This window comes from Antennarius striatus, chromosome 6, assembly GCF_040054535.1.
Source record: "Antennarius striatus isolate MH-2024 chromosome 6, ASM4005453v1, whole genome shotgun sequence".
In the NCBI taxonomy this organism is placed as follows: Eukaryota; Metazoa; Chordata; class Actinopteri; order Lophiiformes; family Antennariidae; genus Antennarius; species Antennarius striatus.
The window spans coordinates 19,235,133-19,307,221 of record NC_090781.1 but is presented as its reverse complement, the minus strand read 5'-3'; the positions used below and the strand labels follow the sequence as shown (position 1 = coordinate 19,307,221).

General features: G+C 39.8%; 1 protein-coding gene across 1 annotated transcript; it reads right to left on the bottom strand.

Annotated features, from left to right (window-relative positions):
- Positions 1 to 18,337: 18,337 nt before the first annotated feature.
- si (sucrase-isomaltase) lies at positions 18,338 to 71,148 on the bottom strand. The gene is made up of 47 exons (XM_068317201.1): positions 71,034 to 71,148; positions 70,252 to 70,325; positions 70,014 to 70,134; positions 68,813 to 68,922; positions 68,389 to 68,540; positions 66,672 to 66,843; positions 66,199 to 66,298; positions 65,797 to 65,909; positions 65,557 to 65,682; positions 63,647 to 63,778; positions 63,427 to 63,546; positions 60,433 to 60,546; positions 60,132 to 60,216; positions 59,529 to 59,646; positions 56,885 to 57,056; positions 55,686 to 55,802; positions 53,496 to 53,650; positions 51,961 to 52,045; positions 49,181 to 49,237; positions 46,874 to 46,998; positions 46,562 to 46,650; positions 46,011 to 46,060; positions 45,574 to 45,762; positions 43,294 to 43,443; positions 42,978 to 43,184; positions 42,649 to 42,803; positions 41,789 to 41,957; positions 39,700 to 39,796; positions 38,945 to 39,057; positions 38,435 to 38,560; positions 36,947 to 37,075; positions 36,659 to 36,775; positions 36,499 to 36,561; positions 36,225 to 36,341; positions 36,053 to 36,143; positions 35,791 to 35,929; positions 35,198 to 35,331; positions 34,970 to 35,004; positions 34,221 to 34,337; positions 28,722 to 28,870; positions 27,974 to 28,058; positions 27,829 to 27,885; positions 26,960 to 27,084; positions 26,527 to 26,615; positions 24,714 to 24,763; positions 22,560 to 22,727; positions 18,338 to 18,504 (listed from the first exon to the last, which is right to left on the bottom strand). The coding sequence occupies exons 1-47, from the start codon at positions 71,146 to 71,148 to the stop codon at positions 18,427 to 18,429; spliced, it is 5,451 nt and encodes a 1,816-aa protein (XP_068173302.1). The 3' UTR covers positions 18,338 to 18,426.
- Between the last annotated feature and the right edge of the window lie 941 nt (positions 71,149 to 72,089).

The following is a 72,089-nucleotide window of genomic DNA, read 5'->3' as shown; positions in this document are numbered from 1 at the left end:
CAAAACCTCTAACATGTGCTGTCCCTCTGATGTACTCATTCCTGATCCTATCCTTCCTGGTCACTCCCAGAGAGAACCTCAGCATCTTCATCTCTGCTACCTCCAGCTCTGTCTCCTGTCTTTTCCTCAGTGACACTGTCTCTAGACCAAACAACATCGCTGGTCTCACCACAGTTTTGTACACCTTTCCTTTCATTTTAGCTGAAACTCTTCTATCACACATCACACCTGACACTTTCCAAACCTGCCCATCACCTCCTCATCACCTCTGTTTCCTGCACCAACATGTCCATTGAAGTCTGCTCCAATGACAACTCTCTCACTTCTAGGCATGCTCTGCATCACTTCATAAAAGTCCGACCAGAATTTCTCCTTCTCCTCCAGCTCACATCCTACCTGTGGAGCATACCCGCTAACAACATTGAACATCACACCTTCTATTTCTAGCTTAAGACTCATCACTCTGTCCAACACTCTTTTTACCTTCAGGACATTCTTAACAAACTCCTCCTTCAAGATAACTCCTACTCCATTTCTCTTCCCATCTACACCATGATAGAACAACTTGAACCCTGCTCCTAAACTTCTAGCCTTGCTACCTTTCCACCTGGTCTCCTGGACACACAGTATGTCTACCTTCCTCCTCTGCATCATGTCAACCAACTCTCTACCTTTTCCTGTCATAGTTCTTCTGGATTAGTTCATAAACTCAAATTTATTTAAAAAAAAAAAAATTATGTCAGGTCACACATCTGTATTTTTTTTTAATTGGTCACCATGAATTCAGCGTAATGGTCCACAGCAGCAAGTGACCAAATTCCTTAAACACACACATGAGCACACATGTACAGTGAACCCCACTGACCACAACAGGATTGACAATACACGCAAAGTCCATTTTTTAACAAGCTACACACCAGTAGTTTTGTTCTGAGCCAGTGCTTTCATGTTTAATGTATTTTGGATGCTGTTGGGTTCCCATTTTTGGTTCTCAAATTGCCTCAGACCCTACAGTTGCCACACTGCAGAGGTCAGTCCAATAACTTACCTCCCCTGGGCTGAAACGCACAGCCCACATCAGGCCAATACCACACACTAACACCCGGTAACACATAGGCAAGTCACACACTCACACACACACACACACACACACACACACACACACACACACACACACACACACACACACACACACACACACACACACACACACACACACACACACACACACACACACACACACACATGCATGGACACAGAAAGAGTAGCACACCTGTTCACTCATCCAGAAATAACACACACACACACACAAACAAACACATATAGCTTCGTGTCTCGTGCATGCATTTCTCAGTTCACAGTTCACATCAATTAGTGATGCTTTGTAAGTGCCGGCTCTGACCTTTTATAGTGAAATTGAACTTTTAAGAATAAAAGTCATGTGATCTTTCTAAGCGGAACATAATTTGTAAATGTTAAGCTGTGCATCTCAGCTCCAACAAAACCAACAGGTTTCCGTGCCCTTCCCAAAAAATCTAATTAAATACATCTAAATAAATCACTCCATCAGACTGTTGTGTCGTCACGGTGTCACCATGTTCATGCATACATAACAAGTTCTTATACATTTGTTATACATGGGAAAAAAGGTAGATTTCAGTCGCAGACGGATACACACACACAGGTTAAACGACTGTCTTCCAGTTGATTGACTCTTATACTGAAACACAAGAGTCCAACAACTGAAAGACAGAACAAGATGATTAAAAATGTAAAACACAGTGTCTTGATAATTATGGTAAACATTAAAACTTTATTATATGGTGTTGGTTGTTTGGTATTGAAGGATTTTAATAGACTCACCTAGAGTTAAGAACACCATGACAACATGGTTGTCATTTTCATCACATGTCTAGTCTAGTCCGGTGGATATCTATGCAAATGTTTGACAGCTTTAACATTAGCATCTGGTATCAATACTGGAGCATAATAATGACGTAATGTCAGACAGCGGCTAATGCTAATCATTAACTTTATCACTCAGTTGCTCCACATGTGTTAAAAGTGAAAAGCTCTTTCTTCCAGAACTTACGTTATTTTCCATATGAATAAACCCCAAACAAAGAATTTTCATCTGTTTGATGTGAGAGCGTCTACCGTCTCCCTCACACTCCTTGCATTTCCTTTCCATATTAACAGATTCTCTTTTTCAGCCTACCAATCTGTGGAATGAGCGATTCCCAAGGGAATGCACAGCGCTCCGACACCTTGTGCTTTCCGAGTTAAAAACAGTGTTCTTCACCAAACAAAAAGGTTATCCAATTAAAAGTAATTGCCTGAGAAGAGGAATTGTGGCACTATTCTTCCACTGTGATATATAAATAAATAATGACAACAAGTAGCCCGTGGCATTTGTTATTGCATTGTTCAACGTAATGTCCCCTCAATCTACCACCCCCCAACCCACCATGGTCCTTCTGTTCAAAAATGGTGTAATAAAATGAAACAGTATGGGGGGAAGAGGATGGAGACCTAGAACGTGGAAAATTCTGAATGTAGAGCAAAAAAAAAAAAGTAAGAAAGACAGAAAGAAGGTAGTAGCTGAAGGTAGTATCAAAATTAAACACCTAGTCCAGATTTGTGCAACAATTCAATTACAAGAGTCACTTGTACACTATATGTTTATGTCAGTAGTCAGCATCATTGCTCAAGTCATCATTTGGTGTTCTGTCAGCATGGTTTTGTTTTTTTCTTCTGCCACACCGGGCTGCAAGTGTCCCACAGTCCAGCTCTAATCTGTTTATAATCCTTCAGTGAGTAAGCATATTATTAGAAGACAATGTTCTCTGAAATGTGCATTCATTCAACTTCATTTAGTGTTCAATTTACCTCCCTTTTTCTGCTGTCTGGACAAGAAATCTAGCTTTCCAGTCCAACTATCTAATTATCAGGCTGACTTTATTTTTCTCTTCCTTTTTTTCCCCAGAAATATTCTTTAACTTAACACTCTATTAAATAACCTCAGGGTCATTTGAGGTAGATCCTCACCTGAACTGCAAAAATTAATAAAGAAAAAAACACCACAATTGTGATGTGTACAAGCATCATCTTGATATCTGTAGATTGATAAGACTGGTAAACTGTTTTAATCCACATGCCAGCATCATTGTACCTGTTACTATGTATTTGATTTTTTTATCTTAAAAAACTAATCATTTGTACAAATCTTTATACTTTTATTATCCCACAGTACTCTAACTCTTCAGCTCATGCTTGTTTGCCAGCACTGCCAGTAGACTGGAATTCACTGAGTTGGTTGAAATCCAAACACATGTTTATAGGGTTTAAAAAAAACCAATGTTCCCCCATCTTGCCAGTACAAAACATATCAAAGACAATATTTTGCACCATTATCTCTTCTTTCATTTAGCATGAACGAGCTCTGCCATCTCAAAGTCTGTGAAAATGAATCACAAACACTATTTGCTATTTTGACCTCTACCCAATGTTGTTTGCTTTGTTTTATTGCTATGACATCTGAGCAATGATAAAATGCACACAGAAGTAAAGAAGCTTTTTTTTTTTATTTTCTGCCACACAGAGTTAATCAAAACAGCACTTAACCAGTCTGTAGAGCTACTTAAAAGAGGGCCATCATTTCTGCTGCCAAACAAAAACAGTGCAGCGGAGGAAATTGGAATGCAGTACAGCTGGATGAAGACGAAGAAGAGGACACGGAGGAGAGTGAGTCAGCGAGCGCCAACGACACCTCGCTAGATGAGGGATGCAAAAAGAGGGTATAGTGTACTGAAATAGGTGTGATTGAAAAGCCACAACCAATTGAGGAACCACAAATAGCAGAAAGCATCAAGAATGACAACAATGCTATGACTAAAGAAGAACAGAACATGGCAGGGAAACAGAAAAGGAATGTCAATGTTGTCCTCTGTTTGTTCTCTGCACTGCAGTCTTGTAGCCATAAGTGGAATGGAGTCCTCCACATCTTTGTTCCCTTTTACCACTTCCACTTTTAGTTTTGCTTTCTCCCTCCTGCCCTATTCCCTTTATTTATCTGCCTCCTTTACACACCATTTTCCACTGTGTGATCCAGCCTTTCCTCTGTCTGCCATGTACCCCCCCACTTTCCCTCTTATCTCTATTTTCATCCTCCTTTATTTCCCTGCCTCTCTGTTCTTTCTTGTCTCTCCCACTCTAACCCTGTTTTCAATCACTTGGCTTCCACCCCCCCCCCCTGTCACACACATACACACACACTGTCAATCATCTATCTCTATATGTCTCCGTATTTTCTCAGTTCCTACTCGCTGGATGTGTTGCTTGGAGTTTCCTTTTCCTTCTTCTCACTTCCTCAGCTTGGGATTTCTATAAAGGGAAACATAGGGAAGTGAACGGATATTCTGCTATTTATTCTGATGTCTTGTCAAAAATCTGACTGACGACTATTCGGAATGATGGAGCGAGGGTGATGGGATTAGGAAGGAAAGATGAATGCAAAGAGACAAGGCGGGTCAGTGGGTTGGATGCTCGCCTTGATGAGATGCCCATCTTAAAGCTTGCATGTCTTTTGAGCGGGCAGATTGCTCTGCCATCAAGGCTTTGGAAAAAAGAAAGTCTGCATAAGTTATGTATAGGGCATATGTTATTATTTTGTGCCATCATCAAGCGGTTTTGAGAAAAGGTTGGAAAAGTTTTGTCTTAGAGAGATGTTTCTGTTTCTAGTGTCAGTCTCCTGGGAGTGTTTGGAATCGTAAATGTTGAAAAGGGACAGTTCTGACCTGAAACCACTGCCCAACTGCTATGGCACATACCTTTTACTAAAGCTGCAAGTACACACACACACACACACACACACACACACACACACACACACACACACACACACACACACACACACACACACACACACACACACACACACACACACACACACACACACACACACACATACACACACAAAGACACACACCTTGCTACTTCAGCACCAGGGCCAGTAGCAGCCCTAGTGATACATCCAATGCCAAAACAGGAGCTTAACTCTCAGCACCTTGGACGACACCCACTCCAAAGCTTATATGGTGTGTGTGTGTGTGTGTGTGTGTGTGTGTGTGTGTGTGTGTGTGTGCGTGCGTGCGTGTGTGTGTGTGTGAGTGTGTGTGTGAGTGTGTGTGTGGGTGATACAGAGAGAGAGAGAAATCAATTTTTTTTGCATTGCTGTTGGTGACAGGCGTGCATGAGGCTGCTGCCTGCTGTGAGGTTACATAAGATCTGTCCCCATACCAGACTGCAGCATTCACGTTCTACTTATTAATCTGAGATAAATGCAGTACCGCTGGAATACGAGGCCTTCATTGCATATACTGTATGTTACAGTAAAAAAGCTCTCCTGTGAAACATGAAATCAGATCATGCTGGGATTACTATTTACTGAATTCTTTATAACGATGCTAGTTGTTAATGCCTGTTGTTTTGTCTTTCTGTTGTGTTTGCCTTGGCTTTAGACCGCACTAACTGTTCAGGTAAGGGAATCACCTCTTCCTCCTCCTGTTGGAACATGAAAGGTCTTGCACAATGTCTTTTCTTCATGAGGAGCAAGTATTTAAAATTGCTGTATAAAGTACGAGACCATGCATTCACCACAAACATGCATATGCAAACACTAATCCATTTACACACAAACAGATCATTTGCATATGTTATTTCTGTGTAATGCAGACTGGAATTTCCCTTTCCGTAGCTTCACTCCCACGTAATTGCGATCATGTATCGGCTTTTCTCATAACAGTTAAGCGCATAGCAAAATTTTCAAATATGTCTTGCATAAATTTGCTATACTTAATGCACATGATCAATTTTCCCACCGTTGCCAATGAGTGTTCCCCATAATATGCCATTTAGTTCAGTTCAATTAGGCTAGTAAACACATCCACACACACAAACACAAGCCTGGTTGTCTCAGTTTGATTCTCATATGTTACTGTACAGTATTGAGTCAATACTGTACAATAACACATGTTCATACTTCTTGTCACATCAGCCATTATGTACAACCTCCCGCCATTGATCTTTCGCCCTGCAGCTAATTAACACACCATATAGCAGCAACACAACATCCAATCTGTCTAAAACATATGTAGTGAGTTTACCAGACTCCTACACTCGTTTTGCACCAACAAACATCAAGGATTCTGGACAGATGGTGAAAACACCATGAGTAATATTAACACCAGACTTGTCAACAAAGTGAAATAAGTTTAGATGTTGACAATGTCAGATTTATTAAGTGGTGCATTAAAAACACACAAAATCTTGATTGTTTTCCATTTTGTCACCATGTCGTGCTGTTTCACAAAGATAAAGGAATGTGAAACAAGAAAGGTTTCTCCTTGCCTATATCTTTAACCCATCTATTTCATGTAAACTAATAGCTTGTGAATGGGAAGACATTATGCTGACATCAGCGTCTTCTTTTTTCTCTGGAATCAGTGTTGACCAGCCAATCACTGAGTGGCAGAAAGTACAAAAATTGTACTGAAAAACACTTTGTCATTTGAGTACATCTTGTTTAGAACAGATTATCACAGGCACCCTTGAAAAACAAAGTCTATTAATTAGTCCATAAAATACATGAGGAGGATCTCAATGAGAGCAAGTAAAAACCTACCATGTCATTTTCTTCTTAAGGTAATTGAGAGAGAATTATAGGCTGAAGCTTTATTGTTTGGACAAGTACTCTGAAGGAGGCTCATACCATTATCACCCAATTTGCTTTGCTTTATTTCTACAATAGAGTGTATAATCGTGTACCCATATGGATAAGATTATCTCAGTACATCTTGTGGAATTTTAAATCAAAGTCTTTATTTCCCTCATTTTATTGTTCTTTTTTCTTTCTTTTCTCAATCTCTGTCTCTCGCTCTAATTTTATGCCTCTGATTCTCTTGTCTTCTTTTGAATCTTTCCTCGATCCCTGGCCGTCTCCAACATTATGCTAAAGCATTTAAAAAGCAAGCTCCTGCTGTGCTGGGTAATCCTTTGATAAAGCTATATACTATTAATGCATCTGTAGGGTCTGAGATTGACCTCAAAATGATCTGTCTCTGGGATGACACCCCCATCCCAAGGTTAAACCAAGGTCAAAATAAATGACATAGAGTTTAATTGTGAACTCAGTGACTCAGCTATGACACACACATATATGCCACCACATTTATAGAAACATTGCCATGTGCAACTTGCATTACAAACCATGCATGAAATCACATTAATGCCCAACCATAAACATATAGGGATGTCCTTTATTATAAAGTCAAAGCCACATTAAAGAATAAACCCCGAGCAACATGGCATCGACATTAACTAGCATCATGCTGTAGGTAATTACATTTTTTAATTCCACATTTTAAATAGAATTCAAATGCATAATTTCCATTCCATGTATAGTCGAGGATACCAACTGCATAACCTCATGCCCACCTCACTTACTACAGGTACTAGCGTCACCAGGACCTTAGATGGACGGTTGTTCCATGATGAGGATGTTGGAGGGAGTGAGGTTGAGGGTCAGCAGATCGAGGAAGCCTGCAAATCTAATAATAGCCCAGAAAGCAGAGTTCTGGTAAGCAACGTATGTGAACAGGTCATTAAGAGCAAAAGCTGAAATGCCACAAGTAGCTAGCTAGCATTGATGATTGCTCAGATGTGAAGCATCTATTGTTGACATTCTGCTGTTGGCAAGGGCAGCAGAGATACATGCTTCCTCCGTGATTCATGCTCCATCCTCATCCACTAGGGAATCAATGAGCTTCGGAGGGACAGTGTGATGCAGAAGGTTCTCCTTTTATCTTTTCCCCCATGTAGCTCTGAGTAGGTTCCAACTGACTACCGTAATGACAAGGATGACAACACTTGATGGCTTCCAATTTGTGAGCATGGCCAATTGCAATCCTGTGTTTTTGCATTGGTGAATGCAAATGTATTATGCACACTTTTCCTTGATATATTTTCATGCAATGGATTAATAAACTGCAGTTGCTAGCAACATGACTGTTGGTCAGATTTTAATATCTATGTGAGATATATATTAATATATATTATATTAATATTTATGTGAGACTTGTTTCCGAACCTACTGTAGATGAAAAGTGGTGCCAATCATTCAATTCACATTGAATAAATCTTTCAAATTTAAACTGTCGTTAAGGATTTCTTTCTTGAAAAGATAATATGTAAAATTACTAAGTGTTCTTTGATGACACAAAAGAGCTTACTCAAAGCTGGAGTGTTGTGTCCCTGGTTTCTCTAGAACAGGACGTCCTCGCTCTCACCGGCTGAATCATATCTGAATGAATGCAAACACGGTCCTTTTGTCGCACGCAATCTTGTGCATGATTGTGTTTGGAATAGTTTCTGTCGTCTTTCATGTTTGCATGCGTGTGATGGATATGTGTGCGTGTGTGTAACATGTCAGCACTCTTTTTTACTGTTTGTGCATGTCTTTTGTTAAATCTCTGTGTGCCATAAAGAATCAATACTAAATGGATCTACAACCTCATGCTGACACCTGATTCTGTCTTCTAATCTGTTTCCCTTTTGTCTCTGTACTTGCTGGCTTTTAATGATGATTTCATATGAATGCAATAATATGAAAAGGATGATGTGTGTTTGTTTTTTAATTAACAGATACTGTAAGCTGTAACAAGCAAAGATGGATGACTTAATATCTCATGGCTGTAATTTTGAGTTTAAAATTGCCTTTTGTTGTCACCCTGTTTTCCTTGAATCACACGTAACTTTGAACAACTGCAACACTTTGATGAGCAACTCCTTTTTCTTGCAAATTCCAAATCAAAACAATAAGGCACAAATCAGCTTAGTGAGTGGGTGAATGCTGCACTTGTAAAATCAATATTTTTTCATTTTGCCTTCGTCGATTCTCCGTGTGAGGCTATAATGTCATTTTGTCGTGTCATCAGCTGAAAGAAAATGATATATTTTTGTCATTATCTGACTGGTAATTATTGCTGGTGTTTACCAAATAGCTACAATACCTTAGCAACATTTCTACTGCAGATGTCATAAAGGGGGATGACCCAAAGAAGATGTAAAAAGTAGGATTTTATATGATTTACATGTACTGTATATTAAGTCACTACATGGCGTGAGAACTAAAAATTAGCCCCACTGAACTCCAAGTCATGAAGGGGTTTTTTGCACATTACAGACAGAAATATGAATTTTCCACCAACTTCCTGTGCTGTCCTTACCTGCAACATGCTCCACTTTATGCATCAGCCACACAATGAGAGTATGTGTCTGTTGTGTGATGCTGGGCTGGTATTGTGGGGCTCAATGGGCTGGAAACAAGGTTGATGTGAGTGATGAAAGTGAGCCAAACCATCACAGTTGTGGCAGTAAAAAACCAAACAATGAGCTGAAAGATAACAGCTCATAAACTCTATCTGCATTTGACTCTGTAGATTTCATAGAGTGCAACATTTATTTCATCCAAAGTTTTCTTATTTTAGGAGAGTATGCTTTACTATAGTAATAGAATATAGTGGAACCTACATTTTGATTCATTTTCTGGCACATGCAGGTTATCATTAATCAGAATAACAGTGTAGATAAAATCAGCACAGAAAAGGAAGTAGGAGACAGTAAGTTATCATGTTTCTCTCTGAATTCCTCTTTATTGTGTCCCTTTTTTCATTTCTTTTCATTCTCTTAATCTTCCTCCTTTTGTGTATACAAGCTATAAATCTTTCTCTTCTCCGATTTATTTATTGCTGACTTTCTATATGTTGTTTTCATTCAGCCGTCATTTATAAAGTTAAGCCTGCAGTCAGCTGTTTAAAAAAAACAACAACAAAACTTCATATCTCCTCTAGTTCTTCATCAAGGGCACACCGTTGCCCTCCATGCGTTGGTCGATCACTCTAATGCAGAATATTTCATCCAGCTTCCAGATTTTTTGGACAGCAGCTCTCCCCTTCCCTGTTCACTTATTCAACACATTCTGTTGACATTTTTTCATGTATCTCTCTCTTTGTAAATTTTCTTTCTTTTTTTTTCAATCTCCCTCTCTCTTTCTCGCTCTCTGGCTCTCTCCGTGCGCTTTCTCTCCTTTCTCCCTGATGAGGCCAGCCCTTCATGGTGATGAGGCTGACAGAGGGTGATTAAAGTGGAGTCTCATCTGGTGGGAAAACTGACCTCAATCAGAACTATTCTACCAAGAGTATGTTCCCCTCATCTCTGTCCCTCTCCATCCATCCCTCTCTCCATCAGTATATTTCAGACTCTCTTGCTCCATCCTTTATTTGACCTGACCTACTCCCTCATCACGTCAATGCTCTTCATCTCTCATCCACCATCTCCTGCTCTGTACTCTCATTTGTCATCTTCTCCCATTCACTCTCAGTTTGTCATCATGGGTCTTATTGTTCTGTGATGCTAATCCGTCCTTCTGTAGAACCCTCTAGAAACGTTCTATTTATAATTCAAAAGTTTAATGTTTATAGATAACTAAATTAAGTTTGAATAATATAAATAGTGCTGCTTATGTAATAAAATTTATAATTCTGTTAAATGTGATATTTAACTGTCTTCTTCCTCTAGATTATTCTTTGCTCAGTATTTTCTTTTTTGCTGCAACCTACCTTGAACTGACGTGTGATTAAGTACCATGATGCTTTGCTAGTTGGCTCATTGACTCAAAATGCCTCCAATTTAAACTTCGACTTTCAAAAGAATTATGAAAAATATAAATCCAAGTCTGTTTTTTTTTTAATTTACACCAAAAAAAAAAAAAAGATTGTTTCCCTTCAGGTCATTCTTTGCTGCAGGACAGTCACGTTCCTCCCAGGAAGACAGGCGATGATACCAGAGATCCCTGGACAATGCATCTCATCAGGCCTAGTTAAAAATGTTTTATGAATATCCGTCTCTCGACAAGTGTTTTGGGCTGGCAGAGAAGCAGTTCTTGATTTTGAACGGTGAACTTGAAGTGCACAGCCTAGCTAAATTGCTAGTAGAACCAGCAAGGCAGTCTGTGCAGAAAATTAGAGAGTGGAAACTGCAGGGCATGCCACAAGGCAAAAAGGCCATGTATGGAGTTTCACATACATCCCCATGTCTAATTTTGGGCCTCCGGAGTTGTGGAGAGTGGCACAAAGGCACCCTGTTGGTGAATGTTGGCTCCCTTTGGACAAATGTGATGCAGCATTATTCCTGAAACCCAGTACTAAAGCAGGGCATCAGATCTGCTTCCTTTGGGTGTCAGAATGGTTTCCAAGAGGAGGGTAACTTGTCTGAAATGTGACAGGTCTGGTGTGCATGTGGTGACACTGTCGTACGGTGTGGTTGTGTGTGAGGTGAGACACAGAGGTGAGTGTGTCACACATGCACTTGACAGTCCTTTTTTTTTTATATCTGGCCCCAAAGAATAAAAATAAAATTCTGTAACTTAAATACATTTTTGGGCGGCACGGTGGCGCAGTGGGTAGCGCTGTCGCCGCACAACAAGGCGGGTCGAGGCCCGCTCTGTGCTGAGTTTTCATGTTCCCCCTGTGTCTGCGTGGGTTCTATCCGGGTTCTCCAGCTTCCTCCCACATCCAAAAACATGTGCACTAGATGAATTGGTCGTTCCAAATTGACCATAGGAATGAGTGTGTGTGTGTGTGTGTGCGTGTTTGTGTGTCTGTGTGTAGCTCTGCGGCGCACTAGCGTCACGCCTGGAGTTTCCCTGCCTTACACCCTAAGTGAAACTGGGATAGGTTCCAGCTCCCCATCACCTGCGCAAGCGGATGAAACGGGTGGAGAAAATGAAATTTTTTTTTTTTTTAACGTCTGCGTGAGTCTATGATTGTGACTTCCTTTTTTTTCTATTTCTTTTCTCCTGCCTTTCTAAACAATAATGACTCGGCCCAGCGGAGTAACACGTTCGCAAAATACTGATCAATGTTGGCACTTTCATGCTTAGCCTGTAATTGCACAATAAATGCATAATTGGTATTTATCAGCATATGCACGTGTATATTGTGGGCGATGTGGCAATGAGGCAAACAATCCCAGTCCCTTTTAAATGTCAGTCAGGTGCGACGTGCACTGCAACTGTATATACCCAAACTAAATACATCAGTTTTCTCTTTCAGCTTTTCAATTACGACCATGCATCACACCTGTCAGTCTGTGCTACATCCTCTTTCTCTCTCCTACAACATGTGTTCCCCCAAATGCAGTGATTAGAACTCCCACCGAAGCGTGTGAATGAATCACATGTGTCATTTTCACGAGGTGATTGTGATGTGCAGTAAAAGAAAAAAAAGAGAAAAAACTAGAGGTGGGTGTTTTAGTCTGCCTGTGTCTATTCTGATGCTGTGGCTATGAAAGACAAAAATAAGAGAGGGAGATGAAGAAGGGATGCGAGCCTGAAATAAACAGAGATTTCACCACCCTCTTTTGTGTACATAATGAGGAGGGATTATTCATTCATTTATTGCTCTTCTTTCTTCTTGTCCCCATTTTATCAGCTGACAGCTACAGGGAGCAGCTGTCACATGTTCTCTCATATTCAGATAAGGGAAGCTCGCTTGGAAAATAGTAATGCATGAGTCAAGGGCAGTGAATTAGACCCTTTTTATATTAAAATGTAATTACAGTGATGATTTGGTTCTGACTATATGCTCAAGGGCATATATGCATCTAATATTACTGCATAACCGCTTATAGGTGACACCACTGGGCCAATCTTGTATCTTGAATTTGCTGTTGATCTCACGTGCTGCGTGGGTTGTTGGTTTGTTTGTTTTTTTACATTAGGCATACTATCTGGAGTGTTGAATAATTCGGCCACCAGAGGCGTTTGACTTGCTCTGCTCAGCCGGAAGTGATGCAATCACACCGGCCCCATTTCCAGTGATATTTAAATCCTTTTCTGCGTGGATGGCCTGGCCAACTGGTAAAGCGCTTTCCCATCATGCATGCCCCGTTTTTGATTTGATTTGAAAGGAATGTTTGCGCGTATGTGTAAGTGTGTGGGTGTGCCGTTGTGCCATTTGATGTGATTTGTGAAGATGTGTGTGTGTATGTGTCTGTGGCCATCCTTCAGTACTTAATCCACAATCTGCCATCTGCCAGGGAAGAAATGTGTTTTTCCCACACTCAGCATTCTGAGTGGGGACCAGAAAAAAATGTTTTTTAGTTTGCGTCTACTCCTAATAGAGTTTTATTTTTGCTAATCTTTGGAAGAAAATCCTTTTCCTCATCCATCGTTTTGTCCGTATGACAAGCTTCTCATCAGTTGCTATGTAACTTTAAATCAAACAGGTGGTTCCCTCAGCAGTCATGGCTACAAGCGCATCAGCATTCCAGTGAATCAGTATGTAAAAAAACCCCACCTTTTCATTAGGTAGTTACATAACGTGGTCAAGAAAAATGATGTGAGATTAATTAAATCCACCCATTGTAAGATTAAAGTGTTGATTTCAGGCTGAATACAAATGATCTGGTTTTTTTCCTTTGATTCTGTTTCGGGACATTATGTTTCCAATCTCATGTGAAGTATTTCAAGAGTAATGACAGTTCTCCGGCTTCCTCCCACCTCCAAAAATATGCAGTTCAGGTGAACTGATCATTCCAAATTGTCCGTAGGTATGGGTGTGTGCATTTCTCTTTGTCTTTCCTGTGGCTCTGTCGTTGAGTGTCCCCCGCCTCTTACCCATAATTCTATTGGTATAGGCTCCAGCAACCCTTTTGACCCATAAAAGTGGAAAAAGTGGATAAGACAATGAATGATTTCATCAAAAATAAACTGAAGGCTAAATATTTTTTTTCTTCTTTTGATTCTGTTTAGGGACATTATGTTTCCAATCTCATGTGAAGTATTTCAAGAGTAATGACAGTGATGATCGCTATGATGATGATTGTCTCAGTTATTACCAAGCCACCTGAGGTGTTTATAATGATATTTATTAATTACAGTCATTGACTTTAATATGAAATAGCAGTCTAGTGAGTCTAAGTAGATTTTATCTTCTGAGTCTTGCCTCTTTTGTTGCTGATAAGAAAATACAGAATGTTTTTTTTTTTTTTTTTTACCTTAGTATCCATCTTTGGTTTCAAATATCCCCTCAGATCAATCACTGTCCTGGTTTTTTAATGAGCTATGCCTGATGCCTGAATTTCTTTGCTTAATTCTACCTTTTTTAAAAAAAATTCTTTGTTGCAGTCAGTCATGTTGCAGGATTTGCAGGCAGTAATTCTACATGTTTGAGGGATTTTAGTGCAGCACTGGAGGTGAGTAAAAGATATTAAATTGATAAATGGTTCACAGGAAAGAAGCCAATGCAAAAAATAAAAAAAAGGTGTTCTAGTTTTATGAAGCAAAAAGAGGAAAAAAACATCCATTCGAGGAAGACTAGCACAGAGCAAGTAAGCTTAAAAATATTTGCAATCAGATTTACATGGGCAACACTTGCTGGCCTCACCTTGACTGGACTAAATCACAGCATGGGGAGGTTATGTCTAAAACCTTTAGATACCTTCACATATTTGGACTAAACAGGAAAGCAGAGAATGTAAAGAATATTCCTACAAAACCTTATATACCTCAACTTTGGCTCTGTCATTGAGCGTCCCCCGCCTCTTGCCCACAAGTCCAGCAACCCAAGAAGTCTAAATAAACCTCCTGACAGAAAAGTCTATTTTAATTCATTTATTTTTCTATTGTGCAAACTTTTTGAGAATACAGTACTTTTTAAAAATAATTTTTCATGTGTGCAACAAGAGACATTTCTTCAGCGCCGTGCAGAAAGTCTAACAAGCATAGTGGGTTCTCAGCAGGCAAATATTTATGATTCACTGCTGAGAATGAACGAGAGACGATCAGTGAAAGTGAAGGCATCGCATGGCTGACGTGTAAAACATGTGAAATGGCTCATGACAAACAGGGAGGATTTTTATACCTTGTGACCGAGATATTCTCTTAATGAGAGTGGGTGTGTGTCAAATGCTGAAACCTGGCTGGGAAGATCTGGTCAGGTGGGGTGTCACTGTACTGTCAGAACCGTGTGTGTGTGTGTGTGTGTGTAACATGAGTTACTTCTTACTTGTCCGAAAGTTAAACAGGTTTTAGATTTCATCATAACTCACATCACCCCCCCCCCCCAAAAAAAAAAGATAAAAATGTTCATATCCATTCACGTTTGCCTTGTATGTGACATAAATCACCACACACCCCCTATGAAACAGTAATTAGAAATTACAATAATTTTCATCACTTCTGTATTGAGACAGTTTTTATTCCATGAGTTTTTATTATTAGTCACATTTCTATTTATAATGATTTTATTTTTATTGTGCATTTCAACCCATCCAGAAGAGGCAGATAGCCACCCACATGGAACCCATTTAAAGTCTGTCTGCACCGCTGTCACCAAATGCTTGCTGGGAGAATTCTGGATAGCTGTTAATGAAAGAGTCTAGTTTGGGTCTAGAACTAAACCTTGTGCTAAGGTTTAACACCCCCAGGATGGTTTGGCATCTTCTGACATCACATAATTTTAACAAAGTGTTGCTGAAACAAGTAATAAGATTTAATTGTTGTAATTGCTGCTTATTCAGGATTACATGTGGCCCTTCCATCAAACTCATGTGCCTGTTGATCGATTCTTATGGTGCAGATTTGGATGGATGGATGGATGGATGGATGGATGGATGGATGGATGGATGGATGGACGGATGGATTTACTTGACATGCAAAACATACTAAAAAGCACAAGCTTGCAAAGGTACTTCATATAATAGTATGTTAAACAGCACACACACACACACACACACACACACACACACACACACACACACACACACACACACACACACACATACACACACACACACACACACACACACACACACACACACACACACACACACACACGTCTGACTGTCTTTGAAGTTGTGTTTTCCTTCTCTGTATAGTGGTGTTTTATCTTTCTGCTTCCAGATTCATCTGCAGTATACTTCTGTCAGTCACTCCGGTAACAAAGACTCATTGTTACTGCAGCTCATTTAAAAGCATGTTGTCTAGCAAGACAGACTCTCTTTTATAATATCAGAAAAAGAAAAAAACAACAACATTGATCTATGGCTAATGAGATATCAATGAAATGCTCTGTGAAAAGTTCTGGACCACATTATTCTGCCTGTGGGAAAAGCGTAATGTTTTTCTTTATATGCTGGGGGATGGGGGCTTAGTGTCAGCTACACCTTGACCTTCGCTGAAGATACCAATATTTAGTTTAAAAATATCTGATTATTAGATGTTAGCCAATAGTATGTTTATACATGTATCTACATCTACATGTATCTACAGTATCTATTTTCCGTCCATGTGAGTCTGTTCTGTACATCCCATATACAGTTGTGTCCTCCAAGGCAGATGATATTTCACACTTGCTTACAGGAGCCTTAAATTTTAATATCTCATATTTGGTTTCTTTTAAATATGTATTTATCTATTTATTTTACAATTGTGACCTCATTAGAACTTCTCACCGCTCACATTCAAATGGTATGGTCCAAATATTTTCAAAAACCAGAAGGCCAGAATCCAATGATGCTTTATGTCCTACAGTTGTGCGTCTTATAATTGGGCCATTCAATCTGCTTATGTTTTACACTTTTATCCATATTTGTCAATGTCCATCTTCCCACATGTACCTATGGAAGGGCTTAATGTTTTCATTTCCAATTTTCTACTTTTTAATAAACTGCAATAATGCACTTATATACCCTTGCAGGGATCAATTAAGTATACTTCTTATTATTATTATTCTGGACAATAAACATAGCAATTAATGACTGAACCTAAAGATTCATCCATTGATCAAGAACCTTTTTTTTTTTAAGCGTGAGCCAAACACAAAGCATAAAAATAAGTGGAATCCTCTTGATATGTTAGGTAAAAGCCGAATCCGGCCTCTGGTGTTTGTCTGTCAAGGTGGTTCATAGGGGAAATAAAATATTACATTAACAAAAATTACGATCAAATCAAAGGAACCGTACAATCAAATTATTTTTTTTAACAGCTAAAGTAACTGATAAAAGCCAAGCCACTAAAATACTGATGTGAGGGCACAGTCTCTGCTTCTTTCCTTCTTTTTTATACATTGGGATTTCAGGATGAATTGGGGAATGAATCCAAATCAAGGTTGTCTGGTTCTGTTGGTACTTGTGAGTGGAGGGCTCGTTTGAACAACTTTTCCTTTTGAAAATTGTGTTCTACCTAATAACAGGGTCTGGAACAAATTGCTTCAAATTTTAACTTTTTGGAATCACTGAAACACAAAGAAACAAACCTGCGCCTGCCATTTAACAGCAACCTCATATGTAACGCAATTACTGTGAAAATTAATTATAGTGAGGCTTAATTGTTACCGTCACATTTTACTTTAGGTTGCATAATAGATGCCTGTGCCTTTATGGAAAAGTAATGGGATAAGACAAAGTACAGGTAGGCAGGCAGGTGAGAGGTACAATTAAAGTCTGACCCCCACCCCTCAAATCTGCTCACACGTTTCATGCATATGGGAAATGTGGGATCACAAAGGTCACCTATTCATTGAGTTTATGTGTGTTTCCAAGACGCACCAACCATTGAATCAAAGCATGTCTGGTTCTGAAATGTTTCATGTGTTTCCTCTATTAGTCATCACACAGACACACACACATGCGCACGCACGCGCACGCACACGCACGCACACACACACACACACACACACACACACACACACACACACACACACGCACACCACACTCTGGAACAGATGTTAGCTTGTCATTGATGCACACATGCCAGGTAGCAGAGATAAAAGATATAGATTCATAAGTCAGAAAGAAGGGAAACGTGACAGTAACATTGCAAAAAAGATTAAAAGAGAAGGATGAAAAGAAAGGGATTAAAGCATGAAATACAAAACAAATGAAAGCATGGACACAAAAAGAATAGAGGAGGACAAGTTAAAAAAATTAAAAAACAGGAAATAACCCAGGATGGAGTTCTGTCTAGACACTTTCATCTGTTATTACTTTTAAATGTTTTCCTGTGACTGCAGTGTCGGATCACATTAGTTGATACAACTAGACACTCGACAGTTGCGCGAGGTTGCGAAATGTATTAATTATTATTGTGGTTGTCACATTCATTTCAATTCATTGTGTTGAATAGTGCAGAAAAACAAAAACTCGGTTTCAATGAGCTTGTGATGTGAAACAAATAGAGAGCATTTAGAAACTCAAAAAGTGTGAGAGTCATCTAAATAGTTTAATGTTCAAAATGATTTACAGGATAATTTAATGGCATTGTACCAACATGGGATCAAATATTATCATTTATCAGTAGTAGTGTGTTCAGGCTCCGGTCCTCCACATAATCTCGAAACGGTCATCCACAAAAACAGACGCTGGTGTGGCATCTATGATCAGCTCCTGAAGACACAAGAAGAATGCTTTTTAGTGTGAAATACTAATACTGCTGGAATAATAATAATCTATATTTCCTCTGGGATTATTAAAGTATCCATCTATCTATTTCGCTTGTCCCTCCATTAGTTAGTTAGTGGGCATGCATGTTACAGGCTGTCGATCAAAGCACAGGGAGAGTAAAATATGAGGGTAGATCAAAACACAAGGAAAGTAAACAGTAGGGTTAACTGTATATACATATATAGAATAAATTCAATATGGTAGGAAACTGTACGTGCCACTGTTGCAGGCACACAGAGATGGCGGCTGTTGCGTGTTCCCACCCTTCTCCTTCAACTGAAGGGACAAGATTAATACAGCACTACGAAGGCCAACACTGACAGGTGTCAGACGACATAAGGATAATTGATCCACAATCGATAGGAAAGAGCCTTTCAAAAGAGTAACAGAGTAAATCAACCTGTTTGGTGCACAAAGTTCTACGTCTACGAAATGCCAACAGATACTTATGAACATAGGTCTTTACGTAGAATTGGGGATTCCATATCAAATGAGAAGATACCGGCAGTCTGGCTTGGATCTACCCATGTATTTTACATGGGTCCGGCAAGTTATTAATATATTTTTATGTTTGTCCTGTCACACCTGTGCCTGATCTGATTTTATACTACTGTATTGTAAAGTCAATGCATATGTAATGTATGAACAATAGAAAGAGCATCCCTGCTGAAGGTATCTCTGTACAGTCTACATCTCAGGGCGTCTCAGCTGTGGTGGACCCCTGCCTCTATGGATCTGGTCCTCAGGGGGTCTCTTCCTGATGGATCATTGTTCTGACACGCAGTATTTCACACATTTCAGTCTTGTCTCAACATCAACAGCATCCATCCCCTCATGAGGCCAGCTTGCGTCTCAGATGTCTAACATCTCAGTGGACGGTTTGAAAACTACATCTGCTGCTGCCTCTCAGCAGCTGCTGTCTCACCTGCACAGGTTTAAAGGTCTGTGGCTGTGGCTGGCCTCTTTGCCTCCTCATCAAAACAATTGCACTTCCATCACATTCTATCTGTAACACCTCCTTCAAGTTGTTTTTTTTTTAAACTTTCTTTTCTTCAGAAAACATGGGGAATATAAGAAAATGTGACAAACATCCCCTTCCACTGTCTTCTGTGCTTTGCTTCTTTTTTTAAAGGAATACAATCCCTTTTCATTCATGCCACGTGAACGACATGGAGGTCCGCAAACATTGAGGAAGCCTTGGATAATTCATGTGATGTGATATTCCATGTGACTCTATAAAGAGGCCTGTATAGATTCAGAGTAGAAACGTATAAGTACATTCCCTCCACACTGTATTTAAATGAAGTAGCAGCTGCTTAGCAATTCCTTGTTACTTTATCAAATAAAATCGATGGATGGATCGTTTCGTACTGAACATCTACTTATTAGCATGTGCCTCAGTTCTCTCTCCTTCGTTCTTCGTTCCCTCCACCTCTCATACTTGCAAATTTATGTCTTTCGCCTCCGCATCTGTTTTTTGTCTCTCTAACACTGTCCGTCCTTACCTTTCCTCTAAACAATCTTTCTGATAATTCATTATTCTCCACGCATCCTTGCATCCACAGCACACACACACACACACACACACAAACACACACACACAAACACACACACACACACACACACATCGAAAACCCCTCCATCACTGACTGTCTCCATCTGTAATTCTTGCTGTTTTTTCTTGCTTCACTCTGTCCGTTGTCTTCTAGAGCAGTAAATCAAAAGATTTCGAGGCTTTTTTTCACTGACTGTTATTTATGGAGCTGTTGTAGCGATCATTTTCATTTCTCCTGATAAGTGTGCTGAGTACACAACCTCGACAAGAATATTTTATCACAAGCTAAATGAGTAGAAGGGAATGACACATCCTATCTGTTTAAACTTGGCCTCTCCTTTCCTGTTTCACTCTTTTAGGAGGTAAAACTTCACCCAGCCTCGACCTCGGAAATGTTCATCTTTCATTATAAGATAACGCTGATCTCTATCATCTTACTTCTATGATCTACCAGAGCTTTGTCTTGCCTCCAGTTTGTCCTTGTGTGACCTGAGCTAGTCTTTTTCCAGTTTTTGCCACCCATATTCTGGCTTTGCGGTTTCTCCTTAAAGTTTACAAAACCCTAAAAGCCCTGTATAAAAAAAGCAAATATTTTAAGCCAAAAATTACAGTTGATCTTGACCTTTTACGGAAGACAATCAGACTATGAGACTCCCACGTCCCCTGAAGAAAATTTCTACGTCTAAAACAAAAAAATCTATCATTTTATTTAAGCTCAATTTGAGAATCTAGTGTGTTTTCTGTCATTTATGGTCATGATAGTTTCTCTTCTCTCTCCCTTTCTATAAAGTTCAACTCAACATGCAGACGAGTAAAGAAAAGAAAGATAAAGTGAAGACATTGCAATGAACAGTTAGCTGACATGCTAACAGCCTCTTTTCACTCGCAGTTTCATTCGGATAGAGAGACGATGTGGTTGAGCAATCTTCCATAAACCAAGATGGCTCAAGAGTACAGGCGACTGCACAAAATTGAAGTCCTTGGACAAATGAATCATCGTGTAACAAATACGTAACTGCACCTTGTTTCTCCATTACAGTCCTTTCTGTTCATCCATCACGGTAGATGATGGAGGGAGAGAGAGAGAAAGACAGAGAAAGAGAGGGAGAACAGACGTTTTATATGAGCAGCTTTAAAATTGCTGCCCTGAGTCAAGTCGTTGGATCTGCGCTTGCAACAAAACAAAAGTGTCAGAAGAAAATGCAGACTTGATTACAGCTATTAGTTGACAAAGTGTGGATCAGCAGGGGTTGGGTTGAGAACCTGTGTTGTTGTTTTTTCTCTGTCTCTTTTTTGTTGTTTTTTGCAGGGACAGTTTTTTGACTGGCAGGAAAAAGCTCGGTCAACTTGAAAGGTGGGGTGGGTTTATGAAATTTGTGCATGCAGTGATGAAAGATGCTCACTGAGCTATGATATGAATGTGCACAGTGAACTATTAAATGCAATGACACTGATGGTATGCATGTTAGACAGCGATTAATATGTTTCTTCTGAGGTTATTAGAGCATGAATGGGTTGCATTGGTTTTTTTTGTTTTTTGAGATGCAGCAGAATTTGTATGCTGATACTCATCGCTGTCACTGCACCATTACCGTCAAAGTTCCCCAAAGCATCTGGCAGATGCCAGATTGGCGTTTATGTTAAAAACATCCAGAATGTTGATTTGAAGAAAATTCCTCCCATAGAAATTACATTTTTAGCATTCTTAAAAGGATCTTGGATGTTTTGTTCTGTATACTACACCACATATGAGTAAAATGAGCAGACAGTGCCATGCATCGTGTCCCTGGTGCACAACAGTTCTACGTCGGACCTGCAGTCTCCAATTCAGACAGCAAGGGTGTCTTCCATAAAATAATTAAAGAATCTGTCAAGTGTCGCCTGGAGCTACGTGAGAGGAGTCGTCACAGGAAAAGCCAGGTGTATATGCTCATCTGTATTATTAGCGTAACCTCCAAACCTATATCATAGACATGTTGTTTTTAAATTTGAGAAATGATGTGCATTCTAGATATTTTTAGTAAATTCCATTCTGCCAAGATGGAAATTTTATCTGAATTACAGCAAATTTTTCTTGAACCAGTTCATCACAATGCCTAGCCTCTTCTAACAGGAGGAGTCACCGAAACAGAAAGCTAACAGATACGTATGTGTTTGACGAGCTGAAGATGAGCTGGAACAATCGAGCTAGAGATAAATGGGAAAGGAGTAGGTGGAGATAGAGGGGGAGACCACGTACAATGGGCTACACTCATGAACAACAAGGCTGTAAATTTACATTCAAACTACTGTTAAAAATGCAGTATTCCCACAAACTGGTACTTCAATATTTTTTTGTGCATAGGGTTAAGCATTTTTGTTACAGCAATAACACATAATTACATCATCAATTATGTCATGACTAAATTTATTCTAATAAAAAATATCCCCGAACCCTTCTGACCTGAGTGTCAAGGTTGTGCTCCGAGGTGAGGGGACGCGACGTATCTGCATGTGTTAAGATCACCTCTGTGATCTTAACACTACCTACTCCCCAAATCTTCACCACGCCCATAATCAATCGATCAGCAGGGGCCAGGCCTTTGTGGAGGACCTGGTTGGACAATGTGTTCTGGAGGTGAAAGCATTGGAATAAAAGTGATTAAGAAGGTCAAATACATGAAAAACAAAAATATTACACTTTATTCATATGAAACTTCATCTAGGGGAAGCTGAACGTGAGTATTTTTTTTTCTGCTTACATTCATTTAAGACACTGAAAAACTTCAACACTTTACTTTTATCAATCTTCGACAGTTTGTCCCAATATGTCTCATTCTGTAGGAACAAGACTCAAGCAGGGCTGCAGACACACACACACACACACACACAGACACACACACACACACACACACACACACACACACACACACACACACACACACACACACACACACACACACACACACACACACACACACACACACACACACACACACACACACACACACACACACACACTTTCAGATATCCATCCAAAATGGCATACAATCTGCTAATCTGCCAGGCAGCACTGGCCTCATTGCCCAACTTATCCTCATCTTCTCACATCTGCCTGTAACCCCCCCCTACACACACACACACACACACACACACACACACACAGTTTCTCTCCCTTTGGCTGTCAGACAGTCTGCCTGTTTTATCTCTGTGTGAAATTGCTTTGGAATGAGTCTGATGGTAGGCAGAGGACAGCCACAGATGTTTGGCCATGGTTGTAGTATGTGGGTATGTTTGTATTGTAGATGCATGTATATATGTGTGTGTTTGTTTGTGTACTTATGATTAAATGTGTGTTCATTAATATGTGTCTATGTGTGACTGTGTGCCTCTGCTTGGCTGCGAGCAAATACTGTTGGGTTAGTCCCATTAGTCCCAGTGATTAGGGAGTATATCTCCTGTTGACTCAAACTGTGATCAAGCCCTGGCCTGGTTAACACTCGCCTCTCACTGAATTTTGCCTTAAGACTTAAGCCCATGCAACACAAACAACACTTAATGCATTATGTTTTTGGGTTTTTTTGGACATGCACTGTCAGCAGAGGTGCAAACTCAATCTTTCTTTTTAGCTAGTCATCTGATAATGTCATGTCTCTGCAAAAAAGTTAAAGTAACAATAATATATAGTTTCATTCTCCCTGTGGGAATATTTATTTCTGGGCTGAGCCCATCCCTAAGGAGCAGTGGGCAAAGATGAGCCTCAGGATATACAGTACATGCATGCAGATCGCAGGGGACCTGAGTATTCCAAATGTGTATAAATGTATAAACTTGCCTTTATACTTGTTTGTTTGTTTGTGTGTGTGTGTGTGTGTGTGTGTGTGTGTGTGTGTGTGTGTGTGTGTGTGTGTGTGTGTGTGTGTGTGTGTGTGTGTGTGTGTGTGTGTGTGTGTGTGTGTGTGTGTGTGTGTGTGTGTGTGTGTGTGTAGAGATCTGATCATAAATATGAGTGGAAATTTGTGCAAAATTTAAACAACAGAGATACACAGTGATGTACATAAACACAAACCACAGCTGCTCCACTCATGATGTCATTTTGGTGCCGTGAAAATAATGTGCACAACAAAAACCTCACAACTGATGAAAACGACATTGTGACTTCATTAAGGCTGTCGGCTTGGCGGAGGCACTCAGCTCTTAATGTTTTAGAGAACAAAAATCCACAAATGGACTCTATCTTTCCATCCAAAGTGACTATCTGGTTAAAATTGTTTGAATAATGGAAATGTTGCATTGACACGCGTAGGAAAGCTAAACTGTATATCAAAGTCAATGAGGAAAACAGGCCAATGAAAATGCTGTATAAAATCAAAAAATGTGTTTTTAAAGTGTGGAATTATCACAGCCCAAAGGGGTGAAAAGCTACATTCACAAAAGTGAGAACAAATTCTGTGTTGAAGGTTTGCAGTGTCTAAACTGTCATTTGTCTGCTATTCCAGCGTCCCATTGAATGTCATCCTATAGTTTATTCAACAGTTGCACGGCATCAAGAGCAACACAAATAAAAAAGAACGACAGATGAGTCATGGACAGGACCGTCATCGATCCTTGAACTCACCTTAGCAGCTGAAAAGCTGGTCAGTAGATATTTTTTGTTACCAACTGTGTCTGAAGAGAAAAAAATAACACGCAGAGTTAGAAAAAGGGACAAGAAAATGATTGTTACCACCTGAATAAATGACAAATGAATGAGAGCTGAATGAATAAATGAATATTGAGTTATTCAGAATTATAGTATTTCACAATTTATTTGACTGACTGGATAGACAAACAGCTGAAGAGTCAGATCAGACTAAAGGGGAATTAAATAATAACTAGGTGCCTAAGTGGAAAAAAAAAAAGATTATAATAGTGACTGGATGAAATGTTTTTAGCAATAAATAACTATAAAGAGGTACTAATAGTCTGTAAAACTAGTAAAAGTAAGCCAAGAGTACTGTAAAAATATAATATTCTACCATAGTCAGAAAATTTATGAGAAACATTAAAGGGAAAAATGAAAACAAATGGCTAATGTGTGTTTTTTATCTTTATGTTATTAATATTGGACTGGATATGAAATCCAGATCGTACTATTATGACTGTGAAAGGTGGAGTTCATGTTATTTATTTATTTATTTATTTATTTATTTAGACAATGCCACCTCAAATTCAAACTGCAAATTTCTTGAATAAACAAAAGTTAAAGGACATATAATTTTTTACTCCATTTGTAATAGTAAAATCAAATATTCTTGCATCAAAAATGGCATAAATTGTTGAAAATCAACAGCCCATTAATGTGCCAGCTAGTCTACTCATCACTTCAGTTACTCTTCTTTCGTATTTATGTTTGGAGCACAACAAACGAAACCCAACCCAACACTGATCCCACAATTCATTTGACAATCTATTCAGTATTGGGAATATCACCTTTTATTATTGATTGCCGAAATGAGCTCATCCCAGAACCAAACCGGTTAAATGAATGCAGGAATAACTGAGGAGTGACTAAAGTGCAGATGAGTTCCTCTGACTGACAGCAGGGTAAACAGCGAAGCCTCTGAAGCGAAACAAGCAGAAGTCAAGAAAAGCAGATAAAAGAGGAGGAGGGAAGCCATAGTTAGACGAACAGCAAGCAAAAAAGACGTAGAGAGGCTACACTGCATACAGACTGGAAGACGCAAAAGAGAGAAGCGAGCGAGGAGATAAAAGACGAGTGATGGAGAGCATATCTCCAGGCAGCGACACGGGGAATTACTGTAATAGTTTCTGTCACTCCCCTTCTCTGTCATTCCTCGTTCTCTCTCTATCTCCCCATTCTCTTCTTTGTCCTAACACAAACATGCCTTTCACAGAGGAGTGCATCTTCTCAAGGAAACGCTTCAGAGACCAGATTCTGTGTGCGTGTGTGTGTGTGTATCTGTGTAACTACATCTGCTTTCTCATACAACGCAAGAATTTCAGGTGACTGAGGCGACGGCGCCCACACGCATCGTCATTCCTGATTTATAAAACTGATCCTGTAGAAGTAAAATGATGCTGGATGTTATTTGAACAGTTGTGTTGACATTTTTATCTGGAAATGACAAAAATTTTGAAAAACCCCAACATGAAGTTAAGTCCTTATTGGCACAACTATTTGGTAAACGGGTTCTGTGTTACTTGGAAGTAATTTTCTTAATGAGAATAAAAAGGAGTGTGTGATGGGCCTGTGTGTGTCCCAGGATTAGAAAGTATGCTAGAGTTTGCTAATTAGCATAAACCCAAATCACAGACTGGATAGTTAAGAACTTTTATTTGTGATCCGATTATGAACCCTGAACAAAAAAAACATACAAATATTTTGTTATGTGTGTGTGTGTGTGTGTACGAGATACCCTTTTGCTCACCTATTCCTTCTCCGTCATCCCAGAAGAGTGATCCTTGAGCGTCGCCGCGGTCGCTCAAGGCAACAGTCAGTCCTAAAGGATTCCTCCGACTGAAACAAAAGAGATGGAAATAGCATATTGCTAAAGGACAACATCTATTTATACCTGCTGCCGATGACTAAAACATTAACATTCCTGCTCCAGGCGTCTACCTGATCTCCCTGCTGCTGCAGGTCTTAACCACCCTCCACCTGTCTCTCACTCTCAAAGCTTCTCTTTCTTGAACACCAGTCGACCAACAAACACTTCCAGTCATACTTGACACATTCTTGAAAATACACACTGATCAAACTCCTACAGCAAACTCTTTATTTGCACAGGCATTACAAAAAATTCACGCTCTTCACAGCGATATTTCAGTGCGTGATATCAGCTGTAATGTGCATGCGTTTACCTGTAATCTGTGTTGTTCTCTGGGTTCTGCCATGGAATGATAGAACCCCCTCTGATGTGAAGATTAATATGGTTCAAAGGTGTGGGCATGTTGAGGAATTCACCCCGCACTCCAATGTCTTTAGCCTGACGGCAATAGCAAGGATTAAATATTAAATCACTAGAAATACTGCAGGCGGTTCAACTTGACAAAATATGGCAGGTACTCCTATTTATTTTATTCAGTAATTTGAGGGAAATTGACGTCTATGTACCACAAAGCATGCAGGGAAATGTATAACCCAATTCATTCTTTGCAAACTGTTTTTTTATATTCCACCCCCCCCCTATCTCTGACAGCTTGTCCACATCTGTTTGACCGGTTTAAAGGGGGTAACCGCCAATGTACGGCACTCCCCAATTTATGTTGTAGTTTCTCGTGTTTCCTTTGGCTTTATAATGCTGGCAAACAGATGGGAAGTCCCATGGATAGAAAGAGTGATCTGAGGTTTGTTTTGTCATCAAGGAACCTTCTGCTGTTGTTGAGCGGCGACTCCTTCATGGTGTTGTTAAAAGTGTCTTAATATCTTGTTGTCATGTCTTGTTTTTGTCCTGGTGGTTTGTTTTATTTATTATAGTTATAGATTATAGATTTTACTTTTGTAAAAATAATTCATGTCCCAAAAGCTGTGCTGTATGTTTTCAACATATTACAATGAAAAAAAGATTGTAAGAATATTGTCAAATGACTATAAATTAGACAAATACTAATTAGACAATTGTTTATAGCTGCTTCTCATATAATAGATGAAATTATTTTTATATGTGAAGTATTTTAATTGGTGGTATTTTCATGAGAATAAATGTAATTGTGTTGGTATATGGACTCACCGTGTGGAAGTCATACCAACGTTCATTAGGAACGTAGCCGACCACATGCCTGGCTCCCTGTCAATTACAACGTCATTACATCACAAGAAATGCAGAAACACAAGAAGAAGACATCTATTCTGTGTGTGTGTGTGTGTGTGTGTACCTCGTCGAGGGCGGGGGTGATAAGCAATGCAGGTCCCCAGAGGAACTGCTTGTAGATGTCCCATGTAGTGGCATCATTCACAAACCTGCAACGACACAGACTCCGTCACGGCCGACTAGAAAACATGTTACCGAGGCTTTTTTCTGTGTTTGCAGCCCACACTGCTATCCAACCAGTCATTCAGAATTCAATGGCTCGTAGAGACAAGCAGAATAACCCTGCCAGACTCACCCTTCCAGTTCCTTAAATACCATCTGTGACTTTAGAGGAGTCTCTTAAATTAATGAAATTAGTCTATTTTTTTTTTTCATACAGTTCTGCACATCCCCATCTGCAAGCTGCCAAGTACAGCCTCAGACATGTACAGTTGGTTTCGAAACCGTCTCACTGGAATTAACAGTAAGTTCCTCTTTCAAAGGTTTCTTTATGGCAGTTGGAAGGGGCTAATTTCTCTTACCTTGTCGAAAAATTCAAATATGCAGCAACTAATGAGGGAGGCATTGGTGGTAAAAGTTTGACAACAAGTTGAACGTTAAAAGTCTGGCAGTAAAAATCTGTTGGTTGAAAGTTTTTTTTTTCTTCCAGCAGTCGTCACATGTGACTTCATATCAATGAGGAAAATCAGATTATCTAGACAGAAAATCAGGAGACGGGATCCATCGTGGTATCGTGTAAAGGGTTAGGTTTGGGGACATTACAGGTGATAATTGAACCACGGCGTTTGTGCTTGTGTGATTTTGGTGCTTACTCGTGCAAGAGTGGTCTAACTACTGTGCTTCCTTTGGTGTGAGCTTCAAACATCAGTGTATAAAGGTATGGCAGGAGGGTGTAACGGACGTTCAGGACGTCCCGGGATGCCTCAGCAAAGGTAGAATTCCAGGCAACAGGATCTTGCCTCTGTTGGGAGAAATTTAAAAGCAGCATTAAGAGAAGTTCCAATTAGATCCAATTACTGCAACAGGGCACACAACTTCACTCCAATCATCATCCGCTTACTGACGGACAAATGACATCTCGTTCACGACATCTCATCCATCCCTGTTTAATCGAGACATGACAACAAACCAATGACTTTTGTTGATTTAGACTACTTTGGTTGACTTTTCAAGTAAACTTTCACATAAAAAAACAGTAAACGGAGCTTTAAAGTATGGAAAAAACTAGTGTATACCTATAACCACCTAACCCATTATCATAGTGAATCTTTTCCACCCGATACACAAAAATATGAGGTAATAAACTATCCCTTCCCAACCCATCGTGCAATATATTTGCACGATTGTCAGGAATGAGGACTGAGACAAGGACAGAGGCTAGACTGAATGCTGCTGCACACTCCAAGGTGCTTATCATGCTGCCAGAGCAGCGAAGCACTCTCATTCTGTTTCTGTCTCTTTGTCTTTCTCCCCTTTCCTGGATCGTCCCAACATCCCTACACAGTAATGGAGGGGAGAATTTAGTCTAAACAACCAGAAGACATTATCCAAACTGTTTCTGGTTGATTAGCTGCAAAACTATTAACTCGTCATTACGAGAGAAATGAACTCTCCCTGTTCGTTATTTGTCAAACAATTTCTTTGACTCAGAGATAGACAGGAAGATGAGATTGGTTGGAGAGTTTATTTTCTGTCCTTAAACTTTTACGTCCAGAGGTTTTTTATTCTTGAAATGTGATTAAAAAAATAGAAGAAAGTAAAAAAACAAATGTTAAAGACCATCCAAACTCTTTAATAGAGTCACATGTGCTTGGTTTCTGCATGCAGCAATCAAAAGTAGTATCTATGAATCAGTATTGGTGTGTTTGTTGTGCTTATCAGACTTTCCCCAAAATGACAGGAGGACAACCTGTTTCAGAAATTTAAAAAACAAAAAAATTCAGACTACCTGTACAACACCCACCGTCTGACATTTTACATGTAGCTGGAGACAAGCGCTCATTTTTGGAGCGAGCAGATTTGCAGTTCCAATACGCTTTAAAAGCTCAGTATATGGTTGGCTTCTCTCAGTTACAAGCAGAGATGCACCCAGACAAGGCTGTGTCGGAAAAAAAGCCAGCAGAGTGTGAATGTATTACTTTTAAATTTGCCTGCTGTGAAACAACAATTGTGCCTTTCCTATCTTGTCATTGTGTTCACAGCTGTGAATCTCTCCTCTTTGGATTTCACAACATGCTGAAAGTTAATAACTTTAAAATGTTACCATGCATGAGGAGAGACAGAAGGCAACACTTGCTGGTTTGTAGCCTTCCAGAAATACCCGAATGGCTTGAATGCAGTTACATTATTTAATGATGACCGAACTATTCTATCCCATATTGTATTGACATTTACTGCATTTTAATTGGCGATGGGTGACCTTTAAGACACAAGGACAAAAGGACAAGACAAAAGAACAATAATCAGTCCAGTTGATTACACAAATGCGCACAAAAGTACAGGATGATTAGGATTTTCATCCGAAGTGTGTCATCCTATGACACTGTGCGTGAACATGTGTCTTTGTATGCACCGTATTCATATGATTGTGTACACACTTGTGTCGATTTTTTTGGATTTTGAAAAAGATATCTTTTTTTTTTTTTTAAATAAATAAATCACCAGAGATCAATACGTTGACAGACATTTCTTCCAAACCACAATTTAGCTGGGTCACATTTGATAACCGTTATTACCTGTAGCCGGTGGTACCAAAGTCCAGATACTGGATGAATACAGAGCATTTCCATTATCGTGTGACCCACAGAGTTCACCAGATTATTATTAAATTTTCTACGGAAAGGTGCCAGATTGTAATAACCTAGAAACCCAGGAGTTTTTCTGCATACCTCCCATTTGATGAGTAGCAACCCTCCTTTAGCACCCTCATGCTTTACACGATTTGCTCACCAGGAAGTAATTACCATCGTAAATTGCAAGTGCGTGACAGAAAGAACAACTGATCAACTGAATTTGAATGTGTACGTTATAGGTGGCTTTGCTTTCATAATTTGAGGGGACAGATTGAGTTATCCTACATATCCCAAACCAAATCAGTTCTGACAAACTATCCGTAGTTGGGGCACTGGCTTCTGCCGGTTTTGTTCCGTAAAGTTCAGGCTTTATTTATATTTAATTACTTTCAAATGCAGTTTGACAAGTTTCCTTTTTTTTTTCTTCTTAATCTTAATTCAAATTATCTGTCATGTTGAAAGTAGATGTGTTATGCCCAAGGGTTGTAAGATAAAATATGGAGTGAAGTTGATTGAATTTGCCTTGTTAGTTAGTAATTGGCAAAAATGAATTAATAGAGAACTTATTGTATCCAAAATAACATCATAAAGAACAATGTATAATGGAAACATAATACATTGTTTTAGGCAATTGATAAATTTGTTGTGGAGATAGGGATGTTATTCTGAAAACACTTAATTTTGCTGAGAAATAGTAACTGACCAGAGAAGCAAAATAGTCAAGCTAGGATTCTGACAACCAGTGGCTCTGGCAAAATTGTGACGAGTCAGATTTTATTACTATACTAGAATGTTTTGTTATTTTACAATTTGAGTTGTATTTTTGTTGTATGTCCTGTCGGACTGTATAGTTAAAGATGAAATGTTTTTATATGTAGCTAAACATGTAACATGAAGGCAGATTTAGGTTAGCGCTGTACCTGTTCCTTCCAATTATGTCACAAAAGCACTAAGACATACAGAAAAAACAACAAAACTACACTCCTGCCTGGGCTGCATTTGATGAATCTGTTCTAAATGAGACGTGTCGTGACTTCAAGCGCTGCTCTTGCACCCTGTTGACTTCTTCACTACAAATCTGCATATACAGTTGCATGGTGCAAAGGAATCCCCCAGATACCGCTGCACTCAAAAAGACCGTCCTCAAAGCAGATCCTTTGTGGAAGCTGACAATTCCGACAAAGGGGCAGACACACATTGTTAGCGCTGTGTCTCACCTGACATTCATTCAGGGCATTTTTTGCAAAAGGCTATAGTCAATAGAGGGTAATCAATCAAAAAAAAAAAAGGGAAAAAAACCCTTTTGTTTTATGCTTTCAACATTTAGTCCCACTTAACAGTTATAGTGCTACCTGTTGGGCCCCCAAGGTACTTGAACCGCAAAAGGGTGGATTGATGAAGACATGAGAATCAGGAATGCTGCAGAAGAGAACATATCTTGTGAATATCATCTAATTTTATGGTCTCATTTATTGGTGGAAAAAGGCCTTCGAACAGACTTGAATGTAGACAGTTGTGTGTACGTGTGTCTTTTTCACATGCCAAACGTTAAGGAAAAACAAGGTTATCTGAATACGGCGACCCTTCTCATTGTTTCTCTCCTCCACCTCTACGTCTAGCTTGATTTATCTGTCTGGACTATACTCCCTCGCCCATCTCATAAAGCTTTTGACTTTCTGTTTTTGCACTCCGGACTTCACAGCCACAGAAAAAAAAAAGAAAAAAAATTAAAAAACATATTAAGACGAACACCACGTCCCTTCGGGTGAGTACCAATATACAAGACTCAAACACGGCGACCCTTTTGAAACAACGGTGCAGACTTTAATTAATTTTGCATTGTTCTCATATGACTGCGAACTCGGCAGAATATTGCTGGTGCAGTAAAGTTATTTCAAGGTCAACACCGAGTTGTCTGAGGGCAGAGAGACACCGGCATGGCAGAGCTACGGGAATGACTCTGCAAAAACTCCCCCCTCTCTTTCTCTTTCCGCTGGCGCTGACCTTGCATCCCTTCCAGCCTGGTGTGTGCCGTTAATGCATTGTTGTCAAATGCCTGGTTAAGCAGGATGGGGGTGGGTGGGCAGGGGGGGGGCTTACAGTTGCTAACTGGTAAATGATTGGGGATTTTACAAGGCTGGCAGTAGAAATAATACAGTTTTTACAGCAGATTACGCATATATTGGATTTTTATTCCTTATTCCTTCCATCACTCAGATAGAGTTTGTGTGAGTTTGTTTCTTCACCTGACTCGTTTGACACAATCACAGAGGATTCAAAGTCTGATAATTGTCACCCATCTCATATTGCCTTCCAAATCCACACCATTTAGCTTGTTGTATTGCCATTTTCTTTTATCCTTCGATTTTATCTCTCATGATTTTCCTCTTTCTTCTGATGGCAGCTGATGAACATCTCTAACCTTCCCTTTTCCTTTATCTGTCAGTTTTTCACATCCCCTCTTGTTCTTCTAATGCTTCTTTGTGTTAATACCTTTCCTTTTGTCCCACCAATACTGTTAATCCCCCTCACTTCTTTTCACTCCCTGACTCTTTTTTTTTAATGCTGTCCCTCTCTCCAGGGCTCTTACATGTTTGCAAGCCATGATTAAATGATTGGAATCATGGGATGGAAGGGTGTGTGGAGTGGAGGTAAGTTGGTGTGGAATGGTGCCCATATCACCTTGAGAATTCAATTACATCCCATTCCAGGGTGTTAAAATCACACGCACACACACACACACACACACACACACACACACACACACACACACACACACACACACACACACACACACACACCTGTGTCCTGTATAGTATTGCAGAATCCAATGCAGAGAAAGTTCATCCAGTGAGATCGATCTCCGGACGGGCGTTATTGGATTTCTAAGATGTGTTCCAACACTCTTAAAGGTCAGCGCTCGAATGAATGCCACCGACACTACCACAACAAACAGGTCTGTCTTTTTGTGTGTTTGTGTATGTCAGGAGAAGATAAAGAGAGAGATGGAGGACATAACAAGATTTTTTTGGAAAACAAAAGCTGCTGGTGAATGCAATTTTTTTTATGGCAATACTCCCACAACTTGAATGTCAGAGCTTTTTGGCTCTGTTTTGATCAACAGTCAGTAAAGGTGGGAGAGGACTGGACTCTTAATTTTGTTCAGTTGTTTATGTAGAAAATTTGGAGCATGCAACCAACTCTGTGTTCTTTTTGAGTTTGTAGAACTGCAGACTTGTTCTTTCCACACATATATCTCTAAGGATATGGGAGTGAATGCTGAATTCCCAGCATTAAATAAAAACTTGTGGCTAAAAACATGCAAAACAATTTCAAAGATCATCATTCAGGACAATTCGAATGCTAATAAGCAGCAATGGTGGAGTTTTGGCTGCAGCTCGACCAGAGGCTGGAAATTAAGAGCCACAAATAAAAACAAAAATAATAATTAAGGCAATGAATCTTAGGGTTTAGAGCAGACCATCTTTATTTTACTGTGGCTGTTCTAAAGTGACTCACCCGGTTATTCTTGCCGTTGTGGTTGCGTGAATATGGATAAAACGCACCGAGTTGCATCCAGCGAAGACACATCTCATACTTAGCATCCTCGAAGAACCCACATATGTCAGCTCCGGTCTACAAAAGAGGAAGGTGTCAGTTTATACTGCATACATATGTGAAGAAATAAAGATGGACGGAAGGATGGGATGTTTTTATTTGTAAAAGAAAAAAAAAACCTCAATCTTATTTCCCTCAGATGTGTTGATTAGATTATTATTTGATTTGTAAATGAACCCTTCAAGGCGTAGATGTGACTTCAACCCTTCAGTCACTTCACGTCTATTGCAAGCATTATGTATCTGAGGTGTCCTTGAATATGAAACGAGAAAAGCGATTGCTGTTGTGCATCTGACCCAGGCTCTTGGCTGGAAGCATGGAATTGTTTTACCATACAGTCAACAATACGGCGTCTGAGTATAAGTATTTTTAAATTGTAAAGAATTACAGACAAAAGGGGCAAATTACATAGCGAATTGACAAGTGGCGTTTCATTAAAGAATAATCATGGACTAGCAACAGGTATCTGGTTCAAGGTGGGATTTGTCATAACATGTATCCTATTGTATCTCAAAATGTCCTCTGATCAACGGGTCGAGAAAAAAAAGAAAAAAAAAATCACTCAGGCCACTGTAATCTAGTTAGAGAGGACAAGGTCACATCAATAAGATCATGTCTTGGCCAAACAGAGCTCATTTGGAGATACTTACATAAGAGATGCCGAACAGGCTGAATTCCATCATTCCTGCAGAACCAAGAAAAACAGAAAGTCATGCCAATTTAAAGAATCCCTTTCATTTTGCTTGCCTACGTTTACGAACATTGTGTGTAAAAGACGACTTATCTCAAAGCTGACTGTCAACAGTAATTTTAAAAACCATGTTTTGTTTTTTGTTTTTTTTACACACACCATATTCCCAGCAGATGTCTACAGGTACCTATAATGGATTTGTAAAGTTGGTCCCAACTGGCAGTGTTGTCTCCGAGCCAATGTCCGGCCCATTTTCCACTGGAGGGGTATGTGGACCTTGTCACCACGATGCCTCTTTTGGTCGTTACATTCAGTAGGGCGCTGCTCAGAGATGAGAGAAAATTGATTGGATAGGAAAATAACACAAAAAGCGTATCCCCCACGCTAAATGAACTAATTGGGCTTTAGAAAAGAATTATATCAGTCATGATTGTTAAATTAATGTTCGATGTCTTAAAAAGAAACAACTGCTAAACTAAAGCGGCAGTGCCTTAGAGGCTCCTCTACAGCACTTTGCAACCCTTCTTGTAACGAGAAGGGAAAATGGTGCTGCAAAAAGCAGTGTGGTTTACATTTGTGATTATTAATTACATAGATGTGATGAGACTGCATTTCTGCAAATAGCTGGGAAAGATCAATTCTGCACCTCCTAAGGTTTCTATTTTCTTCCTGAATATGTTTGCAATGACATTCCCCTTCTTTTTTCACGCTCTCTTCACCTCTATCTTGATTGAGATTATTACTTAAAAAACACACAAATATAATTGCTTATTTACTTACTCATAGGTGGGCTTGGTGTGGGACCAGCCATACAAGCTGTGGACATCATAGTGTCTGACTTTCTTGCCATTGCTGAGTATTTGCTCGCTGTTCATGCACAGAGTCTTATGTATTAAGCCAAGATGTTTGGACTCCAGGGCTTTTGGAAAGACACACACGCAAAACAGATTAAACAGAGTTCTTGTATGGAATTATCACATTATTAACATAGGCTTATTATTAAATATCAACATAGCAAGATAAATAATTGTGAGTGTCTTACGCGGCATGTATGGAGGGAAGTCAAGAAGTGGATTCCCAAGACATTTCCCTCCAACTGTGCCATGTACAAAACTGGCAGGTTCGTTCATGTCCTGCAGTTAAAGCAAATGGAAGTCAAGGAAAATTTGGCAGAATGATTTAATATTGTACGCTCCTTCCTTCAGGTTACTCACAATCCATATGCCATCAAATTTGGTGATGTTCCAATAGAAATCCTTAATTTCTTGACTCCACCATGCTGCTGTTGATGAGCGGAAGAAGTCCGGGAAGGCAGTGTATGCTCTATACAGCTGAAAATGAGAACATTGAATGATCAGAGTATGAAATATTGAAATCCAACCAAGTGCAACAAATCTTGTCAACTTGTGTGATACTGACTTGTATTTTGTGACATGTCAGAGGTAAGGAGGTTATTTTTTATTATGGTGAATTCAGAAAACATCTTACCTCAACTTGGGAATCCCAGTCCAGAGATTCGTTTACTACGACACCAGGCTTATCTGGCCAAACCTGCACGAATAATACAACACGCATGTTGGAAAAGCTTTGAGTTCAACTGTTGGTATCAATGTGTGTACTGATACATGCATAGTTGTGTGTATCTGACCTTCCCCCACACAATGTCATCACTAAGCTCTTTGGGCCATTTGATGAAGACGTCCGCAGCTTGACCTCTCACAAAGGCAGGGTAATAATCCGTCTCATTGCCTGAAATGGCTGGATCCTAGGATTATAATATACACAACTGTTATAATAATATAATAATATAATATAATACTGTATAATATAATATAATATAACATAATATAATATAATATAATATAATATAATATAATATAATATAATATAATATAATATGTGTGAGTGTATTGTTAAATTGGAGTATTGGTATTACCAGGATAAATATGAACCTCATGCCCTCCCCCCTCATGCTGTTGACCAGTGCAGGCAGATTTTTAAACTGCGGGTCGAGAACAAAGTCCAGCTGGCGATCCATGTAGTCGATGTCCGCATACTGCACATCCTGTAGCAGACCGCAGTCAAAGTTTAAACCAACTAAAATTAACCGGCTTTGTTGTCTTGAAAACATCACAACCTGTCAGGAATCAAACTAACACTCATCAGTAGCTTCGAGATTAATATCACCCAGCAGGTCACATATTCATTTTTGGGTTTTTTTCTAAGCTTGAGATGTGATTTTTTTTTTTTAATTGAGTGCCAGGACTTTGACAACCATGTGTGGAACACTCAACTCTTAGAACTATACAAAGCAAAAAGCTGGAACTCTGCACAAATCCCAGTCAAATTGAATGAATGAGGGAATGCTATGTTAACCCTTAAAAGGAAAAAAATATATAGTACATGTATGTATAATAATTGTCACCACCAAGTCAGAAAAGATAATTGCAGGTTTTGCAACAAAGATGTCAAATATGTCCCGCTAATCTTCGTTGATGTGGGAATTTGGAAAGCTTGCCTTCACATATGGTAAGCAAACACCTGAGAAGTGAGTTCTTACATTGCAAACAAAACTTCATCTGCTTTGATCACCTGTTGTGTCTGTGGCAGTTTTATGGTTGGGTAGTCTGTAAAGCTAGCTGATGTGAAGCTTTAGTAAGTTCCTGCATTTTCTGCTTCCAGTTAATGATACGGGATTCTTTTTGGCTGGCATCAGCTCGTTTTTGGTTGGGACTTTGTTCAAGCACGTTCCAGGGATGACTTGATTATCGATGGAAATTCTTCTGTTCTGTTGTGCATAATGAAGAGGAGGGGAGTCTGGCTTGTTTCCACAAGACGTACCTTTCCGTGGGGATGAATAGGACTTTGTAATTTTTTCTTTATATACTCTCTTCCTTTTACCAGGAATTTTAACTGAAATGTTAATTCTCGATTTGACTCTCAGAAAAATGTACTGTTTATAGTTTACCTGGGAAATGTCCAGAGGCTATGGAAACCATAAAAGAATGGATTTCAAATTCAATTCAAGGTCACATGCCATTAGTTGAAACAAAATGTCCCCAATGCAGAATGAAGTCAAACATTACATTTTTCTTCAAGTTCTTTTTTTTTTTTCATCTAATTTATTTTTATGTTCGCTTGCAGTGAACCATATTTTAAAATAGGTTGAGTGTGTTTCATGCAGCTCTGTCTGTAAGAGGTAAAATACATTGGGCAGTTGAATTAGTGCTGGTGTCGAGACAGAGACAGATTCAAATCAATTTTTGTCAAAACATACTGGATTTTATGTGGATGAGATAAATGTGGGCATTACCAGGAATGTGGGGGATGCATTGGGAATGGGATCCTCCAGAACCCGGTGCTCCCAACACAAGTTGTCTGAATTTTATTTATTAATTTTTTAAGTAAAAGATTGCAAACTTACATAGGGTATACCTGCTTCCCTCATGTCTCTGTACAAATTTGCTATTTCCTTGTCATTGGCATAACCATAGCGACACAGCTGGAACCCAAGGGACCAATAGGCAGGTAGAACAGGTCGTCCAATCAGCTGTTAAGAAGAAAAACAAACAAGGAAGTCAAAACAGTTCAACACAGAAAAAAGTTGTTTTGCAGGAAACCAGGACACCGTCCATGAAGTGTTTGTTTGATTGCTTGTTTGTGTGTGTGTGTGTGCGTGCATGTGTGTGTGTGTGTTTAGGCTAAATGAGACAGTGCAATGATGCGAAGAACTCCCAGCTGCTGCAGTCCATCAGCAGCGGCCCAGGGCCAGACACAAAACACACACACACACACACACACACACACACACACACACACACACACACACACACACACACACACACACACACACACACACACACACACACACACACACACACACACAGGTGGTCACACGTATACACAAACAGACCACACATCTAAGAAGACTTACTGCAGTGTACTCTTGCACCACCATTTCAGGAGTAGGTCCCATGACCACATAGAAATCCAGGATGCCTCCCACAGTTCTGTAGGTCAAAGCTGGAGTTGGCTGGAAAGTAACATCTGGACATAAAATGAAGAGGAAATTTATTTCCCTTATCATATATTTAGTGGTTTGTGCACACTGTGTAACTGTGTTTATTCCTCATGAATGTTTTAGAACAGTGTTAAAGCTTCATTGCTGTCACCCATATTTAAAAAAAATATATTCCAATCTCTTTTTAATGAAGAGTTACCCGAGACCAGATCGCTCCATGATATACTTGGCTGTCAGTATGTTGATGAGGCAGTCATAAAAGGACTTACAATGCATGAGTAACTTTGCTCTTCTGTGGCGAAGTGACAAATGCACGGATATAGAAAGTATCCATCAAACATATACGCAGCATGTTTGATGCATGTCTGCACTTGTGATTGTGTACTAGTCGTCAGCGTGCAAATACACAAAATGAATGGTGAGTCTGTTTTATTCTGAGTTGGCGTAAGGAGAATGCAGTAAATAATTCAGTCATAATTTTGCCATTGTGCCACTGTTGTACAGAGGAAACAGTCCAAAGACAAAACTTCCTTCACTTTGGAATCCAAATGCTCAGACATACACGAATGAGAGTAACTGTGTTCATACGCAAGTGGCTGAATGCCTTTCCATGTGTCATGTTTGCATGTAGTTGCAGAAAGTGTGTGTGTTTTGCGTGTTACTCTCACCCATAGCATTGCTGTTTAGTAGCAGCACACCATGAGCATCAGTGGTGGTCTCAAGGCCCATATAGAAGGGATGCACACCATAGCAATTCATCTTGTACTGCAGCAGAGAGACAGATGGTCGGAATGAAAAAGAAATGTGTGAAATGGGTGTTTTTTTTATTTTCAGGATGTCAATTTTGTGATTTCTTGTAATGTTTGTTTGTGACTTTGTTTACTGAGACATTTCTCTTTGTATTTACGGGAAATGTCGAAAATGTCTAGAATGGACATGCACCCCAGAGCTGTCGGTGTTCAACACGTCTTCTCAAAAATTAGATGAAAATATTCCTACAACTATACTCTGTGCAAATCTCTAACTGAGACGAGCACAATATATACTGTCTATGTTATTTGTAGCACCCAGGAGTGCTCCCAAATCCCCCAAATCTTCTCCGGCCTGGACAAAAACACATTAATACCGAAATGGGACATTATTAGGGGATTTGAGTTACTGCTGTAATAAAATCAGAAAGTCCTAAATGTAGCTTACAGAACGATTAAATTAATGACAGAATTACAGCTTGGAAGAAACCAAATTCATTATATACAGAGCAGAGGGTTTTTCGTTTTCTTACAAAACCTGCTTAACACTTAGGTAATTTTTATTTATTTTTTCATTTTGCTTTCTATCTTACAGTTTTACTTGTATTTCTGTAACAATTTATCACAGGTGAATTAACGGTCCCATTTGCACTGATTTTCTGCATAAACATTCATTACTGGGCTTCAATAATTATGCAAATATCACATCATCATGGGTTGTGAGGAGGAGGTGAGTCTCGTGTTATGGACATTTGTCTTCCTCTTTAGGTACTTCGTGAGTCCCAATGCTGCCATCAGAGGTTAGATGAGGATGGAACGAGACAGGAATGGATGGGAGGGTGTGAGGTGTGTGTGTGTGTGTGTGTGTGGGGGGGTCTCCTGAGGATTTCACATACCAGGAGTCTCATCTTCCTCCAGTACTTAAGAAGTTATTAATCAGTAATATATAAGAGCTGGCTCTGTCACCGTGTCAGGTCTGTTGGGATTTGTGCTTTCCTCGTGATACATGTACCCTGTTGCATTGTCATCACACCATTCAGTCATCCACTAACAGCATGACAGCCACCAAAGGCAACCAATCAGATGCAGAGAAGGAGACCCGCTGTCTTAGCTCAGCGATGCGAAGTCCATGAAGAGAAACGTGAGTCTGAATGTTTTGTGATCATCTCATAAAGAAGTAAACAAGATATGTTGTTGATTTTTTTGTTTAAACATACATAATTATTAAGTGTCCATTGTGATAATAGTGATGGGCTTCTGTAATAAAGCTGATTAGGTTATTTTAATGGAGTAACAACATTACAAAAAGCGACTAAATTTGATTAAACTGATCTAAACTGCATTTACCTGGCAAGCTTCTATTTTAAATGCAGTTTCATTCTGTTTAATATTGCAAAGACTGCGCCACTACAGTTCATGTCATCATGCTCACTCTATTTTTTCTTATTTCCATCCTTTTCCGCCTTCCTTTTTTTTTTTTTTTTGAACACTAATTCCCCTGCTCTCCGCGGAGCCCTGTAACATTAGTCTGAACCCTGTGGAGCTGTCTTGACAGCTCAGCAATTAGGCTTGATAATGCTGATGCAGGTGGAAACCTCATCCTGTCTGGCCTTGACACCGGTAGGGAAAACATGATGACACTCTATAACCGCTGTTCTTATCAGCAGCATCGGATCAAAGTGACGCAAATGTGAGGGAGACAAGTTTACATTCTGTGCAGGAAGGTTGTTTACAAGTCACCTCCGCAGTCTGTGGAAGATGTGATGTTAAATGTAGGATGCTGTGTCGCGTACGCCACAATAAGCACACGGTTGGGTTTGATGGAACACGACAGTGCTTTATAAATTAAGGGGAAATATCTACCGCTGTGTTTTAATTAAAACTTTGCCATCAGAAATCAGTTTCAGTCGAACAATGTGTGCAGAAACATGCATGAAAAGCATCCGAAGGGGACATTTTTTCACTTGTGTAGATAAAGGTAAGGCATGTGCGTCGGTGTGTTACTTACACCAGGTGGCTGGTCCTTGGAGAACATACCCCAGGTGTGATAGTTGAGGTCGTGTTTATAGGTGGGATGCTCACTCTCCCCGAAGCCGTACACATACTCGGATGACAGTCGCGTAGACACTTGGATGAACATGTCTGAGAATGTAAAACCTGGCACAGACGAGTCCCAGCTGAGAAAAGTGACAGAGGATTAAATCAATGAGAGATGGAGGCAGAGGGGAAGAGGGAGAGAGAGAGAGAGAGAGAGAGAGAGAGAGAGAGAGAGAGAGAGAGAGAGAGAGAGAGAGAGAGAGAGAGAGAAAGATGGGGGGATTATTGTCAAAGGGAGTTATTCACAATGTGTTTGACACAAATACTCATAAATAATTACAGGGACTGCAGGCATCTCTTCAATATGCTTCATAAATTTTAATTAGCAAAAATTCGACTGACACTTTAAAAAACACAGAAGGCTTTACTAGCAAATAATATCACCCCTGCTCAAAGTTGTACTTTGAGAAAGACTCCATATTGCTACATCACGACTGCTGAACAAGAAGAAAATTCTTTTCATTGTTGATTCACAAGGTAAATTTCCGGAGTGTTTCTCACTAGGTAGCAGCGGTACAAGAGTCACCTCAGCATTTGGATTAGATGGTACCAAAAAAAAAAAAAACAAGGATTTTTTTTTAACTTTAAAAAGTTGGAGTGATAAAACTTACCTGATGAATTATTGCCCCCCAAAAAAGCCAGCTCATGTGACAGCAAGACAATGTTGCTTAAAGTGTGTTCATATGAAACCTGGTGTGCAGTGCTTTAAATTAGATTTGTGGTTTTTTAGTTTTTTTTTAATTTAACCTTCATTTAACCTGAAATACTCACATCTTGGTCCCTGTGCTTTTCCTAATAATTTGAATTCCGAAAGGCATGTTGGTAACAACGACCTTGTATAGCCTTTTGGTTTCGTCAGTTTCAGGAGTGGCGGGAACCGACAGTGGCACCGGGACCTCATAACGATCTGTGGTTGGGTCCCATATCTAGACATGGAGGGGGATGTTAGTGCATTACAAATTTTAAATGTGCGTTTATGTGAAGCAGACAAGTAGGATGGGCGATCTGAAGCAAAGAAAACAAACAAACAAAAAAAATCAAACAGAAGAACACAGAACATGAAAAACGTGACGAAGACGAAGCACCATGGACAAACACACCTTAAACTGCAGCATGTCGCCGCTGTGATAACGGATCTCGACTCGAAGTGTATCGATGTCTGGCGACTCTGGGCGGCCACTGCTCCTGTACCTCTTGTTTCGGGTAATATCAACTGTCATTCCTGAGGTGCTCTCTGTGGCTGCTGTGACGGCGTATCCGTAGTCTTTAGGATAGAAGCACCACGGTACGTGCTCCATGATGCTCGGCTGAATGAGAATGGAACGTAAAAAATGTCAGCTCCTGCTTAGTGTTAAAAAACGGAAAAATAATGTGCTTATGTGTGTGTGTGCGAACCACAATCATGTCACCTCTCACCTCCCAGATGCAGCCTCTGGCCTTGCACTTGGCCTCATCTGCATGCTCCTCTGGATGGCAGTCAAATCGCTGATAATCCGCCACCACCAGGTCCCACTGCACCAAATAGGTCTCACCTAACGTCAAGGAAAGGCCTCGCAGGAATAAAACCTGTGTGTGTGTGTGAAAGGGAGGAGAAGGTGTGAAAAAGTACTGATTAATGAGAGCAAGGATGTCGACGTGAGGAAATTCTGTCCATACAGTCTCAGAGCGAAGGTCCACTTGCGCCCAGATAAGCTTCGTTGTGACAGAATATGTGCTTTATGTTCTGTGTGCTATCAATTAAGACACAGCTGCTAATTTCCAGTGATGTTTCACCAGCCTCAACAGGGAATTATGAGTCATTCCTACAGCGAATCTCAGGAAGTCCTTGTCAATCTAGTTACCACTCAACTGGGGAGTAGCCTTCTGGTGTTTTTTTTTTTTTGTTTTTTCTTTTTTTGTGTGTCATTTAATTTTAAAAGCAATGCTGCAGGAGTTGTGCAAAATGTTTTCATGTTTTCATTTCAAGACAAAAACAAAGAGGCTTTAACTGCAGGAGTGGACAGGGAGATATTTGACATCCAAACACACAAATGATATTTTCTATAAAAACTCAAAATATCAAGAGGCACAGCCACGTAATGTGGTTAATTTTTGTGTGACATTTGGTGAAACTAAAATTTGTAGTTTGTAAAAAAATATTGGGATTATAATTGAAGTTATTTACACATGGACAAAAACCTTCATGAAGCACAGATAGACAATGATTAATGGGTCTAACTGCGTCATATAAGAGTATAGCAGACTAAAGGCGTTTGGCAGCCGTGAGCTCTACACAAGGCCCGCCCCAGGAAGACGGATGGACACGACAAGGCAGACTTTAGGTATAACAGCACATTTACCCTTCACCCTCAGAAAATGATTACCACCGAGAACCATTTGATAAATGTATGCGTGTGACACAAGGGACCTCGACAATCTATATGAGCATAACAGACACACACATCAAAACGAGGACACACATATGCTCTAGTGCACAAAACAAAACTAGTATCACAGTATTATTGAACTCTTGACGCTTCAGTGATTCTTTTACTCACTCTCCAGGATGCTACATGTAGCGTGATGGCCGTTTGTCGTTCTTCCACACTCCTCCTTTTTTTCCCCCTCAAACATACCGCTTCTAGATGTCTGTGTAGGCTCTCAGTTATCCAGGTCATGTTTATCCAAAGCTGTTTAAATCAATCCACTGGACACATAAGCTTGGCATCGTTAGGACTCATCAAAACAAGGTAGACTAGCTACCAACCAGTACCCAAGACCACGCAAAAGAACACCAACACCTGAAAGGGGCACTGAAAACTTGTGGATATCCTGACTGGACTTGAAGGCTCACACAAGATCCAGAAAGGGGAATCACTAAATGAGGATGGAAGGGAAGGAGAGCAAGGGTAACGGTATAGTGACCCCACAGGCGTCTGAAAAACTGATGATCAATTAACACCAGGTTCCTGTGTATTGCCGGGCAACACTCTCCGACAAAGACCGGTCCACCCGAATGACCCCAAACCACACAGTCAGAAGAGCAATCTGATTTATGCAGTCAAGTGCAGCAAGGAATGCTCAGATGTCTACATAGGGGAAATCAAACAACCACTACACAAGCACATGGCCCAACACAGAAGACCCAAATCGTCAGGACAGGACTCAGCAGTCTTCCTTCACCTCAAGGAAGAGGGACACTCATTTCAGGATACCGGTTCGTTTCTTGGACAGGTTTGAGAGAGGAGTGAAAGAAGCCATCCATGTGAAAGGGGAGAAGCCATCTCTGAACAGGGGGTGGGTGGTCTGCGACATCACCTTTCACACATTTACAATCAGGTCCTTTCAAAACTCCCAAAAAGAATGTCTCAGTAGATTAACCCTGACGGGTTTCAACCACAGTCATTGACATGTGAATAGCACTGACCACACCCCACTGGGTTAATGAGCTGGGACAAGACCAGCCACATTCAGAACTGATGCAGCCTCTTGGATGAGAGGTGAAACGTTGTCAAGAAACTTTCTTAAAGTCCAGTGGATTGATTTAAACAGCTTTGGATACCACTTTTAATTTTCCACTCTTTCAGGATGACCTTGTTGTGTACTGGCATGGTGTCACTACTTCTTGTTTTGAAATAAATAGCATTTCCCTTCAGGATGAAGCTGCTCACTCCCTCTGGAACTCTTTTGTACTTCCCTCCTTCCTTCATTACTAACCTGCTTGGCACTGTCGTACGTTATGCTGGAGCTCGGCAAGATGGTGGCGTTCTCATGCATTCCGTTGATGACATGAGTCACAGAGGCAGACACGGGAGGATGGGGGACACCCAGAACAGTAATGTTCTCAATGGTCAGGTTGTGTGGGTCCATGTAGCCAGCATGGACAGTTTTCAATGTCAGCACTCCCTGTGAGGCACGAGACAAACAGTCATGACATACATAACATGTTTTGGTAGAAATAAGCTAATAGTTTCTGCAATGTGTTCTTTGGGTTACATGTTCAACTTAATCCATGGTGCTAAGTGTGAACATTGGATACTTGAGCCAACAGAGATTCTCGAGAGTAGTATCAGTCACACTCGGTGTTCTGGACTGGGTCTCTGGTGTGTTTTTTTGTTTTTTTTTACTGAGTACAATGTTTGCGGAAAACTTACACGGTCAACAGAAAACTGGTAATGGAGGTAGTGGCGATTTTCAACTGTTTCTGTACAAGAAAAAGCCAGATGTCATCACAGCAGCTGGACACAACTGATACATAATCATGATTATCTGGACATGTTCATTATGGTTTAACATTAAGGTACGGCCTCCTCATGGATAAACAAATATCAACATCTAAGGGTTCTACACATAGCAATGTCTCCAGTATTCAGATAAACTCCATACATTTATTTCATATACAACAGTTTAGCAATATCAACACATCAACACATTTCTGATTTAAAAAAAAAGCTTTTTTTTTGGTTGTTCTCATTAAGTGTTAAAGTTAAAAATGATTACCTTTCATTTCTATGCAAAAAATGTGTGTGTGTGTGTGTGTGTGTGTGTGTGTGTGTGTGTGTGTGTGTATGTGTGTGTGTGTGTGTGTGTGTGTGTGTGTGTGTGTGTGTGTGTGTGTGCACCTATACAGCCAGCAAAATAGTACTTGTTCCAATCATTGAAGGTGATCCTGTCTGACATGCAGTCGCACGTTTGCACACAATACCTCTGGAGTCTCCATCATCCCAGAATAGTTCCCCAGCTGCCTGGTTGTTGTCATCAAGAGCAACAGTCAAACCCATGGGGTTACGACGACTGGAGATGCACACACACACACATGAACAGATGCAGATGAACAAACACCATATGCACATGTAATCACTATTCAGTGAATAATATAATAAGATGCACGGCTTGATGCTTTAATGGAAATGTAATTTCCGATCTGTGTACGATGGAGGGAACATGCATGGCATTAATTAATGACACTGTATGCGTGTGCGTGAGTTTGCGTGTGTGTGTGTGTGTATGCATTCACCTATATGTTGTGGTGACATCAGGCTTCTGGGTGGGGAGAATTGCACCACCTCTGATGTGTAAACCTAACTTGTCAGCTGGGAGAAACATGTCAATGAAGGTTTTACGGGTGTCCAGTCGTTCCATCTGATCGGAATGATAAACAATTCTATTAACTCACGTAAATCGCATCATTTCATTACCATTCTGCCTCTAAAGGTACGACTTGATATAATTTTCCATGCTGCTGCCCTGCCAAAGAAAATGGTTTAAAGTTTGTGTAAAATAATTATTGTCTCAACAATGCAGGTTAAACTTTTCTGAGATTACCATAAACTTAAACAGTAACAAAGAAAATGTGTTTTTGTAGATGGATCACTATTGTCATGTTTGGAGATTAGGTTATAGCATCCTTCCTTTGTCATCAAAAAGTGCTTTAAGACATTGGTTTACTGCAAAACTTTTATCAGCTACCTCCAGTGGTGTCTCACCATCCACAAAGCACTGGATTTATGCAACCAACTTATTAATTTTCCAAAGATACTCCAAAGGCATAGCCGTGAACACATTTCACAAGAACCACTTTCTTGCTTTGATATCTTCATCACTGTGAGGTTTGCAGAGTGAAGGGAATCTTTTATTATCCTTTGTAAACATGCGAACGACAAGTAAAATTCTGCTCATCTCTTTTGTGTTGTAGCGGGAATCCTATTTTGGACAAATTGGACTTAAATTTCAAAAGGAGTAACAAAAGGGTTAAAAAAAAAAACTGTTTAGATAGTATTCAGCAAATGAATCCCTTGAGAAGGATAAATGTTCAATTTTTCATATTATGTGAATAGAATTTGAGACTCTGAAGTGATGCTGACAAGCAATTTTTTTTCTCTCCCACTCAGTTTCTCTCAATGACCTTCATTTTTTTTGTGGTCCCAGACTAACTAGACTTAATTTCTGATCCACTGAAGAATATTTACTCGAACAGCTTCAGACCAAGACGAAACCCCATCTCCTCTTGTTTCCATTCCACCTCCTTCTTTCCAGCATCCCTTTCCTGCTATTCTCTCTCATGGTGCTCCATTTCTTTCATTCATACTCGAGGTGTTGTATGAAATTTTATACATGTACCACTTTATACTTTACAACAGCGTATGGGTGAGTGTGTGGGCTGGAGTTAGTGGAGCGTATGCAACCAATTTCAAATCTTATCACTCCATCCTCAACCTAAAATCCGTTGTCTGCCTTAAGGAGGTCTTTCTTCCATTGTTTTGTTTTCTCTTCTTTCCCTGCTTATTCTAATCCTCCCATCTCCTCTCTTCTAAATGCTGCTTTGTTATCTCCCCTTTCTTCATCTAATCTTCTCCCTCATTCCCGTCTTCGCTTCTCTTCTTCCAAGTCATCTGCTGTCCTTCTTTTCCCTGCTCTGTCCAGCTCCCATCCTTCCCACTTACCTTCTTTCTTCCCTGTCATTATTCACAGTCATTTTTACACTACCAATAACCCCCTCCCTTCGCATGCAAACACAACCTTCCATGCTCCTATCCAGATAATCACAGGGGACCAACCACGTCAAGGGGCTGGCGGCAAGACAGCCAATCTAATCGTTCATCTGATCAGTGGAGGCTTTACATTGCCACTGTGACGCCCAAATACGGTCCCAAAGGAGTTCAGCACCTCTTTTATCTCTCTGTCAGGGAGATAGTCTCTGCTCTGTCCCCTCTATCTTTGTTCTCACTCTCTCTGTTATCACTCTCGCCGCCCAGTCTTACAGAACTCCAGGCAAGGACTTTCATGTGATACAAGTTCTTTGTGTATGCTTTATTGCTGCTGAGGTAACGCAACACCTACAAGCCCCAAATTCTTCTTTTCTCTACGATGTCAATTACTTCAGCGCATGCCTCCAATCAAATGCATTATGTCATGATAACCCCCTTCAGCCAGTCTGTCATTACATTTTTTCTACAAAATCTCATGTTGCTCATTTTCTCAAGATTGTTTCAGTGAAATGTTTGCAGTTTTGTAAGCCTTGTGGTTTGAATCAAATTGCATTATGTTGAAAGCTGTTTTCCATATCCTTCCTACATAATGTACTTAACATGGGTGGGGTAAAACCAAAACCACACCCATCATGAGCCAATTCACACATAAATTGGGTTTTCTAACATTGTCTGATAGAATGAAATTGAATAAAAATGGATAAGCATTAATGCATAACAACAACGTCACCAGAAGTAATTGAATTACTGCATCCGTGATGAATTCTGTTGTGACACATGCAAAGAGGAAACGGCGATGCTTTTAGGGAAAAGTACTTCAAGTTGAATAGTCTCACCGTCTCATAGTCGTACCACACGGCATCTGGGATGTACGCCCACACATTGACTTGACCCTGCAAGATGAAAAATGAGTTATTGAAAGTTCATTTGATTTTGTTTCTTCATTTAGTTCTTTATGGCTCTTTTGTGTGGATTAGATGTCTAAAGGTCTAAAGCATCCCCATCTGAGCTCTGTTAGAAGTCACTGCTCCAATGCTGAAAACATTCAATTTAACACCAGCAGAAAAAACAGAATGCACCGTAAAAGAGGCATGGATATGTCTGAATCAGTGCCGCCTAATGATAAATGAGAAGATAAATTGTTCAAATCGAAGGAGGGGTGGCTTGAAAGTGAAAGTTTCAACAAAGGTCTTGTGATATTTCCGACTGTGGTCCCGCTGTGTGACAGTGAGACGGTATCGGATGATGACTGATAGGTGACACCCCTTTGATGGCTTAAGGTGGTGGACAGATAGGTGGAATCAATAGAAGAGTGGTGAGCCTTTGATAGCTTTGGCACTTCCTTGCTCTTTGTGATGGGGCAGAACAGAGAGAGGGAGTGAGAGAGAGACACGTGGGTGGAAAAACCGAGTGAACCACAGGACTTTCTCATAACACTCCATATTGTGTACACTGTGTCGGTTGAATAGGCCAAGGTAGTCAGTCAAAAGCACCAAAATTTTCCTCGCTTTCTCTCCCTCTCTCCTTAGCAGCATGTCCTATTTTGTGGCCCTTCGGGGCGAGCTATTAAGAGGAAAAAAGAAGGGAGACAAGAAGTCAATAAAAAACTGGTAGGAGAATAAAAAGAAAATGATGATTAAACAAAAGAAAGTAAAAGGAAATTTGAAAACCACAGCACTGAAAAATTATACAATAAAGAATAAGATACGATTATTGCTATTACAGCAATGTTATTGAGAAATATTGCTATTAAGGCCTGCTAACCACAATTTAATGAATTTGTGTCCTTTTTCTGGGCTACCTATCACATCCACAGAACAGCCTGTAGGATGACAATCTGGGGAAATGAATATTCCCTCTTCGCCTCGTTTTCTGGTGTCTGATTTGCTTGTGGGCCCTATCACTCAATTCTATAACAAATGGGAAGGGACTTAGCATGGCTGCTAACCCTGATTGAGAAGGACAAGGCACAAGGCCTGTATCTTACCTCTATGAGGGAGGATGTGATCAGGTGGGCCGGTGATTCATACTGGCAGAATGATTGTATGCTTCCAAAGGTAGATGAAAGAGTTGGAGACATAGGAGGGTGTGATGGGATGAAATGTGATCATAAGGGTTAGCAGACAGCAGTTGATTAAGAGAATGCAGATTAGATAAGATATCTGACGTTCGATGAAAGGATGAGCCCATTGGTAATGGGCAAAAGGGGGAGAAGAGTGGAAAGATGGACGGACCAGAGGGGATGACAGTGCGCAGGAGATCTTCCCAGTTTATCGCAGAGATCAAGGTTAAAGCATCGACTGATCTGAAGAATAGAGTGAGAGCATCATTAGAGAAAGAAAGAGTCAGGCAGACAGAGACATAAATAGAAACAGAAAGAGAGAGGGAGAGATGAGAATAATGAAATGCGAAAGTGATGGGAGGATGTAAAGAGTTGTTGAAGATCAGCTCTTGACCCCACTCCAGTGGCTGACACCACCTCTTCATGTGGCCCGTCACAGGCTGATGCATCTGGAACCAATAGTTGGCCTCTGGTTCTTAATGCTCGCCTTCACTCTGATTTAAAATGCAGGAACACAACTCTGTGTCATCCTATCACCACGAAAGATGAATATTCTTCTTCAGAATTTTGGAAAGAGCCGGATGAAAGCTGTGGAGCAGAAGCTTGAGATAACCTTGAAAACCCACAACTACGGTCAATTTATGAAGCAGATTAAGGTTTTCTAGGGAAACAGTAGGTTTAACATAACTTTAGTGGGACACATAGTCCCTCTAAATGACTGTAGGTGCAGTCTTGCTTTTTGTCTATTGGATGTATAAAGTGATCATGCATAGCCACCTTATGGTCCTTTCTTCACTCCTTCAGCAGCTCAGTTCTAACACACTGTAAGCAAAGACCCTTCCACTTTCTTCTATCAGAAACTTTTCTCATTGATGGAAGATGGAAGTTACTTTATTTGGGGCCCCATGAATCCAATTCGCTCTCCGCCATTCAGTAATTCACAAGAGGCCATGCTAAATTGCTTATTAATCAGGCCACTTTGACACAACCACAATAGGTGTACACACACGCACACACACACACACACACACACACACACACACACACACACACACACACACACACACACACACACACACACACACACACACACACACACACACACACACACATTCATATACAGGCGCACACATTTATATGTGCCCACAAGGGCACACATTCACAAAGATGCGCAAACACACACTTATATCTTCACTTCTAATCTGCCAGTAATGAGGTCAGTGCTCTCATTACAGCTGAGAGAAAAGAGAGGATATGAAAGAAGGAAGAAAGAGGGATGAGAGGAGAGGAGGGCAACAGAGAAAATCCCATGTCATGTTTTCCCTGTAGAGGTTTAAATGTGTAATGTGCGTTTTCTGTCTGTGTGCGTGCGTGTTTGTGCGTGTGTCATCTCTTATCTATATCTACTGAATGTGATACTTCAAGGTATAAAAATACAGGACATGCACATTTGAGTGATCAGATGCATTAGAAAGACTAAAGTGTGTTCCTGTATGGGTTTTGTTTTTATAATTTCTGTCCTTTAATTGTTTACCTTTATTTGTGTTGACTGACCTGGTCTAGAACAGGTGTGATCAGCAGGTGTTTTCCCCAGAGGAATTGGCGGTCCACATTCCAGGTGTTGCTATCAGAGTAGAACCTGAGTAACAAGGAAGACAATAATTAGAAATATTTTCCCCCTTTAACTTTCTTTTAAAATTTCATGTTTAACTAATTTAATTTCAGTGACGGCACTTAATTAAAACATCCATTAAGCTTATAGTCTATAAATCAGTCACCACAACTTTCTGATGTGTCACATATTTTCCATATGAAATGGTAAAATGTCTCTATCTGATGCCTGCAGCAACTTTAACAAGCAATACCGTTTTTTAAAAGGAGGCAAAACAAAACTATTAAGGAGAAGAAAAACACAGTTTTTCGCTAATCTAATATAATCCTGCATTCAAACCCGGAAATATTTACCAATTAAAGCATCAGCCTACTTAAACACCAGGCAGAGTGAGGAATATGTTCTTGTGTTGGCATCAGCTGCTGCAATATGCTTGACAATTATTGGCTCATTCACAGCTGTTTGGAAAGTAATGTCCAATCATGTATTTATACAGCTGTTCAGTGCAGTTATTACAACCTATAACTTTACACCGTTAGCCTGCTCTTACACACTCGCGTCAATGTCAATTACCTGAGGTCACCTACAGTGTCTTATATGTAGTCTGTTTTTTTTTATTTTCTAATCTTTTTACATCCCGCGAAGCAGTGATGTATTGTAATTGTCAGTGTTTGTCTGTCCGTCCACCAAATATCTTCACAACTGTTGCAGATAGAAAGATGAAAGAAAAACCACAATACTCGGGCGTTAAAGTGGATGAAAATGATGACCTTGACCTTGATAAAACTAGTTCAAGGTCAAATTTCAACTTTTCTACATTTTTTTGCACATATCTCAGGAACCGGACAAGATAAGAAGACAAAGCAAAAGGTGTTATACTTAGGGAGGCAAGGGGAAGAAAATTACATCACAACCTTGACCTTTAAAAGCAAGGTCACGGTCAAATTTTCACTTTTATGCCTTTTTCGGTAGAAATCTCTGACACCCTGATGAGATGTAATCACAAAACAAAAAGCAACATTTTCAGGAAGCCAGAGGCACAATCGTGTGTAGGTCAGGGTAAAGTTTTGAATTCAGGGGTGTCGCGGGATGTTGTAGTCTCTGACTCCCTTGTTTAAATATGCATATATCTTTGATCCAAGATGCATCGCAAACTCTGTTTGCAGCCTAAACACATTTCCAGGGTGCTTTTATTTTCAGTTGTGGAGTTGATTTATCAGACTGTGTATCTGTTAAGGCTTGATTACAGTGTTTTTTTGCCTTCTGTCTGGCAAAGGCAAGCACTGTAAAGAAGCCCTTGCAGATAAAGTCATGCTTGGAAGAGTCAACAATAATTGTGTTTGTGGCAGTTAATTCGAGTCCAAGCAGTGACTCCGTCAGACCCAAATGCATAAAGACTTCTTGTAAATACTTGCTATTGATGCAACTGGCACTATGAGAGGCTTTATAGTGTAATTACAATGTTACAACTGCTTACTCGTGCATGACTGGACGTACAACAGTCTCTCCTGTGGTGTGGGCTTTGTAGAACAGTGTGTACAGGTAAGGCAGGAGTGTGTAACGTATCTTCAGGTAATGCTTAGAGCTCGCTACCAGCGTTGAGTCGGGGCCATAGGCAGCTGGATCCTGGGGCTGAAGACAGAAAGATGGATTAAGGGTGTGGGTTTGAGGAATAAAGAAGGTCTCAGAGAAAATCAACATTTGTCTTCCCATGAGCAGAAAATGTGAAAGAGATAAGAAGGAAGAAAAAAAGGTCAATGAAAGAAAGAATAAAAAGAATAAATTGCAGGTAATATGAGGGCACTAGAAAGGTTTGGCATTATAAGGGAGATGAGAGGGGAGGAAGAAAGGTGACAATTTTCTTCATCCCTAATTTACTCATAATGAATAAGCAGACACTAACCTTATTTATAATGATAAGAATGGTTATTTAAAATGGAAATTGACTTTACATAAGGCTAACCTGAGAGCACAGTTTGCAATGAGGATGGTTAAAAAAAATAAAAACGGATGTGAGAGAAATTATGAAAAAAATGAGAAAAAGAAAGTATGATTTAATTTCTATGATAGTGGAGAGTAAGAGGGTGATTAGCTACTAACAGGCCATGCTCCTCTCATCTGGCTAATCATTTATGCCCTCGGCACCTCTGAGAATGATGAGAAGTCTGTATGTGTGTGTGTGTGTGTGTGTGTGTGTGTGTGTGTGTGTGTGAGTGGGTGCGTGTTTGGACTGGTCTGCATGGCCATGTGAGGAGAGCCATGATTAGGGCAAAGCAAAGGTCACACATTAGCTGTCTCGTTTGGTGGAAATCGTATTTCAAATTCATCATCATCATCATGTTCCTGTCCTCCAGCAGATACCCTCCCTCTGAGTTACTCTTTCCAACACACACCATTTCCTGCTCAAAAACCTCGTTCCATACCTCACTGCTGTGCTATTTTTTGTATCAGCAGCGAGTTTAGAAATATCACTGAAGATTATTTTTAAATTTTTATATCATTCACTATGGAATACAGACGCATCTTCCATTATTTGCCTTCATCAGCAACAATAGATCAGGGTACAGCGACAATATAACCACTGCTGTTGGCTCAGTGGGTGTTTTTCTCATACAATCGCTGTGACATTTACTTTTATCTGACATGTGACATTTAAATTTAAACCTGTTCATCTTCATTACAATGTAGATTTTTAATATTGCACAAGTTGAGACCTGTCACAGTGTATTTGACACATCTTGACTGAGGGAAAATATTTAAACTCCTCCACTGAATGGCGATTATCCAATCGCAACCATGATTGCATAAGGCAGCTTTGGGTTCTTCATAGGACATGGATAAAAAGCCTTTTTAAAAAACTTCCCCATCACCTGAAACAATTCACAGACATTATGAAGAAAATAAACATTTATTTCTGTCAGAAGTATTGAAAATGATGCACATTGTGTTGTGCAGGAACAAATAGCTTAACAGGTGCAGCAATATGTAAATATGTGGGCTCGGGGAATTGTTTTCAAATGTTAATTCATCACTGTGCAAGACCTCACCTGACGAACATCTGGAGCCAAGACGCATGGAAAGACCTTGCATGCTACTCATGTGCTGAGACGCCACAGCTGGAGTTGAGGAAGTTGCGCTTGGGGGGGTTTATGCTATGATTCAAAGGTTATTTAAGGGTCTGATTTTATTTGATTTAAGGGCCACTGATGCTGACATTCCCTTCTAATTTTACATTACATTATGTTTTTATCCACCATATGGTTCATCAGTATATCATAGTCATTTTACATCTTTTATAAAACATAATGCTGATGTTAAAGTGTTAAAATCCAACCTCTTTGATGACTATCAGTCTGTCTAATCAGATGTTCCAATTTAACATTGCGGCTGTAATGATTTGCTCCAGTTTAAATCCCTAGTGTTATATCTAAAATCAAGGTACGTACATTTATAACAGATGCAGCAGGGCTAGTGTGATATGTGATGACAATCTCCATAGACACAGAAAGTTTCTATTTTTACCATTTGAGATCATAGCACCTATACAATGTTCTAAAATGAAGGGTATACCTTACAACATTTTAGTCTAAGCCTTGGCTGCTGGATACATAAATCTATAAGTGACAGTCTAATATAAAAATTGTACAACATTTTGCATTTGCGGTACCTTGTAGCCCTGGGCATTGTGGTTCCGGCTGAATGGGTAGAAAGCTCCCACCTGCATCCAGCGACGACATAACTCTTCGCTAGAGTCATCGAAGAATCCGCAGATGTCCGCTCCGATCTGAAATGCATGACAACCTGACATTTAGCACGAAACTATAATCACGTAAATTTCTGTTATCTTAGATAAACTCTACAGTGTGCTGGGATGCAGAGAAAAGATCAGGGAGAAGAGCACATTTTCTACATGAAGATGTAGTCAGAAGCAGGAAAGAAAATATGACACCAAAGTGATGGATGATTGCATTTTTGTCTTTTAAAATGCTTTTCTTGACGGCAGCTCAGTTCAGTCAAGATTTACCGTCAGGCAGAGCAGCGATCTCTATTTACATCAATTTAGCAATAAAGTTTAACAAAGAGACTCGAGTCAAAGGTCACCCAGCGGAAACGGCTTGAGTCATTTCATAGGAGACTCGATCGGCCTGTGTCAGCTGCAACGGTCGAAATCCAGTTCCCTGCTGTCGTACATGTATCTACTCCCATGCCCATATACTCATACAAACAAATTATCCTACACACACAAGTTGTGTGTGTAGCTGTGTAGCTCTTCCAAACTTTTATTGGATTTCATTCCAAATATACTTGTTCTTGCCTGCCCCTTTGTCTTTATGCCTACGCCTCAACACAGTTCTCAATTAGCAGCTGAATCCTGTTTTAAAACAGCACAAACCACTAAATGCCAGGACTAAATATTTAGTGAACAGAAACATGTAAAAAATACAGCAGAAAGCTTTGCATGAATGTGATTTCTTATTGTCTTTTGTTTTTTTGGTGTGGCACAAGAATTCTATTACTTAATAGTATTTCTGATTAAATGGGCATAAAGAGATCTTTGGTGCCTGCATGTTTATGTCTCTTATTTTACAAAATTCATTGGTGAATAGCAAGAAAGCTCAACTATTTATTCTGCAAATGTGCAATGGTAAGTATTTAGAGACGACAGTTAAAACACAAAGCTAAAAAAAATGCACCAACGATCAAAGAATCAAAATCACTACTGTATGATTTTTTAAATGATATATAAATGAACAGATAATGCCATGTCAAGATATCATGGCAACCAGACAGAATTTTTTTTTTTCCCATCACAGTTGTTCATATTATGTACAATATGAAACCCATCTGTGAAGGCTCAATACTCACATAGGGAACCCCAAAGAGTCCAAACTCCAACATGCCAGGAATGGCCCATTTTATATCATTCCAGTTGGCAGCATTGTCCCCTAGCCAGTGACCCGAATATTTTCCCACACCTGGGAAGGACGAGCGGGTCAGCATCAGCGTGCGGTTCTCTCTGAACACCCGCTGCAGAGCTCTATGCGATGGAGTGAATCGGAACAAGAGGGAAAGAGAGAGGTCATTGAGATAAAAAAGACACAGGGACAGAAAGGGGACTGCACAAGGGAGAAACAGATTACAAACACATACACAAGCACACACTCGTTCACAAGATAGAAGACAGAGAGACAGTAGATGTGCACAAAGTCAGTAGAGCACCACATCCCTGCAGCATTGTACTTTTTTTTTGTTTGATGAGTGAAATCGAAGCTGCATTGATTTCCATGACAATACAAATCCCTGATGATGTTTACAAAACTTGTCTCCTGCCAATAATACATTTTAATTAGTGGATGGTGGAGGTGGGGACAAAAGAAAGATGAGGCAGCTCTTATAGGAGTGAGTCAGCAAGTTTACTTTTAAGAGCTCTTGTATTTCTTGGTGCAACAAGTTTTGTTCCTTTTGTAGCTGGTGTGGCTCATTTTATTGCTGAAGTAGTAGAAACAGAGAGCCTGATGCTATAAACTCTGATTGTTTGGACCACATTATTCTTTTTTTGATGTGCAGCTGACATATGATGGCCTGATAGAGAATGGTTTAATAGTCAACTGAGATATACAGTAAAATCATTCACCCAGTCATTTCTAAGACCAATTATCCCACGCAGGGTCGTAGAAGGAAGAGGGGGAGGAGGAGGCAGAGGCCTCGAGATAATCTCTGCTGACAACAAATGGGGAGGTACGTGCTTGACAGATCACAGCATCATCATATCATCATCTTCATCAATGCTGCTTTTCAGCGTGTGCTGTGACTCATTAATGTTTTCACTTTCTAGAAGTAGAGTTGATGCATGATGCCTCATGCTTTTCCACTGCTATTTGCAAATTTAATCTCCCCGCATTTGGATTATAATCTGGATAGAGGAGATTAAAACATGCTTGGTTGGGGGCAATATGTATTGGGGTGGAGGCGTGTCGCTGCCAATATGTAGCAGGGATAATGCAGATTAAGTCATTCGGACTGATTTCATGTATCTTTGAAAGGTAATAAATGCTATAATAAACACTGGATTAACTCAATTTGTTTGGTGTGAGGCTGATCTGAGTGCAGCGATGCCACCATAGTGACCTCAACACAGTTTGTGCTATGCCTTTCAGGTCCTTTGAGGAGGCTGGCCTCCTTCAACATCTGTCCTAAGGTCCTTCTCATGTTCTATCAGTCCGTAGTCTCCAGTGTGCTGTCATACGCCATTGTGTGTTGGGGTGGCCAGGAAAAGAGATATGGATCGTCTTAACAGACTCATCCACAGAGCGGGCTCGGTGGTCGGACTGAGCCTGGACTCTGTGGAGACACTTCTGGAGAGCAGAACCATGTCTAAAGTCAAGGCTATCATGAATAACATCAGCCATCCTCTACACACCACCTTCTCCTACAAGGGAAGCACCCTCAGCAGCAGACTGCTGTCACACAGTGCCTCCACAGAGAGGCTGAGGTCCTCCTTCGTGCTCCGTGCCATCAGGGGGTACAATGACTCTCTCAGGAGAAGCAGGGGGGAGGTGGCGAGGTTGAATGCAGCACGCGGTTGAATGGAGGGGATGAGATGTCAGCCTGTGCTGCAGTGTAATGGGGCCAAGGTGTCGTGATGTTTTGATATTAGATAGTGACGCTTTATATTTTTGACCATTGTGAGATAGATATTAGATAGATATTAGATATTAGATGTTGTGATATTAGTTGTGATAGTTGTGATATTAGATAGATATTAGTTGTTGTGATATTAGATAGTGACGCCTTACATTGTAAGAAAGGAGTACCTTACCCAGCATGTGGGTTTCCTGCTAATTTTCACTTGCACTTTTTATTTTTATTTATCTTATTTTATTTTTATTTTATACTGTTTATATTTTAGTGATAATTTAGTATATGTCCTGTTAATGCTACATGTGTCTGCTAGTGTAGTGTATGTCATGTCTTCATTAATGCCTGAGGGGTGGATATGTGATATTTCCTTCGGGATTAATAAAGTTATATATATACACACACACATATATATATATATATATATCCTCAGTGCAATTATACAACAATGATACAACAATTGATGTCCTCAATTTTGTATCATCTTGAAAATTGCTAAAGGATGTTATTCTGACACGGCCTTGAAACCATTTCCCTATTGTCCAGGTTTTGGAGACAACGTAACTCTGTCAGTACTTTCTTGTTAAAACATATTTCTACACTTATCACATGGGAAGTGAGTCAAGGGCTTTGAATTATTGGTGAGCATTATTCACCGCAATGCTCCGAACTGACAGATTTATTGTTTGCACTTATGCATGTCAGCTCTGTATTTATGTTCCCGGGCTGTTTCTCATCTCTTCTGCAACACTTTTTTAATAATTCTGCTCAACTTTTGAGTCATTCTGAGACAGTGCCTCATTGCTGTGAAGGTGCAGAAGCCAAACATTCTGCAGGCCAACTTATAATATTTAAATATACCGGTACTCACTGTTCAGTAGCCAAAACCATAGAGTAGCCGTACAGACTGTGGACATCATAGTGGTCCCCCCATGCCTGCTTGGCATCCATACAAAGAGTCTTACTGTACATCACTTCATCCAGAATCTCTGGGAGAGAAAACAGATAGTGGTGGTAAGGGAAAGGAGGTATAGAATGAATACAAATATAGGATGCAATAAGGGGAAAGGGAGAGAGAAAGAGATAGAATAAATGACATTTATAGAGGGGCTCAGCACTGGTAGAAAAGAATGACAAAGAAGTGCAATAAAAGAAGATGGCATCATGGGAAAAACACCTTTTCCAGTTATGATCGTTCTGTCTGGGACACAGTTGGAATAAAAGACACGGTAGATTAGTCACTTTCAAAACTCCTCACCAGGGGCCCACTATTCTGGATGACTTTCTCATCTTGGACCGGAACTCAACTTTTTTGGGAATTGTGGCAAATTTATCAATATCACAATATTTGGGTGACAAGATATGACAAGTGATACCACCTCGACAGAGTCAAAAGATATTATTGATATTAAAACTGCATTGGAAATGCATATCACCCATCATGATGATGGTAGAGAAAAGCAAAATATCTTACTTGGAGTGTAAGGAGGGTAGTTGAGTTTGTTATCAGCACAACCCTTGATTGAGCCTTTCTTGAAATTTGCCACCTCGTTCATGTCCTGCAAGGACAGCAAAGAAATAATATACAACAGCACTTTAATGTCTCACGAGATCCCTCAAATAGTAGTGATTTGATCTTTTTATATTATCAAGACTGGGATACATTTTTCAATGAAACATTGGAAATTATGTTTGCCAAATCTAAATTTTTGAATGAGGCCAGCTTACAGCTGATCAATGGACACATGTCTTCAACCCCCCCCAAATTAACTCACAATCCAGAGGGCGTCATGTTTGATTTCCCTGGAGAAGCGCTCATACTCATCCACCCACCAGTCGATGCAGTCCTGGCTGGTGTAGTCTGGGAAAACAGTCTCTCCTGGCCATACCTTGGAGAGGACATGAGGTGTCATGCCTTAAACGCACTTTTTGAATACATCTATGCAATAATCATGTTATAAGTAAGCTGGAAACACAAGCCATCACTGTACTGTGCATGCCAACGACATGATGTGGCATGAGCTAAGCTAAGGCAGAGTAGCCTTGACTAGTTCCATAGAACCAAAGGGGAACTGTTTTAAGACACAGAATTGACAAAGGACTGAGGAACACAACAGAAAATTAAGGGAAGAGGAGGACAGCGAGGTGGGAGAAATTGATATGGCAAGTTGAGAAAAATTAATAATCCACAGAGAAAGGAGGTGTCTGTGTGTGTGTGTGTGTGTGTGTGTGTGTGTGTGTGTGTGTGTGTGCGTGTGCGTGTGTCTGTATTTTCTGCACATCACATAGCTAATATTAAATCTCAAGGTTGCTCTCCACGCTTGCTATTTTTTACCTCTTTCCTTCCAATGCCAATAACTTTACAACCCAGTTTGTAGCAGACATGAATCATACTTATGCACGCTCACATGCCCACATACACACACACACACACACACACACACACACACACACACACACACACACACACACACACATACACACACACACACACATACACACACACACACATAGACACACACACGCGCATACACACACACAAACATGCAGACAGATATAGATTTATAGGCAGATGTTTTGGCAGGTCGTCAGAACTCCAAGGTCACAGCTTATTGATAGTCCCTCCTAGTTTCCATCTTTCATTTTACAGTCGTTTCTTCTTTCCTTTTGCATTACTGACATCTCCAGGTGCTCGCCAATTCCGACACGGCTGCAAACCCTCTACAAAGAAGTGTCGGCATTTGTAGCTGTAATTCTGTCCCCATGTGTACCTCTCTCTTTGTTTTCAAGCCATCCTGTCTGTCAGCCTGTCTTTTTCCTCACCTGTCTATCTGTCTCCATCCATCCATCTACCTACAACTTCTCCAAGGCGTCTTTCTACCTGCCGTGTTGTCTGTCTCTTTTTTTCTTCTTCTTGCTGCTTACCTGATAATCTGTCTTTTTGTCTCTTGTCTCTGTTTCTGACTTCCTGTGTATTTTGCTATCACTCCACCACTCAGAAAGACAGTCAGTCTGTCTCCGTGTGTGTTACCCTCTAATCTATTATTTGTGTCTGTATATCTGCCGGCACCTGCCTTTATCTTTCTGTCGCTGGTACATTTGAAACCCACGTAGACTCTGCTTCTTTATTCACTCCCATCCATCTCCTGTGTCTATGTGCTGCACACGAATGTGCAAATGCGTTATGATTTTACTCACATACTAAAACATATGGGCCACCGGGAAAAGCTTTTATCCTTATCTTTGTGTGCAATTAGCTGTCTTGAAAGCAAAATAAATACCAGCCTGTCTCCGCATCCTTTATCGCTGAAACAGCCACTGCAAAGGTCGCTTTGCACCGACCCCACTGTTTTCATAACCGGGACACAAACGTTCATGTGGAAATAAATTGGAATCAATTACAATCATGCACAGGCATGCAGCGACATAACACACAGACAACCAAGAATAGCTTCTCATCTTGAGAGATGGACCCACACACACAAGGATGACTATTAATTCCTACCTCTTGAAAAAACACACACACACTAAAAGACTTTATCTGCGATGCGGTGATGCAGAACATTTTAAGATTAAACACTAATGTAAAATCAATGCATATGTTTGACCTGGTATAGACAGCATGGAAAGGCGATTGTGAGTTGGGGATGGAAGGGAGGGGGAGGGGGGCAACACTGGTAATCAAAAGGAACACCATTAAAGCATGGGAGCAACAGACTTTTACCCCCCGCATCCAGTCCTCTCTGCATGGGGGGAGGTTTTCAAATGTATGCTCTGCAGGGAAAAGGATCAAACCTAACATACCGGAGGATTGAACTTCTATTAGGGAATATAATGGCCTGATGGAAACTGTAAAAAACCAGACACAGATACAGTTGCATACGAACGTGTCCTCACACTCACAGCAGATGCACATGTTCACGCTTACTTATGCTGTGTAATACACTGTGTATGCACAAGCTCAAATGCTTAGCTGAAAAGAGTATTGAAGAAACTGGCTGAATGCCTGAGAGTCAGAGAATCAGCATGTCCCTACATACATTTAGCAGTAATCCCAAATGAATTGTGGTGTTGATCAGTTCATGCTGATTCTTTGATTGCATATTCATGCTCTGAACCTCCAGAAGTCATCAATTTTAGGATAGCTCAGCTTTGACATTGCACCTAGGCAACAGTATTGAGCACACAAGCCTGGGTTAATGATGTCTCTTTATTATTTATGCTAACAAAAACAGTATGGTCAAGGCTGGTAATTCATAATGTTATTCATGACCTTAAAAATCCTAACCTGTGTTATATCTGAGCGTAGCCACGTTGCAGTTAGCATAAGCAGATAATATAGGGAGACATTGTTAATATTCAAGTGTGAATGCACTCAGGCATTTTGGGCATTCTTTTAATACTAATGCTGGATATATTATTATTCATTTACTTCAATATTGAGCATATTTCAAGTTGATTTAAGTTTACTGGTTGAGGGCTGTTGCATTGTGTTTTCTGATTCTAGAGCTCCTGAGACTTTGGTAGTCTTTTAGATGACCTGAGGTTCTCTTGTAATGCTGACGCTGATTATATCAGTTTCAGAAACCTCAGTGTAGTTTCTGAAACTGATATATAACAGTAATGATTTATGACAACATATAATTGCACAATCTAGTGAACTGAACATTGCTGTGACAAATCAGAGGCCACACTGTAGATTTACTTTCTACATGTGGGAAAGTTTGGGGGATAATGAGGATAATCATACAATCAAGGGGCAAATTTACCTCTCCCAAAAGAGGAGTTTTCCCATCTGCGTCCATGACCCAGGCGTTCGTCTTTGTCCCACGGTCATAGGATTCATAAGAGGCATTCCCGACCCTTTTGCTGGTTGCTATTGCAGGATCCTGTGGACAAAAGTTTACAGGAGTGTAATAAAATGTACAGTACTTTGCTGCATATAGTGCAAATGTGCACAAAACCCTTCATTCACAAATAAGTTCTTACCAAGATGAGGATGTATCTCTGTCCCTTCTCATGAAGATATGCTGCAAACTGAGGCAGTTCCCTGAACTTGGTTTTATCATAAGTGAAGTCCTTCTTGTCCTCCATGTAGTCGATGTCAGTGTACTGAATGTCCTACACGGCAAGGAAAACAGTTCCTTAGGGCACGTCATATACATTTGATACTGGTAATTTCTCTGAGATCCATTGAAAAACAACATGAATAACTCAATGTGGTCACAGTAACTAGCTTGTATGTTGGAAATTATGAAAAAATGGGTTAATTTCATTTATTTAAAACAATATAATTACAAATGACTCAAATGATGCACCGTCTTCCCTGCATAACTTGGACACGTCAGCTAAAAAAATGATCCTGTCCATTCACTGGACTGATGCATTGCATTCTCATCTGAGTATGGTCATTAAACACATTGTTAAGCATGTGTATTTTCACCAAATAACAATAAATACATAAATCATGTGACTGCCTTTGCCAGAATGGTTGACATCTGATGTGAGTGCAAACAGCTTGGCCAGAGTGCTGCTAAACGATGGGAGGACAATAAGGATGTAAAAACTTTTTATTTATTTATTTATTTATTTAACAGGGTGTGACTTAATGCTGGCTGGCTGTCTATTGCCTGCCAAAATCGACTCCATATCGATGGAGCAGATGGTTTGGAATTCTCTGCCAGATCCTTCCTCTAATGGTAATCAGTTCCAGACATATTAGGGAGAATGTGATAATGTCCTCTGTGGTCTATCTAATGGTTATCAAGCATATCCTGGAGTACAGCAGCGGAAGCAGCTGCACCATAATGTCTTTGGTTATGAAAGTGTGTAGATTATCAGAGTGAAATATTAAGATAGGTTACAAATTCAGCTGCATTTGATCCTCAAAATACACAAGAACAAAATGAGTCCCTAATTGGTGAAGCATGGCTGTGTTGCGATACAGTTGATGTGTTTTTATAGGAGCATGTAAAGATCAGGATTAAGAGGTGACTTTGGTAATTAAAGAATGGAGAATACATCAAACTTCAGTGCTCGGTATGGAAGGAATGTTTTATGTTTACTAGTCGCAGGCTCAGGAAAAGATAAGCGCTGAGGTTCCCAAGAAAATGTCAACTAGAACTGGTATTTATCAAGTGCCTCTGAAGCGGGAGAGTTGTTGGAGTAGTTTTAACATTCAGATCAGGATGAGTGTGACTGAAAAAGAATGCGATCAATTGATCTTTTTAGTCGCGTTAACACTGAGTGATGCTTGAAAAATAGTTGTCCCGGGAGTGACCCTATAGAACCCAGTAGACTCTCCATTTATGTGACAGAAAGCTGGATTACCCCGCCTAAGTTAAAGGCCATGGCTATCACTCTGACTATCTGTCCAAGTCCTGCTTCAACCCTCATATCACATCTTGGCTGATAGCAAGTGGTTAAGGTTCTTGCCTTTGAAATTGCGTGGTAGTGCATGAGTGGCTCAAGTTTAACAAAGGTTGCACAAGGTGAGTTATTGATCAACACGGTATGAGACGTCTGGTCTTCAAAGTGCAGATTATGTCTTCGGAGAGGCAGAATCATTCAAACTCCTGAATTTGGAAATGTCAGTAAAATTCAAAAGTGTGATTCTGTTTGGTCCATCAGTGTTTAGGATTTGCAAGAGACTTAAGATACCGAGTGTGAAATTGAAAACATGTGAGAAAACATAAATTTCTTAAACGGTGATATAGTTGGACTATAAATGATTTAAAAAAATCTATTTTCTTTTTTTCATAGCGAGAACAGATGCCATTGACCTTGGTAAAAATTTTAAATTGGCCTGAAGAAAACAGATTGTCAGGAATACTGCATAAAGAAAACCAAAAAAAGGAAAAGAAAGACAGACAATAAAAAAACAAAAGAAAGGATCTTACATATGGGAGGCCCACGGCACGGTTTCTCTCCACTGTTTTCTTGACCTCGTCCAGGCTGCCGTAGTCCCACCGAGAAAGCTGGAATCCCAGTGCCCAGTAGGGAGGGATGACAGGCCTGCCAATAAGCTGTTCAACACAATGGACACTATTTTAAGTTAATTACTCTGCCAAGACCAGTCTTAAACCCCAAGGCCAGAAAACCTCCCCTGGATGTTTTTATAGGCAGTTTTTGTGCCTCACCACGAGGAACTCCTGCACCACTTGTTCCGGTGTGTCACCAAAGAGAATGTAGAAGTCAAGGATTCCACCAATTGTTCTGTAGGTCACAGCAGGAGCAGGTTGCAAAGTTACCTCTAAAAAAAAAAAAAGAAAAGAAAAGATGAGGAGAAAGACACACGGAACACCAATCAGTGTGTGAAACAGCCATGCAATATTATCTTTTATTTGTCGGTACATTTTCTTGATTGGAGCGACAGCATATCAATTAGAAAGATGAGGCGCTTCTGATCATACATGTGCCCTTGAACCGTTTTGAAGTCATTTACAATTAGACTTCTGATGTATGTGTATAAACCGAGGACATTGTCATTTCTTCAGTGCTCACACATATTTTCATGCATTTTAACATGTGTTTTTCTTTACCCATAGCATTGCTGTTCATAAGAAAGACCCCAAATGACTTTCCGCTCTCATCTTCCAGACAGAGGAAGAAGGGATAATGCCCATAGAGGTTATGGGTACCCTACAGGGAGAGAAAACAGAGGAAGACACAGAGATGAAATGACATTTAGGAGAGGAGTATGAGGTACTTAATGAAGTGGGTGGAGGGGGGGACTTCACCACATATTTAACTCACATATTTAAGCATTTTAGTGAGGAAAATTTATATACTGGGGAAACATAGAACACGCTAACTGCATGCAAGTGATGAGTATGCCTTAACCGGTTCATGTGTCAACTTTAACTATAAATGGCATTAAATACAGATTGTGTGTGTGTGTGTGTGTGTGTGTGTGTGTGTGTGTGTGTGTGTGTGTGTGTGTGTGTGTGTGTGTGTGTGTGTGTGTGTGTGTGTGTGTGTGTGTGTGTGTGTGTGTGTGTGTGTGTGTGTGTACCCCATTGGGGAATGCATCTCTGGTGAAGATGGGCCAGGTTTTCCAGTCCATATCATGACGATACTGCCTATGCACATGTTCTCCCAAGCCATAAATATTATTGGATGGCAGCTTAGCAGACAGCTGCAAATACTGGTCTGCGAACACCAGCGGCGCAAACGTGGTGTCAAACCTGAATGTGTTTCAAAATGAGAAAAAAAAACAACCAAACAACCAAACAATATAAATATATAAATGTGAAAGAGAAGAGATATTTGTTAGTACAGAAATAGATTATCACTCTACTCTGAGGTATTTTTAATCATCATTTGCTGCTCAAGTGATTATTAAATATTTTCATTCAATGAAGAATACCCCACAGTATGAAACATGAAACTCACAGATTAATACAACAAAATCTATTTTTTGCAATATAGTTCTTGGAATGTAAATAAAGAAAGGCCACAGTAAGCCAACATGATAATTAAGAATCTTTACAAAAAGCCATTTAGAAAGTAATTCTGACCTAATGCATGAAATCCACAAAACATACCAATTTAATTTGTTTGACACAACAAATATCCCGATAAAGGCATTCGTGTGAATAGTAGGAAGATAAAGCAATGTCATATTATTATTGCAAATCTTCACATTTTCTCACAAAATCTCATTGCCTGTGGTGGAAAAAAAAGGCTGCTTGGTGGGCTTTCAAGTGAGGTAAATTGGTAAAATGAGGGTTGGTGTAACAATGAAAAAAATATCTAATATAATGTTATACATTTCTAATGGTAAACACAAGCAATGAACACACAAACTCTGGAATGCAAAGTATAGCTTCCACTGTAGTTCTTCATATCTGGACAAAATTTAAGTGTTACATAAATATTTCTAAAGCTTAGCTTTGGGTTTCAATTAAGTCCATTTCATTAAGGAAGTCTTGCAGCACAATTCCCTACAACCAAAGTAGAAATCAAATGATTTAAATAAGCAAAAATGAACCATGTGCAAAATATCCTTAGTTTATAAAGTCATACTTGTGGAATATTCATCACATTCTAGCTATGATAAAAGCAAGTGCTTTTATGCCCTTGCAAACCCTATTTATCATGCAATGCCATATTCTATATAGCATCAATGATAATAATAATTTAATGTGCACACAGCCCTAGGGAGTAATTGATCACTGCAATGTCACAAAGGACGCACCATGTGACCCAGGTTGACAGGAACATAATTGCTAGTTGCCGTAGGAAACTAACTCAACATGTGAAGGTGTTACATTCTGCCGTGTGCAAATAATGTTTTGTAATACTATTTTTGTGGAGCATAAACTGCTGTGAAGTGTTTCTAAGCATAACCACATCCGATGGCTTGCAATGAAATTTGATGCTAACCTACTGGCAATATTGTGAGAATTGTACTAGAAAGGCAAGAAGTGAGACCCTCTGTCTTTTGCATCCAGAATTACATCCAGACACACAGCAGCTCATCATAATAACAAATTAAAGATTTTAGCCAAGGAATGCCCTCATCCCTCCCTGTAGATGCAGCCATACACTAGCACAGACAGTTTGTACAATTATGTTGCATAATGTGATATAAAGTAAAATCACATATTATTATGTGATTGATGTCACAATCGGTCTGCTGTCTGTTGTAATCCTCTTACTTCCCACATGGCACTGTCCTTATAAATAAAGGACTTTTCGTCCAATACTCAAAGGCAGTGAACACTCACAGGATTTTTTTGTTCTCTTTCCTGCGCACAGTAAGGCCAAAGGGTTTGTTTGTCATCTCCAGTGTGTCACTGATGGGGCTGGACGGGTCACTGTTGAGGTTACTGATGTGCTCATGGCGGACCTCAAACCTCTTGCGATGGGGATCATAGATCTGAGAGGAAACAACCATTCAGGCAGAGTGACTGTGGCAACATATCTCATGGCCATGTTTGTTCTTTGCTGTGTAGAGCTACTCCTCCTATTGTCCTCCTTGGTGCAGCATTCATGTCAAACATATTTTGATTAAAATCGGTTTATAAATTTACTTAAAGTTTGTCACAAACATTTGTGTGTGTGTGTGTGTGTGTGTGTGTGTGTGTGTGTGTGTGTGTGTGTGTGTGTGTGTGTGTGTGTGTGTGTGTGTGTGTGTGTGTGTGTGTGTACCTTAAATCGGAGGCGATTATTCGACTGCATTTCTGCGTCAAAAGCCAGCTCTTGAATATCAGCTCCAAACAAGGAAGGAGAGGCCATTCTCTTCAGTCGGGCTTTCATTTCTTTGAGTTTTAACACATAACAGTAAGAATGTAAAGGTCATAACTCAGCAAATTTTTGTTTTAAAAATACTTGTCACCTTTAAATACTAAACGCCAAAATGAAGCCAGAACAACACAGACATAGTATTAATAGAGACTACAATGAGGATTTTTAAATTTCATCTAGTTAGAAACAACTTAGAAAGGTGAAGAACATGTTAATCCGTCCTGGTGTGTATGTTTAATTTACTCTCATAAAATTGCACATGATAGAACTTGTGAGCATTGTGACTATTTATCATTCATCCATTTATTTATTATTTCCTAGGATCTGCATTTTAAAAGAGAAAATTACAAATTGAGCGTGATTATTTTTCTTGCCAATTCAGATGAGAACCTTAATTTTCTTTTTCTTAACTTTTCTTTTAGCTAAGCATAGCACAATGGATAGAACTAGTGTAGCTCTTTAAAATGGTAACAACACCCTAGTAATTACCAATTTATATATTGGTGTGGTTTATTTGTACAAATAACATAAACAACAACATATCTGGGGCGGCAGTGGCTCAGTGGTAGAGTGGGTCCTCCAATGTTCTAAGATCTGTGCTTCAATTCACGCTTAATTTTAATTTCCCTTTGGGATTACAACACTATTGTTGGTTGTGAGCTTTTGAGCACGTCAGTTAAAGTCTCCGTTGAAGCTTTTCTCAAGAAAAAGATGAAGTTCATCCCATCATAAGCATTGTGTTTTTTGTTTTTTTTTTTCCATAAAAAAGTTCTTATGCTACAAGTTGCTTGAAAAGTTCAAACTTTAAATGTCCAATAGTAGTTCTACGGCTGTGAAATCAAGCAGAAAATGGGAAAAGCCGCATTCTGCAAAGTCAATCATGTTTTCTGATATGCCATCCATGTCATATTTCACAGAAAACAATGCCTGTGGCAAACAAAGTGAAAAGGAAAGAAAAAGAATGCGAGTGAGACAAACAGACAGGTTGCAGTAACATGGAGCACTTATAAGTAGAAAATGAGCAAAATATTTATAATCGTATACCACTCTGTGATGACATGAGTGGGAGAGCAGCGCAAAAAGGATGTGGAAAGTGAGGATTTACCATAAGCGTTTGGTTGCTCCAGTGATTCTGCTGTGTATCCATGGTTTTTTGGAAAGAAACACCAAGGAATGTTCCTCTCATCCATGGGGCTCCAGCAGCATCCACGCTGCTCACATCGTAGCTGTTCAGGTCAAATCCAGCCGTTGTCATAGCCCAGTTAATCATCATGAGCTATTTCTGTTGTGACATTTCTAAAAATGGGAATTGTGCGTTGGCATACAGTAATAGTGCCTTTTACCTTTGAGGCGCCAGCGTCAGGAAAGCAATCTACCCTTTCAGCCACAGGGATGTTGGGACATTGGGGGGCAAATTCTGCCATAAAATGAAAAGTTTTCTTAATGACACAAATTCAGAGGCAAAGGTTATCAATCTTCAAAATCCATGATAACATGAAAAACAGTCTTGTATGTAACAGTCTAGTATGTGAGTAAAACATAATAAAATAAATAAAATGTCACAACTATTAAGGTATTTTTTTGTTGTCACAGCACAATTAAAAAAAAAGTTTAATAGTTAAGAAATTAAGAAAAAAAATTAATTAAGAAAAAAAATTGAACACTAAATGACAGATAAAGTTAATATTTGAGCCTCTTTCTTCACGTTGAAAGATATTTACTATCTTAAATGACTTAACATATATAGCTGAAATGCTAGTCTCTGCAACAACAGCAAAATTAACTCTTTCATCGAGAGTACATCGAGAGTGTCTGTTGATGATTACCCACAATATGTAACAGTCAAGTGTGTATTGGTATCTTCCTCCATGAGCTTTGGTCAAGGAGCCAGGCCATGGTTCTATAACGTTAACCCTTGAACTTGGTTCTACTTAAAACTGCTTTTAATAAACCCCCACTGGAAGGTAGGGTTAATTTCAGACTAGTAGAAAATAAATGATCAATGAATTTGCACCCGCCTTATATAATTTTTATGTCAATGATTTGATTCAAATATACTTAGTTATTGAGATAGGTGGCAGTTTAATTATGTTTACCTTTAGTGATACATGTTAAGTTGACCTACCATCTTTAAGTGCTGCAGCAACAAATAAACCTACGAGAGTAACGGCTGCCACAGTCATCATTGCGAACAGGACTATTAGCAGCACCTCAAGCCCTGAGAATTTCCTTTTCCCCATCTAAAACACACAAACACAGGTATACACACACATATGCATAAAACGATTAAAAAGGCCAACATCATTAACACCCAGTAATGACACCGAGTTCACTAAAGGCAAGGTCTTTAAGGTCTCAAAACCTCCCTGGCTTAATGAGGCCCATTGGCGAAACACACATATGCACCGACTCACATACTCCCTGGTAACAATGATAGTGACAGTTCCAGCTGAATTCTCCCTTCTGTCTGTTCCCCTGTCTGATTTCTATGTCTGATCTTCTGACTATGTGTGTTTGGACTCTGCTTTTTATTAAAATTTTGCTTTTAAACTGCTCCCTTCGTGTCCAAACCACACCTGTGACAGATGTAGGAATTACTTAAAAACACAAATGCACCGTGACCTTACAAACTTGTGACGACTGACCAAAATTTCCTCTTTTTAAAACTGTCCTCGCTGTCCATGTTTTTTATGCATTTTATGGATTTGTGCAGGGGGTTGATAGAGAGGCTTACAGCTCTTCTGTCTAATTTGCTGTGAAAGGCAAGTGAGGCCAAAGAGAACAAGAAGCCAAATGTGGGCATGCACCCCCCCACCCACCCATACATACAATGCCAGCAAACGTGCAATGCACCACAGTCATGCACAGATTACAAAATAAAAATGCACAAACCTTAACACAGAGGAAAACCTGCAGCCTCTCCTATCTTTCATTTAGTTAAGTACCTAAAAATAACTTCATCCCATAACAACCTATCATTTTACTTCTCCCAGCACACAAACTTTCTGATACATGCTGAACAACAGACATATTTAACAACTGTGCTGTTGAGGTTCCCGGGGTGTTTAAGATATTATCCTATATTTCCTATTAACATTGCTTTATTATCTTTATATAATATTGAACACTGAGGTGTACACTTAGAAGTTAATGTGAGCCCAAAAGTTTGGTTAACACCTCT

Coding starts and splice junctions, on each gene's coding strand:
- si (XM_068317201.1), bottom strand. CDS start 71,148: ATGGGGAAAAGGAAATTCTCAGGGCTTGAGGTGCTGCTAATAGTCCTG. Junction 66,844..68,388: donor AAAGAGAACAAAAAAATCCT/GTGAGTGTTCAC, acceptor AAACACATTCAG/GTTTGACACCACGTTTGCGC. Junction 49,238..51,960: donor TCACACCTGTTCTAGACCAG/GTCAGTCAACAC, acceptor TTCATCTTGCAG/GGTCAAGTCAATGTGTGGGC.